Here is a 71,636-nt window from a genome sequence, read left to right as displayed (position 1 = left end):
GATGACTTTATTTCTGTAAATGAAACAACCAAAGCTGGTATTATATTAGCATATGTCATCTTTTCATCTCATAGACTTCTGTGGTTTACTTGGATTTTTTACTTGCATTGCATAATTTTAGTATAAAATAAGTGTTTAGAATATGTACATGGTTTCAATTATTATTCTTCCTATTTTAGATATGAAGGAACTATGTTGTCTGATGTGTTTAACTGATTATTCAAGTTATAATCATTTTCAAGCTCACAGTCAGTTATTATTGATCCATCATCCAGATCTGTAATTAGAAAGCCGCGCCAACCCCGCGAGTCTGTGTGGTCATGAACTGTGCTGTGGAAGCCCGAGGTGAGCCTGACTCAGTCCCTTCACTCACAGCCCACATCACAGGCCACTGTGCTCCTGGCCGGGCTTCTACTCCTTGTGCTCTGTGACCTCAGCAGGGCAGCTGCTGCGGCAGACGAGGGAGCAGCTTGGCCTGGGGACAGGTGCACTTGAGTCTGAATCTCATCTTCTGAGCCTGCCAATGACCTGGAGTAAGCGACCCCATAATCTGTGAACTTTTGGTGCTTGTCTGTAAAGGATAGATGGTTTAGATCCACATAGGAGTGAGATAATGCAGCATTTGTGTATTTTTGTCTGGCTTATTTTTCTGAGCACGATGTCCTCCGATTCCATCTACATTGTGTCAAATTGCAGGATTCCTGCTTTTCAGGGCATTAACTATGCACCCCAATAAAGCTAGGGGCAAAAGGTAAAGATAATCTGTGTTTCAAATTGTTATTGTGAGAATGAAATGAGATCATCTATGTATAATTTTAAAGCAGTCTGTGGCATAGAGTAAAGCGACAAGATGTTGATTTGATATCACTGTCTACCAGCCTTTTTCTAAATGTCCACAGAGGTTTCTTTCCTTTGCTTTTCTACCTGTCATAGGTTTGAATATTGTGCCTTTAGAGAACAGTGGGTTTTTTTCATAACTCTTTCTGTTTCAAATTCGATATGCATGTCTGTTTATCCCACCCCTTTCCTGGTTTTACAATCTCTGACTATCTCCCTCCCAATCCGTCAATCTTTAAGATGTGTGTTCCATCCTTTATAGTACAATCTGCTTGACAATAAACTGTAATTTACCATGTTGCGATGTAGTCACTGTGTGTGTGTGTGTGTGTGTGTGTGTGTGTGTGTTGGGAATTGACTCCAGGACTGTGTATATGCTGGACACACTCTTAGCCACCAAGTCATCCCCCAGGCCCACGTCCACTTTGACACTAGGAAATAATCTGGAAGTTAATATGAAAGAGTTTTTTGTACTATAAGAGGAATTAGTTCCCAGGAACCAATACGTTTGGAAGATTATCAAGTTCTTGCTTTATCCTTAGGCTTCTATATCCACTACAGACAACAGCAGCAGAGATTTGGGACAAAATAAATATGGGCATCTTTTACTTGGTCGTATTTTAATACCGGCTGGTTATAATTGAGACCTTGAACTGCATACCCGGTGGCATGAGAGGAATGTGTGGAGTCATTTGAGAGTTGTAAAATAAAACAGCTGCTGCTTTTTATTTTTTCTGTAATAGAGCGGATTGAACACAGGGTTTACATGCTGATCCCCAGCCCTGTCTCATTTTGTGTTTTTGAGGCAGGGTTTTGCTAAATAATTGAATTGCCCAGACTGGGCTCAAACTTATGATTCTGTGGCCTCAGTCTCCCAGCGCACTGGGATTACAGCCACAAGCTGCTATGCCTGGCTAGCTTTCTGCTTTATACAATTATGAAAATAAATTCCAGATGCAAGAAACCTTAAATTCACACACGCCTTATAAAAAAAAGAATCAGAAGACTCTACTTGATAAAACATTTATGATTCGGGCTACAGAAACTTTCTGAAATTAAGTCATTTAAATGAACCAACAAATGTGGCTATTTAATAAATAAGTTGCTTCTGAAGGCTAAGAAGACACTATAACCAAAGTCCAATCACCAGACCCTGTCTCGCAGAGAATATTTGCATCTCCCTTACAACCAAAAAGCAGAATGCAGAAAGCAGAGAGCACCTCTACAAATAACAAAAAGTTAACCAAGAGATGAAGAGGTAAATGTGTAAACAAGACATTTTACAAATTATAGGAACATTTAAAAACATATCCAACTTCAGGACTAACCAAGAAAATGCCAAATTATAGCTACAGTGCAATTCCATTTTTCTTTATTGGCTTGGCTAAGATTAAAACACTTGATGATATCAATGTTGCTAAAAAATAAGAAGCAGCAGGCTCTTTTGTCCACTGCTGATAACTTAGTCACCTCAGAAAGTTACTTGAGGGTGTTGATTAAAAATAAAAGCTCCTCCCAAATAAAAGCCCCAAACACTTGATGCATGTATAGACCTATACTCAGAGAAACTCTGAATGATGTGCACATTTACTACGTACTCAGAGTAGAATTTGTGTCATAAAACAAAACAATCAAAGAGAAACTTTTTCAATAAAATATGATATACAGTAGTTAAAAATAATTTACATTTTTATATATCAGTAAAGAGAACTCTGGAAAACTTAATGTTAAATGAAAAGGTAACGGGCCAGGGATTTAGCTCAGAAGTTTTGCCGCCTGCCTCACAACTGCAAGGCCCCCAGTTTGAACCCCAGTACCAAAAAAAAGAAAGAAGGTAAGTTGAAGAATGATGCATCTAGTGTCATGACATTAATGGAAAAAGAAATCACTAAACATCAATATAATTTTATCTCTAGGTGTGTATGCGTGAATGTGTATTTGTGGATGTGAAAGTTATTTTTCAGAAGATTGGAAGAATACTATCAAATTCAGAAGTGTAATTTTTTTGTATATCCTTTTGTGGTACATTTTAGGTGTACAATATGACATTCATCATTGGAAATTTGCACCTTTACATAGTCTCTCGGTTCTTATTTTTTCCCCCTTCTCCTGCCCTCCCTTCAACCCCTCCACCCCTCCCTATTTACAAAGACTTTGTTTCCTTTTCTCATTTTCTCATATTAATTCTATTCCCTTCTTTCCTTTCCCCTACCTCTCCCACTTCCTCTTCCCATTTGCCCCCTTTCTTCCTATTTCACATTATCTATTATACCTTTTAGTCCTTATTTACACTTTCAGTTTCTCACACCAGAGAAACTATTTGGTATTTACACATGTGTGTCCTATTTATTGCACTTAAGAGTATCACCTCAATGTGCATCCATTTAGCTATAAATGTCTCTAATTTCTCATTTTTGATGGCTGAATAGTACTCCATTTTATAAAAAAACCACATTTTGTTCATCCAGTCTCCAGTTGATGGGCATTTGGGCTGTTGCCGAGTTTTAGCTATTACAAACTGTGCTGCTATGGACATGGGTGCACATATATCACTGTGGTATGATTCTTTTAATTCTTTGAGGAAGATCCCCAGCAGTGGAATAGCGGAGTCAAATGGGACTTCCAGTCCTAGTTCTTTGAGGTATCTACATACTGATTTCCAAAAGGGTTGCACCAGTCGACACTCCCACCAGCAGTGGAGCAGGGTTCCTCTTTCCCCACAGCCCCACCAGCATTTGTTATTGGTTGATTTCTTGATAGCAGCCATTCTTTCTGGAGTGAGGTGGAATCTCTGCATTGTTTTCATTTGCATCTCTCGAATGACCAGTGATGTTGAACATTTTTTCATGTATTTATTTGCCATTTCTACTTCTTTGTCTGAGAAATGTCTGTTCATTTCTGATGCCCCTTTTTGGATTGGGTCTTTAAATTTGGGAGGTCTGATCTTTTTAAGTTCTTTATAGATTCAAGATAGTAGACCTTTGTCTGAGGGACCGCTGGTGAAATTTTTTTCCCACACTGTGGGTTGTCTCTTCACACTGCTGGTGGTTTCTCTTGCTGTGCAGAAGCTTTTTCATAAGAAGAGATCCCACTTGTTGATTGTTTGTGCTAGTTCACGGGCAATTGAGGTTTTGTTCATAAAGTCTTTTCCTACCCCAATGTCCTCGAGAGTTCTACCTAACCTCTCTTCCAGCCGGTTCAGCATTTCTATTTTAATATTTAGATCTTTAATGCATTTCAATTTTAGTTTAGTGCATGATGAGAGATATATGTCTAGTTTTAGTCTTTGGCAAGTTGAAACCGAGTTTTTCAAGCACTATTTATTAAAGAGGCTATCTTTCCTCCAGTGAGGGTGTTTGGCTCCTTTATCAAAGATGAGGTGACTGAGTGCATCTGGAGTTGTTTCTGCATCTTCTAATCTGTTCCACTGGTCCTCAGGTCTGTTTCTTTGCCAGTACCATGCTGTTTTTTTTTAATCACAGTAGCTTTGTAGTAGAGTTGCAGGTTGGTAATTGTGAAACCCCCAGCCATGTCTCTGTTACCTAGACTTGCTTTTGCTATTCCAGGTCTCTTCTTGTTCCAAATGAATTTTTGGATTGTTTTCTCAAGGTCCATGAAGTATGCTGCTGGGATTTCAATTGGGATTGCATTGAATCTATATAGCAATTTTGGAAGTATGGCCGTTTTCACCATATGGTTCTTCCTACCCAGAAGCAGGGGATGTCTGTTCATTTTCTGATATCTTCTTCAATCCGTTTTTTCAAATTGCTATAGTTTTCAGAGAAGAGGTCTTTGATTTCTTTTGTTGATTACTAGGTATGTCAGTTTTTTGGATGCTCTTGTGAAAGGAATTGTTTGCCCTAGTTCTCTCTCAGTGAGTCTGTTGTTTGTGTAGAGGAAAGCTATTGATTTTTGTGTGTTAACCTTGTATCCAGCTACTTTACTGAATTTGGTTATTAAGTCTAGAAGACTTTTGGTGGAGTTCTTGGGGCCTTTGATATAGAGTATCATGTCATCAGCAAATAATGACAATTTTTTTGTTTTTGTACCGGGGATCGAACTCAGGTCCTCATGCTTGCGCAGCAGGTGACGAAACCACTGAGCTAAATCCCTGGCCAAATAATAACAGTTTGACTGCTTCATTTCCTATCTTTATTCCTTTTATTTCTTCCTCTTGTCTAATTTCTGTGGCTAATGTTTCCAAAACTATATGGAACAGGAGTGGTGATAGTGGACATCCTTGTCTTGTTCCTGCTTTTAGTGTGAAGGATTTCAGTTTTTGAGCATTTAGCATGATATTGGCTGTTGGTTTTTCATAGATGGCTTTTATCAGATTGAGGTAGAGACTTTCTATTCCAATTTTTTGTAGATTTTTTATCATATATGCATGCTGGATTTTGTCAAATGCTTTTTCTGCATCTATTTAGATAATCATATGGTTTTTATCCTTGGCTCTAATGATATAGTGTATTACATTGATTGATTTGCACATGTTGAACCATCCCTGCATCCCTGGGATGAATCCTACTTGGTCAGGGTGTATGATATTCTTGATCTTCTGCATTCTAATTGCCATTATCTTAATAAGGATTTTTGCATCTATGTTTGTTAGTGAGATTGGCCTATAGTTGTCTTTTTCGGTTGGATCTTTCTCTGCTTTGGGGATCAATGTGATGGTTGCTTCCAGGAATGAATTTGGGAGTATTGCCTCCCTTTCAATTTTGTTGAAGAATTTAAACAGTAGTGGCAGTGGTTCCTCTCTAAATGTCTTATAGAATTCAGCAGTGAAGCCATCAGGACGTGGGCTTTTCTTGGTTGGTAAGTTTTTAATTATGTTTTTAATTTCATTGATTGATATTTGGTTGTTTAGAATTTTTAGGTCTTCTTCATCCAACATTGGTAATTCATATGAGTTTAGGTATCTATCTATTTCTTCTGTGTTTTCTATCTTATTGGGTATCAGTTCTGGAAGTAGGTATTGATGATTCTCTGGATTTCTGCTGGGTCTGTTGTAATGTCACCTTTTTCATTCCTAATTGCATGGATTTGGGCCTTTTCTTTCCTTTTTCTGATAAGGTTGGCTAAGGATTTGTCAACTTTTTTGATTCTTTCGCAGAACCAACTCTTGGCTTCATTGATTTTATGTATTGTTCTCTTAGTCTCCATTGCTTTGATTTCTGCCCTGATCTTTATAATTTCCTCCTTTCTATGAGCTTTGTGTTTGTCCTGCTCTTCTCTTTCTAGAAGCTTGAGGTTCAGAACCAGGTTGTTTAATTGGGCTCCTTCTGTTTTCCTAATGTGCGTATTCACTGCTATGAATTTCCCTCGTAAGACTGCTTTCATTGTGTCCCATAGATTCCGATATGTTGTATTGTCATTGTCATTTCATTGAAGGAACTGTCTGATTTCTTCTTTAATTTCCTCTGTGTCCCATTGGGTATTCAGAAGTGTGTTGTTCAATTTCCATGTGTTTATGAAGTTTTTGCGGTTTCTTTTGCTATGGATCTCCAATTTTATCACACTATGGTCTGATAATATACAGGGGATAACTTCAATTCCTTTGCACTTACCTAAATATGTTCTGTTAGCAAGTATGTGGTCTATTTTGGAGAATGAGCCATGTGCAGCTGAAAAGAATGTGTATTCTGATTTCATGGGGTGAAACAGTCTGTAAACATCTATTAAGTTCATTTGTTCAAGAGTTTGATTGAGTTCTAGTATTTCATTGCTTGTTTTTTGTCTGGTTGATCTATGTATTTGTGGCAATGGGGTATTGAGGCCCCCACTATTATTGTATTAATGCTTAGATGGTTTTTCATGTGCATTAGAATTTGTTTTATATAGTTGGGTGCACTAGTTTTGAGTGCATAGATATTCATGATTGTTATCCCTTCCTGTTGGATTGTGTCCTTTACAAGGATATAGTGCCCTTCTTTGTCTCTCTTAATCAGTGTGGGTTTGAAATCCACTTGTTCTTCAAAGAGCATAGCTACTCCTGCTTTTTTTTTGGGTTCCCATCGCATGGAGTATTGTTTTCCACCCTTTAACTTTCAGTCTATGAGTTTCATTTTGAATTAAGTGTGTTTCTTGTATGCAGCATATTGTTGGATCTTGCTTCTTGACCCATTCTGGCAGTCTATTTCTTTTGATTGGTGAGTTGAGACCATTAACATTGATGGTTATAACTGATACATATTGAGTTATCATTGTCATGAATTTTTTTGTTTGATCCTTCCCCTTTTGTTTTAATTTCTTGTTGTGCCTGGTGGATTCATTCTGCTGGAGTTCCTGGGGTTGTGATCCCCATTGTCTTTTTGTAGGATTTTGTCTAAAACTTTTTGGAGTTCTGGTTTGTTATTCATGAAGTTCCTCAGGTGCTCTTTGTCATGAAAGGATCTTATTTCAGCATCAATTTTGAAAGGTAGTTTGGCAGGATACATCAATCTGGGTTGGAGGTTGTTTTCCTTTAAGGCTTGAAATACGCCACTCCAAGCTCTTCTTGCCTTGGGGGTTTGTGTTGAGAAGTCTGCTGTGATTCTGATGGGCTTTCCTTTGTACGTGGTTTGTTTCTTTTCTCTAACTGCTTGTAGAATTTTGTTCTTCTGTTTAGTTTCTGGAATCTTAACAATTATTTTCCCATGTGTAGATTTTTTTGATCAAGGCTGGTTGGAGTCCTTTATGCCTTGCTCATCTGTATGTCAAGTTCTTTTCCCTTGCTTGGTAAGTTTTCTGCCATCACTTCTGTGAACAGTTTTTTTACATCATCTCCACTCTCTCCTATTTCTTCATTGACTCCAATTAGTCTTATGTTATTCTTTTTTGCATCATCTAGCAGTTGCTGGATTGATTTCTCCTGGTCTCTTCAAATTTTAAAGAAATTTTTCTTTTCCTGATCACTTTCTTTTCCATCTTGTTTCCCTTTGGAGTTGCTGTAGGTGATCTGGAAGTCTGGTTCTGAGGCTTGTTTACGTGTCTTTTTATTTCGATGGTGGGGAGTTGCTGCTTGCACCTGCATGGCTTACCTCCTCTGTGCTAGGATCTGTGGCATGCTTACCCAGAAGCCTCCTCTGGGGTGGGAGCTGTGGCACACTTACCCAGAAGGCTCCTGCATGCTGGGAGCCATGGCACGCCTACCTTGAAGCCTCCTCTGGGCTGGGAGCCATGGCATGCCCACCTGGAAGCCCATAGTATTGTACTTTTTTGGTCAAAGGTAATGAAGAGGAGAAGGATCTTTCACTTTCAATTTTTGTAATTTTTGGTACCGGGGATTGAACTCCGGACCTTGCTATTGCAAGGCAGGTGGCAGGACCACTGAGCTAAATCCCCGGCCCTCAATTTTTGTATCCTAATTTCAAAAGGACAGTGTATTCATACAGGACTATATAATTAAAATGGAAAATAAACATAAAAAAAGAAAACGTAAAAAGCATATATCACACTAAGAATAGTCTCTTCTTGGTATTAAGAAAATGTTTTTTTCTTTCTTTCAGAACAAGAGAGTTCTGATGGTGCTTTTCTCTTGGTCCTGTGAGCTCCCTGTGTCCCTTCAGACTCATGACAGCAGCGCTCACCATGGGTTCTTGTTCTCTGATCCCAGGCCGCTCTTTCCCTGGCTCCCTTACACCTCCCCCATCATCACCTCCCGCTTCTCTTTGCTCTTCAGGTTCTTTACTAGAACTTCACTTCCTTTATAACCTCTCCCAAGCCTCTGCTAGCCTAAAAGGCAGAAACTAAACTCTCAGGAGATATTATTTATTTGTTACCTGACTTTCTAAGCAGACAAACCTTTCTGATCCTCAGTCTCCTTGTCCAATGAGGAGTATTTTATTCCTTAGTGTATGCCCAGTAAAAGGAAAGTATATATGCAAAGAATAGTAGCTTACTAGTGACTGGAGCCTGATAAATGTTGATTCCCTTTCCTGCCAGGGAGAAAAGAAAAACAGAACCATAAAAACCAGAAATAATGTAAACTTCCAAAGTTTTGGTATTGTAGACAATATACTGGTGAAGTAAAAGGCAATATTCATATTTTGGCTGCTTAAAAGTAATTTTTCACCTCTCTTTCATGAAGAAGCTTTCAAAAAAATGGACATGAAAATGTACTGATACTTAGATCAAGTATATTTGATAATTTTTCTTCTGGATTGGTTTATCAGAGGAAAGGGCTGCTGTGTAAGCTGAGGCTGCTCCTTCACATCCACACTGGCACAGGCAGGGAAAGAAACACTGAATTTCAACACAATTTCCTGTTACGCAAGAATCTGAGTGCTCATGAGGTTATGAACTACGGATGAGTCAACCCGGTTCTCTTCAGACTCAGCATCTTTAGCCTCTCTCCTCTGTGGAAGGGATGCAACCTGCTGGTGTGCTAACAGAGCCAGTGGACTTCAAAAAGGGAATTCCTCAGAAAATCTGAGAAATTGAAGATACATGTAAGAAATTTGTTTTTCTATTATATTCAGAGGAAGAGCGCCATGGGGTTTGTTAAAACACAAAGGCTTTGAGTTAGACTAGTTGAGACTTGAATTCTGCATAGGCCAAATGTTAGTTAAATAAATTTTAAACTACTTTCAGCTAATTAGATTTTAAGTGTTTTAAGGGCAAAAGGATAACTGTGTGAAATAATGCATAAGTTTATTAGTTCAATTTAATCATTCCACTATGTATAAAACACCACATTGTACACAAAAATAGGTACACTTTTGTCAATTTAAATAAAACAAAGAATCAAAAAAATAAATTCAATGCCTCTAAAATGCAAATGAGCCCATCTGACGCTCTCCCAGCCGCGACCAGCCAGGTGAGACAAGCAGCTTGAAGCTCCGAGGCCATCCCAGGCCCCACCAACACTACCATGAGGTCCACTTAGCTGCACAGGCACCTCCAAGGCCCAGTCAGTCCCCCCCCCACACCTCTCACCTACTGGCTTTTCTGCTACCTGGTCCCACACTACAGAGGCACAGGGGATTATAAAGACCCTTGTCCTGAGCGCCACAAGATAGAGCAGAAGTTAGTAACAGAAAGAGGACTTCTCAGGGTCCTCCATGAAAACTGAAGCTCAGCGGAAAAGTAAAGAGAATCTCTACAATAAAGGCACATCAGACCGCTGTACTTGGTCTGCTGCTGGCTTGCTGAGACTCATTGACTCGTATATGCACAGGGATTCCTACATTGCCTACCATAACAGCAGTGACATACCCTGAAGGAGGCCCGTAGTTTTCATTTTTTGCTATTTGCAAAAAAGGAAAAAATTTTTTTCTCTTACTTTTAATTCTTAATTTTTACTTTTTTCTACTCTTCGAATTTTTACCTTTCTTTTTTTCTGTTATCTTTTCTTTTTCTCTCTCTCTCACTCATTCTCTTGCTGTCCCACATTGCTCCTCATCTCCCCATTTGTTCCTTTCTGCACTGAATTTGGATTTCTCCCTTGTTGTTCTTTTCTTCTCTTTTTCCTTCTCTTGATTATCATTAGGTATAAAGGAAAGTAAATTTGGTACCTAGCCTCCCTGTCGCTGTTAGGTGATTCTATTCACATCTTTGTTCTTTCATTCTGCCCTTTCCTCTTGCCTTTAACAACTTCTTAGAGTTTGTGTGATCTTTCTGTGTCTTCTGGCCTTACTGCTAGTCTTACCTGATCTTTCTACCTGTCTCTCCCTCCTTAACTCCTTTTAACTCCCCATCCTGAAGGGGAAAGATGCTATATTGAAGAGTTTATTCATTACAAACTTATGTTGGGTTGGTTCTCGGTTTTAATTTAACTCACATAGCTAAAAGTGATAGATTAATAACTACCACAAATTGTCATTTTCTAAGCTATACTTGATGTTATGGCATTGTTGACTATGTCATTTGGGCTAACATGTTGTGATTGATCTAATTAGTTTTCCTTCCTAGTGTAAGGAAAATAAAATAGCCTCAGAGTCATTAGGGTCTTAAAACCCAATCACAAGCTATATCTGGAAGACACCTCTGAAAAGCAATCATTCCACAAGGGTTTCAAACACAAGCAACAAAGATATCTACATTAAGCAATTTTGAAATATCAACCCAGGAATTAAACCAAGGACAGTACCAAAAACAAAAATGAGAAGACACTTAAGCAAGGCACAAATGCAGGCTTCCATGCCACAAAAAGGAAATTCTGGGGGAAATGAGGTGGAAAAGTCTGATAAGCAACCACTTGGACACCCTGAACTGATAGCACAGGAAGTAACAAAGAAGATGCATGAGGCTCTAGAAAAATTCAATACAGAAATAATCTCCCAGATAAATGCAGAGATGGTGGGTAGAGCGAAAGACATGATTAGAGGCTCTAGAGCAGAAACAGATAAGAAAATAGATGAGATCAGAAACATGCTGGAAGCCATGAATACCCAGCATAAGAAAGAAATGGAAATCATGATCGCCCAACATAAGAAAGAAATGGAATCCATGAAACAGATTCAAACAGATATTCAGGAGATTAAAAACTCTATTGAAAGCATGCAGAGCAGACTAAGAGAATCTGAAAACAGCATTTCAGATATAGAAGACAAGATTGTGATTAAGGACCATGAAAACAGAGATTTCTTAAAGATAGGTAAGGGACTATGAGAAATCCATCCAACAGCTGCTAGATGATGCAAAGAAGAATAACATAAGACTGATAGGAGTCCACAAAAAAACAGGAGAAAGTACAATTGACATAAAAAAATGTTCACAGAAGTAATAGTAGAAAACTTCCCAGACAGAGGTAGAGAATTGGGCATACAGATAAGTGAGGCATATAGAACTCTAACTAGCCATGATCAAAAAAAATCTACACCTAGACATATAATAGTCAAGATCCCAGAATCTCAACAGAAGAACAAAATTCTACAGGCAGAGAAAAGAAACAAATCACCTATAAAGAAAACCCATCAGAATCACGGCAGATTTCTCAACACAAACCCTCAAATCAAGGAGAGCCTGGAGTGAAGTATTTCAAGCCCTAAAAGAAAATAACTTCCAACCTAGACTGTTGTATCCAGCAAAATTATCTTTCAAAATTGATGGGGAAATTAGATACTTTCACGACAAAGAACACCTGAGAAATTTTGTGAACACCTAACTAGCACTCCAAACAATTTTAAACAATATCCTAGAAAAAGACAATGAAGATCACAACTCCATGAGCCCCAACAGAGGGAAGGCACCATATGATCCAACCCAAAAAGAGAACTACAGGCCAATCTCCCTAATGAACATAGATGCAAAAATCCTCAACAAGATACTGGCAAACAGAATACAGAGGGTCATCAAGAAGATCATACACCCTGACCAAGTCAGATTTATCCCAGGGATGCAAGGATGGTTCAACATTTGTAAATCAATAAATGTAATACACTATATTAACAGAGTCAAGGACAAAACCACATGATCATCTCAATGGATGCAGAAAAAGCATTTGACAAAATCCAGCACCCATCCATGATAAAAATGCTACAGAAAATTAGAATAGAAGGTCTTTATCTCAACCTGATTAAAGCTATCTATGAAAAAGCAACAGCCAACATCATACTAAATGGTCAAAAACTGAAAACTTTCACGCTGAAATCAGGAACAAGACAAGGATGCCCACTATCACCACTCCTGTTCAATATATTTCTGGAAACATTAGCCATAGCAATTAGAAAAGAGAAAGAAATAAAAGGAATAAAGATAGGAAAGGAAGAAGATAATCTGTCATTATTTGCTGATGATATGATACTTTACATAGAATATCCAAAGAACTGGGTCAAAAGTCTTCTAGACCTAATTGCCAGATTCAGTAGAGTAGCTGGATACAAGGTCAACACTTAAAAAACAATAGCCTTCTTATATGAAAATAGCAGACCCATTGAGAGAGAAATTCAGGAAATAATTCCTTTTACAATAGCATCTAAAAAATTGAAATATCTAGGAATCAACCTAACAAAGAAAGCAAAAGACCTCTACACTGAAATCCACAGCATTCTGAAGAAGGAGATCAAAGAGGATATAAGAAAATGGAAAGATATCCCTTGTTCCTGGGTAGGAAGAACCAAAATAGTGAAAAAGGCCATACTTCCAAAACTACTATGTAGATTTAATGCAATACCGATTGAAATTCCAACAATATACTTCACAGAACTAGAGAAAACAATCCAAAAATTTATTTGGAAGCAGAAGAAACCTAGAAAAGCAAAAGCAATTCTAGGCAACAGAGACATGGCTGGGGGTATCACAATCCCCAACTTGAAGCTATACTACAAAGCTACTGTGATGAAAACAGCATGGTACTGTCAAAGAAACAGACCCAAAGATCAGTGGAATAGATTAGAAGATGCAGAAACAACTCCAGACATACTCAGCCACCTCGTCTTTGACAAAGGAGCCAACCACTCTCATTGGAGGAAAGAGCCTATTTAATAAATGGTGTTGGAAAACCCCGATTTCAACCTGCCAGAGATTGAAACTGGACCTGTACCTATCACCACACACTAAACTAAGATCAAAGTGGTTTAAAGATCTAAATATCAAGACAGAAACACTAAACTTGCTGGAAGATAAGTTAGGTAGAACTGTTGAAGACACTGGCATAGGAAAAGACTTTATGAACAAATCTTCAGTAGCACGGGAGCTAGAACAAAGAATCAACAACTGGGATCTCATCATATTAAAAAGCTTCTGGACTGCAAGAGAAACTACCAACAGAGCTAAGAGACAACCTACAATGTGGGAAGAAATTTTTAGCAGCTGTACCTCAGACAAAGGTCTACTATCGAGAATATATAAAGAACTGAAAAAAATCAGACCCCCCAAATTCAAAGACTCAATTCAAAAATGGGCATCTGAAATGAATAGCCATTTCTCAGACAAGTCAAAACAGCAAATAAATATATGAAAAAAATGTTCAACATCACTAGTCATCCGAAAGATGCAGATGAAAACAACCCTGAGATTCCTCCTCACCTCATAAAGAATGGCTGCTATCAAGAAATCAACAAATCATAAATGCTGGCGTGGGTGCAGAGAGAAAGAAACCCTTCTCTATTGTTGGTGGGAATGTAGACTGGTGCAACCACTGTGGAAATCAGTATGGAGACACCTCAAAGAACTAAGACTACAGGTCCCATTTGACCCAGCTATTCCCCTACTGGGAATCTTCCCCAAAGAATTAAAAGAATCATACCACAGCGATATATGTGCACCTATGTTTATAGCGGCACAATTTGTAAGAGCTAAGGTTTGGAAATATCCCAAGTGTCCATCAACTGGAAACTGGATAAAGAACATGTGGTTTTTAAAAAATAAAATGGAGTACCACTCAGCCATAAAGAATGAGAATCTAGAGATATTTATAGCTAAATGGATGCATATTGAGGCCATACCCTTAAGTGAAATAAATAGGACACACATGTGCAAATACTGAATAGATTCTCTAGTGTGAGAAACTGAAAGTGTAAATAAGGATGAAAATGATTAAAATGAATAATTGAGAATTTGAAATAGGAAAAGGTCCAAGGGTTTGGGGGTGGCAGGAGGGGAAGGGGGAAGGGAAGAAGGGAAAGGAAAAATCATGAGAAAGAAAAAAAAATGGAATCAAAGTCTGTGTAAATAGGGAAGGGTGGTCGGGGTGAATGGCACATAGGTAATGGGAGAAAAAATAAGAACTGAGATACATCATGTTCAGGTACAAACACCCAATGATAAATGTAAACGTATTGTATACCTAAAATGTACCAATAAATAAATAAATAAATAAATAAAATGCAAATGAATGCTTAGGTCAGACTTTTTTCACAGAAAATGCTCAATAAACATTAGTAAGCTTCATCATAATCATCACCACCACCATTATCATAATCTTTTTATCATTATTATAATAAATATCATCATTAGCATTCACTCATTCAGTTTTGCTGTATTGAGACAGGCTGGCTTTGAACTCACTAGGTAGCCCATGCTGGCCTTGAAGTCCTAGTGATCCTCCTGTTTCAGCCTTCTGGGTGCTGGTGTTACAATTGTGGACCATCACACCTGGTTCATCATTCTTGTTTTTACATGATCTTATTTCTAATTCTGTTTTTCTTATGAAAAAACCCCTTAATCTTTGAGAGATGAATTTCACTTTTAAAAGTATACTCTTGGTTTCATATGATTTCTAAGACAGACATGTGCAGGGAATTACAGCACGGCATCTGTCCTTCCATTTTGGGCAGTGTATGTGAGACCCAGCCCTGTGTAAGGTCTGTGGACACAGCAAACGTCAGGAGCATGTGATACCGGAATCCCTGGGTGGGACATTTTTCTGAGCTCAACCACAGAGACCACAAGATCAGTACAGAGGGAGGGCTTTTGGTCCTGGTGGTGTCTTCTTTCTCCGGAGGACCCGAAGAGGAAAGCCTCCATTATTTTGTTAATGTTTTTATTTTTTTGCAATGCATAATAATTACATTCCGTGTATAATCTTGATCATGTTTGTCCCCTTTTCCCCTACTCTCCCCTCTCTTTCCCTTCTCCAGATCCTCTACTCTCTCTCTAAAACGTCTGCCTTCCTGCTTCCTACCATGAATCAGATACAGGTGTTTAGATATCACATGGTTTCTCTTAGATGAGAAGCCCAAAAGACATGAAGGAGATATACAGGATCCTCATTTGTGAGAGCATTGAGGTCAGTTCAGCTCAGGTGTCTCACAGTCTCTCCTATCTTCTCTGTGATCTGTAACTACAGAGATATTTATGGGATTTCAACCCTAGGATAGGGAGTCGTGAATGAGATCACCCTTAGTTTTCAGACAGGACACTGGCCACATGGGGACCCTGATAAGATGAGTTCCTTGATGTGACATTCCTACGCAGAAATGGATGCATTTATGACGTCGTTTGAAGCATAGAGAGGGTTGGTCAGAGCTCTTGTCCTCCTTGGTCATGACTACTGAAGGACACAAGTGATTTGCCATGATTCCTCTGATTGGAACTGTAGCCCTTGGCATCCCTCATGGCCTGGTGACATCTCTGACTCTTGTACAGCATTTGAGCAATTTTCATAATTTTTTTCAACTGACACCTGGTTTCAATTAAGATAATTTAATTCTCTGTGTTTAAGAAAGTATGTAATATTATTCCCCTTTCCTGATGAAGAATCAGTTCCACAGAGGTGAAGCAGCTGTTTTACATTTCTAATGGTAAATGATAATTAATGCTTGAAACAAGACTAGGAATGAGGGCTGTTTAGTCCAAAGCTTTTCCTCTCGGACTTCCAAGCACCTGGCTCTTTCTGAGTTCTTTATATTTCATTACACTCATGGTTTGGATTCTTTCTATACTCCAGATTTGTGAACCTTATCATCCAGTTCCATGATGCAACTTATGCTTACATGACTCAGAATTTTCTGTAACAATTGTTTGATATTCAGAGCCTTCATTTCCTTTGTCCATGTCTAAAATTGAACTGGTAGAATAGTGTACACTAGAAACTAGAAAGGATGGGAAGAGGGCGAATATGGGGCAGTTACAACAATGAGCATCAAAATACAGTTAGGAGGAATAAGTCCTATTGCCCTATGCCTTAGTTCACCACAATTTATTATATATTTTGTAGAAAACTAGAAAAGAGGAGTTTAAAGATTTCCAACACAAAGACATGACAAACATTTAGAGATGGAAGTGCTAATGACCCTGATTGGATCAATAGAATTATATACCTGTGCTGAATTCTCTACCACCTTGTACCCCACAATATACACTATTAATATATGTCAATTAAACAATTTAATACAGACAGGAAAATTGACTATCCCAATTTTAATCACTCATATTGAACAAATCTCTGTAAAACGCTGCTACATAGTGTCATCTAAATACACAAATCACAAGATTTATTTATCATCCCTTTTCATTATTTGACCCCAGAGCTTCTTCATAACTCTCTTTACTTCCTCATTTCTGAGGGTGTAGATTAAAGGGTTCAGCATGGGTGTTATTAGGGTGCAGAACACAGTCACAGCTTTGTCGGTGGGGAAGGAGGTCACGGGTCTTAGGTAGAGATATGAACAAGGCACAAAGAATAAGACGACAACTGTGATATGGGAGGCACAGGTGGACAGGGCTTTGTGGCGCCCAGCAGAGCTGTATGTCCTCAGGGAATGCAGGATGATGACATAGGAAGCAGCCAGCAGAGAAAAAGTGAGCAGACACAGTGAGCCACTGTTGGCAGCGATCAGGGGCCCCAGGGTGCGAGTGTCAGTGCAAGCCAGCTCCAGGAGTGGGACCAGGTCACACATGAAGTGGTCAATGATGTTGGGGCCACAGAACGGTAACTGGACCATAAACAGAACCTGTATCCCGCCGTGAATAAAGCCTAAGAGCACAGCGGCCCCCACCAGGAAGGCACACACGGATCGGCTCATGATGGTCACATAGTGCAAGGGCTTGCAGATGGCCACGTAGCGGTCGTAGGCCATGGCAATGAGCAAGATGATCTCAGCTGCAGCGAAAAAGTGTTCGGCAAAGAGCTGAGCCATGCAGCCCTTGAAGGAGATGGTGCTCTTCTCAGAGATCAAGTCAAAGATCATCTTGGGGGCTATGGAGGAAGAGTAGAAACCATCTATAATGGCCAAATAGGACAGGAAAAAGTACATGGGAGAAGCCAGAGCTGGGCTGACGAAGATGGTGACGGAGATGAGCGTGTTACCTGCCAGTGTGATCACGTAGGTCAGGCCGCACACACTGAATAAGAGCCTCTGCAGCTGTGGATTTTGGGTGAGGCCCAGGAGGATGAATTCTGTTACATTACTCATCCTTCCCATCAGTTAGTGTGGGCTGTGGACATGTGGTCTATCTGAAAGAAAATCATGGTAATTTGGGGCGATGATATGACAAATCCAATAGCAAAATACTTTATCAGCTCAGTAGTCCTGCTTTATGAAATTAAAGGGGTTATACATTTACTCACCTCTGTTCTTTCATAGACACATATAGGAGAACGTAATGAGGGTAGATTGACCCTAATTCATTTTAATGGAATAATGATAGTAACTTACAAGCACCACCAAATTAAGCAAGGTGTTCATAGGAATCAATGCTGATTTGTTGATGCCCAAATTTGGACCCTTGACTTATGAACTCAATTCATTTCCAGGGGCTGGTTGTAACACAAGTTAGTCCACGGAAGGCTCAGCCTCCTCTACACAGCCTTCAAAGTCTCTCTCCTATGTACAGGCAGATCTCAGTCCTTAGAGAGACACCGGCCCAGGATTTCTCAATGAACCCCACACAGGAAAGGGTGTTGTCATGATCCTTCCAGAACTCTTTAAGGGTTAAATCTGTATCTGAGGCCATCTGGAAGCACAGCAGCTGGCATTTGGGTCCTTACTCAAGACTTTGTTCGAAAGCTAAAACTAAAATTCTGGTTGTAACCCAAGTTGTTTGTATGTCAGGCTGTTTGTAACTCGAGGGTCCACCGTATTTTTAATTTTTACTTATCTATTGTCATGAGTATTTATGGGAATGCAAACACAATATTCTTTTACTAATGTCCTCTGTGTATGGCATAGCAAAGTTCCAACTCTTGCTACATGTAAAGCAGCCGTATTGTGTGACCTGACTCCTGTCATATGAATGCACACAGAGATGGGGACAGATCTGCACGTGGACATTTTTCTCTGTGACTGCTAAGGAACTAACTTTATTATAGATCAGAGCCCTAAATACTGTGCCTGGCAGGACAGGACCCTGTTTTCCACGCTCCTCACATCTTACATCTTCAGAAGTGGCTATGTAAATTGTACAGTGTTCCACTAACACTCATACCACTCTATAAATAAAGTCAGCTATGATAAAAAATTTCCTGTTTTGACATAAATTCAGTCAATTAATATTCCGAATTTGTAGTTTTCATTGCTAACAGGTGGAAATATTGAACATGTAAAATTGCAATTTCTGGAATGATCTAGGCATGGATTTTTCAACAATGAATATATGTTGGATTTTTTTCTTTCTCTTCCTCCCCTTTTCTTTTTCATACACAAATCCCTGTCAAAAACCATAACTATACAATTTAAAAAATTCCTGAATACCAAAATTAGCATCACGACTTCTCAGGTTTAATGGGAGTTAGGAAAGTTATCTTTGGTTTTCAGGAAAGCTGAATTTCTGAGTTATTTTCTTTTAATTTATGGCTTATGTAGATGGTGACTATATGATGAAGCATTACTAATGGATTTAATTCACAAATTCTTCCTTCAAAGTAGCAACATGAAAAATCATAAAAAAGGGAAAAATTCAAGCCAGTAGAAACAGAAGGGTCCAGATTCAGTGTATTTAGTGAGATCTGCCTATTAACTACAATGCCTTAAAAATGACTGCAGTCATTCTTAAGAGTATCTGGTTTGTCAAAATTCCAAATAAATGTTTTCTATTAATATTTTCATGTGCTTCTGTCCAAGTTCATTTTTATAGCAAAGCACTAAATTTCAGGTCAGTGCTGTAATACAAATACTACTTCATTACCAAGCAATTGGCTAAAGTTACTGTTCATAAAATTTGATGAAAAAAGGTTTAGTTTTCACTGACCTGGGTCTGGCTGGTGGTGGATTTCTCATTGTTTAGCTTGAATGTGGTCATCACTTTCTCCTCTTCTGGGCTCAGGTAGCACAGCTGAGAGTAGACCTTGTAAACTGAGAAGTGGACCACGGGAAAGATCTTTCTAGACATTTCTGCAGTTCAGCCATTTAGTTTATTTGCTTCTCATTGTAAGTCTTGGTTTACTCAGAATATGAGCTGTTTTAGTCAGGAAATTTTGAAACTTCAGGGAGCTATTTTCTAATCTCTTCGTTTCCTATGAAAGTATCTCCTTGAATGATATTCAATGCAAATAAAAACAATGGGAATAAAGCCAAATTATGACACATTAGGGTGTTCAACTCTAAAATATACAAATGCATAAAATCTGCTTTGTTGGATATTATTTTCTACAGCCAATTTTGCTTCCTATGAACTCATGAACAGTGTGGAGAGATTGAGAATTCTGTACACTCCTAACCCAGTTTCCTCCTTTTCAACTCTATTTCCCTGGAAGCCACTAAGCACAGCAGTGCTGTCTCCCACAGCTTGTTAGCCTGCAGCTCACAGATTCTTCTTCGCAAGGCTTTCTTCAGTGGCTCTGGAGACAGAGTTTACATAGACTTCCGCTGCTGCAGGGTTTGGCAATGCGCTGACCTCGCAGGCTCCCAGGGGATTAGTAACTGGCTCTGCTGAAATCTGTGCCAAGGCAACAGCCAAGGTCTCTCTTTAACTCTTGCTTGGTAGCCACAGGCGCCATCAGTGGTAGTGTGAGAAATGCCATCCAAGCGGAGTTGAAGATATTTCTAGACTGTAGTTTAGGATAAGACTTGAGAAATATAATTTGGAAAACTTTTTTATTTGGTTTCTTTGCTCATCATGACGTTGTTGAACCTGGCCTGGAATATGGGGTGGCTTTAGGCATAGATCAGCATTAGGAGAATAAACTTCTAGAAAACATGGCTGAAAAATGGTGTAGTTTCTCTGAGGAATGGATGTGGCAGCATTAAAGGTTATGTGCCTGATCACTGTGGGGCGTTGAGACATTTTTATTAGTAAGTGACTGAGGGGTTTAGAAGGCAGGATTCCCAGGTGCCAAAGACTGGAAATTTAGAAGTCCTAGAGATAATAAAGTTCTTTCCCGATGATTTCTTAGATGCCACATTCTTAAGGTTAATTCGTGGACATTCATCTTTTCTTCATACTCTGCCGAAACAATGCTGATACTTAGTGTGGGTCCCATGCTTTCCAACGGTAGCTACAGAAGAAATCACGGTCAAAGTTCACCGATAAAGATGACCACAGTGAAGAATGGAAGCACTCTGGAAAGGAGACCCATCTCCTACCTTCTTTCCTGGAGCTTCCAAGGAGAAGAAGACCTGGCTGCAACCTCAAAAGGAATCGGCCTCCATCATTATCAACCTTTACCTTGAACCAAATGGACACATTCCTGATCTCAAGAAAGAGGCAACACAAAGCATTCAGCTCTCTTTTCAACATTCGTAGTTTTTCACCAATCTCATGCATAAATCCTCTTATTATTTGGAAAATGTGGCATACATATGTATATCATACAATATTATTTTAACAATTTTAAGATCAGTGGCATTAAGTACATCCACATTTTAATGCAGTCACCTTTCCATCATCTACAGGCACTTTCCACGTTCCTAGATTGATATTCCCTACTCAGTAAAGAGTTACATGGCAGCTTATCTTTGTTTTTTCAGGCCCTGGCACCCACTAGACTACTTTCTATCTATATGAATTTGACTCTCCTGCTTCTTCCTAGGTGGCAAACTACAACGTGTGTTTCTTTGCCCATGTCATGTTTTTTTTGGTGGTGCTGAGAAATGAATCCCTTGGGCCTTGCACATGCCAACCTATCACTGAGGGTCCCCCAACCTCCTTGTGTCTGTCTTACTCCAGTTCGTGCAGTGAGTGTGTAACATTAGTGTTCTTTGTGGATAACCTCAGTGTACACAAGGTTCATTTGAGTTGGTCCATGTGTCAATGTTCAAGGTTTTTTTTTTTTTGGTACTGGGGATTGAACTCAGGACCTTGCACTTGCAAGGTAGGCACTGGAACCACTGAGCTAAAACCCTGGCCCTCAAGTTGTTTTTTTTTAAAATATTGAGTCAGTCCTAAAAACTCTCCTGTGAAAGAAAAGTCTAGAACAAAATGGCTTTGTAAGTCACCTCTACCAAATATTTAAAGAACTAATAACTCTCAAACTCTTCCAAAAATTCAAAGAGGAGACAATGGTTCAAACTCAGTTTATGGTTGTATCATTACTCTGATACCAAACACACTACAATAAATAAAAAGAAAATCATAGGCTGATATTCGTGATGATCAGAGATGCAAAAATCTTCTGCAAAGTAGTTGCAAGCCTGATCCAACATATGCAAATCAAAAGTATTGTATGTCACATTACCAGACTAGAGGACAAATCCACATGGGTCATCTCAATACATGCAGAAAAAACATTTGATGAAATTTAACAGATTCACAATAGCCAAGATATAGAGTCAATCAAAGTGTCCATCAACTGGGTGACTGGCCAAAGCACATGTTGGGGGCATGTACCTTGGAACACCATTCAGCTGTCTTAAGGACATGGAGTCATTTGCAACAGCATGGATGAATCTGAGGACTTTACTGGAGATGAAGTGAGCCAAAGGAAACCACACATGCATGCTCTCATTATGTGAAATCTAGAAAAGTTTACTGTCATGGCCTTAGAGAGTTGGATGGTGGCTACTAGAAGCTGGGTTAGTTGCAGGTAATATTGGGGGAAATGTTGGTTAAAGGGTACAAGATTATAAGATAAGCTCAACCCATTTATTGTGCAGCATGGTGACTAGAGTTGATGGCAATAGATTACTTTTTTGTACATGCTAATAGCATGGACGTTCAATGTTCTCACCACAAAAATAACTATGTGAGGCAGTGCACGTTCTATTTAGCTAAGTTGAATTATTCCACAAGTACATTCACTTCATAGTTCCGCGTCACACAGGTAGATATAGAAATATACAGTTTTATCTGTACACATAAAGAATAAATTTTCAAAGAATTTATGATTGCCTCTTATTTGAAGAGGATATATTCCAAGACTCCAAGGGATGTCTGAAATCATAGATAGAACCAAACCCCAAATTAAGCTCTTATCCTTCATTGTGGCCATGTCTTTTCTTGAGATACAACAGCCAAAGTTGTATAAACTTCTTTTTCCTTTTTCATAGTTTCATACTCTAATTATCTTTTAAGGCTGAATAATACTGAATTTTATGACTATACCACATTTTATTTGTCAATTTCCCTTGATTTTTTAATAGTAAGAATATATAACATGAGATCTACTCTTCTAACAAATTTGAGTGTGAGTACAGTACTATTAACTATAGACACAACATTGTACAGAAGATTTTTAGAATTTATTCATCCTCCACAACCAAAACTTTGTACCTGTTGAGCAGACCCTCTGAATATTGTCTCCCAAGTTCACTAAAGTAGTTATGTATGACAGAATTTCTTCCTTTTGTAAAACTGCACAGTATTCCATTGTGTGTGAGTGTGTGCGTGCATGTGTGTGTGTGTGTGTGTATATATATATATACACATATATATAGCACATTTTATATATCCATTTGTCTGTAAATGGACACTTATATTTCTCCAAGGGGTAAATCAAATGCAGTGAACACAGTGAGTGCAGATGCTTCCTAGATTTTTCTGACTTCCATGTTTTGGATACTCAGAAGTAGCATTGTGCACCCTAAGTTTGTCCTTAAGTGACCGAGGAACCTCTTTTCTGCTTTCCACAGTAGCGACCCCATTCCTGCCAACAGTGCCCACTGGGGGCCCCCTGGTGCTGGGCAGCTTGAGACGGATTCTCTGTGGGCTGAGCTTGTGTTGGGGCAAGCTCGTGCCTTCAGCTGGTGACACCGTGGGCCTGAGGACCTGGCCTACAGTGCGTCCTGGAGCCCTGGGCCATGGGTGCTGCCCAGTGCTGAGTCTCCCTGTGGTGGGTCTGGTGTTGTGGTCTGAGGCAAATGCCACTTTTCCTCACCCCAGGCAGAGGGTTCCCACTCCCTCTGTGCTTCCTGGAGTGGTGAGAGAGGGGTGAGGTGGGAACTGGAAACTCTGTTCTGTCCTCTTCATGTGTCCTCTTTCCATGACATGCCCCAGTGCTATAAGCTCACACCTGGCTTCTCCAGCTCGTGTAAAGCTGTTCTTGCTCATGCACAGTTGTTCAAATTGATGCTGACGAGGGGGCACAAGCCCTCGAGAGCCCTGTTCTTCCATTGTGCTGTTGTCTGCTTAGGGTCTGGCTATAGTTTTTGATGAAGAAGCCGATGTTTGAGAGAATACTTTTGTTTTGGTTCCTGTTTTCATGAGAAGTAGGAAACATAATCTTCTTATGAGATTAAAACAAAATCAGTGGGATAGAGGTAACAGGGAACTGGGGGAAAATTGGAATGTATGCTTAGGAGTTTATGTGTCTTACACAGTGAGAGAATTTTCCAGTAAGATTTGAAAACCTAGTTCAACTTGTAGTTCAAACTTTTGTTGGCACCGACTAGTTTAACATTTTATAATTTTCTTCAGTATTACCTTACACTTTTAGGTAAAGTGAGAAAGAAAATGATGTATAAATTTATACATTTAAAATTTCACGTGTGTCTTGGGCTAAGTCCTAGTAGGAAAAGGCTTTATTTGGATTTGATTTTGTAAATATTACTATTTACTCATTCTGTGATACTTGAGAATCAAGATAATTACAAAAGTTGCATTATCCTGTTCTTTTCTTAATCCTGGTAAGTCTTTAAAAAGATGAAGTTTAGAAAGATGCTACTGTAGTGAGAATGTGCTATGTCTTTCTGTGGTAAGGAATCCTGAAGTCCTACGGTTTAACACATCATTTTATTTCCTGTTCAGCCAGTAGAGGTTGAGTCCTCGTCCTCCGGGGCACTGTCCCCCATGTGCTGATTCTATAATCCAGGCTGCCGACTCTGTATGGCCCTTCCTTTCCAATGTGTTTTCCACCCTTGCTGCAGCAGTGAAAAGAAAGCTGGGGAATAGCATGCTGGGCCTAAAGGGTCCTCTCTGAATGGGACATGTGTCAATTCTGCAGATGTGGTCCCATCTCTAAGAAGTGGGCTGGAAAATACAGCGGTAGCCCCACATAGATATTTAGTGATCAGCAAATGTATTGGCCACAATTGAGAAAAACTGCTCTTCCAATCGGAATGTTTATGAGTCTGCCAAATAGTAATCTGTATGCAAAATATATTTAACATAAGATGAGGTATGGCTAAGGAGTCATGTGGGTTATTTCAGTGTCTAGGAAGGTAGATTTAAATCGCTAAAATTTGCAGGACTTCTTACCTAGCCCTGATTTAAATCCGTTTTTTCTCTTTTTCTAAATCTGGGTACTTTCTCTTAAAATTGTACTATGTCTACATCCCAAATGAATTTCCATCTCATTGTTCTGCAATTTACTCCTCGAATTTGAATGTGAACAATTTCTGTCTCTATTACTTGGATGTCATGAAGTCTCTTGTGTGTCAGCTACCTTTGCTCTCATCAACTAAGACACAGATGTGTCCAATAAGAGCTGTTTTGGAGGTGAAATGTTGTATGGGGAGCTTTTGACAAAAAAGTTCCTCACCAGATATCTTCCACCTCAGCAATAATGCCCAAGATTGGTCGTATTTTATACCTTCCCTTAGCTTTAGGCAGAGAAAATTTAGAATGAGCAAAATTGGAAGATAAATAGTGTTAATGGAGTTATACATCATTAATTTTGCTGTCAGTCCTTGCTTAGTGACACATATTCCTCAAAACACACTTGTTTTTGGTTGTTCTCTCTCCTTCACTGTAATAAGTCCAATTTGATTTCATTAGTTGAGATTAAAACTGCAATTTTCAGCCAAGTCTTTAGCCATTAATTCTCTCTGTTTAAATAGTGCGATTGCTATAAGTTATGAAATTTATATCTGGAGTTTTGTAGAAAATTATTCTATTGAATACAGAAACATGAATTTTCTACATATGATGACATTTCTACATTGACTAGCAATGTCCTTTGGGTCAATAATTTTGTGTAAATGACAAGAATATTAAAGTCAGAAGAAGCTTTAGTTATCACTTAGTCAAATATTCATCTCTTATGAAAAAAGAATCATTAAAGAAATTTTGGAAAAGAAAGGCAAAAATATACTTAAACTAAAGTATGCTGACTTCAAGGCCATTTTCCTTTCTACTCGTTACATTATTGTTAAAGTGTGGATAGAGTTGTTTTCATGTTCTCTGTTCATATGAATTTCTACCTAAGATTAGACTTTGGCTCCAGAGTTTCTTCATGGCATTTTTCACCTCTTTGTTTCTGAGGGTGTAGATTAAAGGGTTCAACATGGGGGTTACCACAGTATAGAACACAGCCACTGCTTTATCCATTGGGAAGGTGATCATGGGCCGAAAGTACACAAATGTACAGGGTACAAAGAATAGGACGACTACCATGATGTGGGAGGTGCAGGTGGAGAGTGCCTTCCACTGTTCCTCAGTACTTCCAGTCTTCAGGGAGCAGAGGATGAGGACATAGGAGGTGACCAGAACAGCAAAAATGAGCACACACATCAGCCCACTGTTGGCAGCAACAAAGAGTCCAAAGATGTGGGTGTCAGCACAGGAGAGTTTTAGGAGAGGGAAGAGGTCACAGATGAAATGGTCAATGACATTTGGGCCACAGAATGGCACCCAGAGCATGAAAAGCATTTGGATGAGAGCATGAAGCAATCCCCCGGCCCAGGCTGTGGACACCAGGAGGCCACACACTTGCCTGTTCATAGTGGTGGTGTAGTGCAGTGGCCTGCAGATGGCCACGTAGCGGTCGTAGGCCATCACCGTGAGTAGGATAATCTCCACGCCCCCGAAGAAATGTTCTGCAAAGAGCTGAGTCATGCACCCGCTGAAGGAGATGGTTTTCTTTTCAGCCAGTAAGTCAAATATCATTTTGGGGGCCATGGTAGAAGAGCAGCAGCCATCAATGAAAGACAGGAAGGACAGAAAGAAGTACATGGGGGAGCCCAGGGCCGGGCTGCTGGTGATGGTCACAACAATGAGTATGTTGCCTGCCAAGGTGATGGAGTAGATGATCACAAAGATGACAGACAAGAGTTTCTGCACCCCTGGGTTCTGTGTGAGGCCGAGCAGGATGAATTCTGTCACATTGTGCACTTGCTCCATGACTCTGAATGGCACATGGATAAACGATTTATCTGTGAACAACGAAGGTATTAAAATTGTGGCAGATGAGTTTTGAACAAACAGAAGTTCTACCAGGATTTTCTACAACACTGGTGAAATTCCAAGGAGAAAGCTTGACTTAAAAGTTGGGCCCCATTACTAGGCCTATTTCTCTCTCACTCACACACCCTCATCCCAAGCATGGGTTTATGACACGGACTTGCCAGAGACCTCTCCTGCAATGGTATGTGGATAGACATCTCCCGGTAATTGCCAGTGTCTATTTTCCTATAGAGAAATTAGGAATTAACAGAAGAAGGCATGAATCCAAGGTGGTGTATACACTGTCTGTCTCCTTCAGTCACTAGTGCTGAGGAGGCTACAGGGCAGAGTTTATTTTGCTCGTTATTTTGATCTTGTTTCAAGGTGAATGAAAAGCATCTACTGAGGTCAATTTTCAGTTGAGGGTGATGTAATCACATTCCAGCAGGAAGTCAACTCAATGTTTGAGGCTGCAGGAAGATATACCCTGATAGTTAAAATCGTGATCTCATGCTAACCCTAAGTGCATAAGATTACACTCAGATGTCTGTGAGCGAAGCATGTCCTGCAGAGGATCACACAGGCCGTGTGATGCCAGGCGACACCCTAAATTTACTAGAAACCATTTAATTCACTATTTGGACAACTTCTGCCATGTTTAGGTTTCAGGAGCAATTTGCAAATCAAAACCTACTTTAAAAAAGATGATGACTACTTCCTCCTATTTGTGACAGAACAATATTTTTTAAGGTGAAGAAATAAAACCACTATGATTTATTGAATGGAGTGTGTTCTTTAGAGGCATATGCACTATTTTTGCAATTGCTTTTTACTGCTTTTTAGCCACATGATGTTCATACTGGTCTTGGTCTTACTGCTTCTAAATGTTTTTCCAAATAAAATAGAGGATTCATATAACAATAAAATACATACAACAATAGCAGAAGTGAGAAATATCTTATTACATGTATCAAAGTTGGAATCCTAAAGCCAAAACATGTTTTCTCCTATACTCCAAATTCTGGTGAAGGAATACAAATATCATTATTCTCATTCTTGAAATATTTCATTGTTTTCATTGTTTTAATATTAAGAGAGAGAAGAAATGGAATAATACTTAACTGAAGAAGTGAAAAACTAATTATATTCAGAAAAAAGTTGAATATAAAAATAGATGCATTAGGCAATAGATTAGACTTGAAAAATTCAAAAGATTCTTGACATTTAAAAATATAAATAAAATTGATAAATATAAATAAAAAGATATTTTTCAAGGATATTTAAAAGAATAATATATGTATTTCATAAAATATTTTCAAGAATGAGGTAAGCATTTTTCAAAGCTATCTTTTGATTACCTAAGACAAAAGAAAAAATAGTATATATTAAAGACTTCAAATAAAGTATGGATCTTTTCAAAAATTGAAAAAAAAAGTGTCTGATTTTGGGGTAGGGATGGACATTTTATGTGAAAACATAGTGATGTAAGAAACAGGCAACGCACTGGGGATTTAGCTCAGTGGTTGTGCTGCCTGCCTGGCAAGTTCGAGAGAGTTCGATCCCCGGTACCAAAAAAAAAAAGAAGAAACAAGACAGAAATAATATTTGGCACTGCATAAAAATCTGGGATAATCTCAAAAACGTTTACAACAGCTACAAGTATTATAGTTTGGAACAAATTTAAATGTTGATTTACACACTATTATACAAATAAGACAAATTAGTGAAAATAATTCTCACAAATGACATTGTACACCTAAAAATCCTCTATTTCATCAATCATGAAATAAATACAAACTGAAACCAGTGAAGTACTTTTAACTCACCATTTTACAAAGATCTATGACAACTTTGCAATCCAGTGCCAGTGAGTGTATGTCAGCATGAAGTATTCTGAAGTCTGACCTTATATACCAAGGTTTTCTAACTGGCCGTGTCCCCTGGTCCACTATTGCTTATTCTTAGAAATCGGTTCTACTTAAAAATAGGCATATTATTGAGATGGGTTATATTTCAGCATAAATATCTGTGATAGGAAGTAATAAGAACAATTCAAATATCTTTTTAATAAAAAACTGTTAAGTGAATTACACAGTTGTGCACCGTCAGGTAGAGATCAATGTTATTTGCAAGAAAAACTAATGAGATGAAAAGATTCTTTCAATATAATATGAGTGGAAAATATGAAAAATAGAAAATACAATTGTAAACTATCCAAAATGCTTTCTATCCATGGGAAGTATCTAAGAATAGAACATGAAAGACCATCAAGCTCATATTGTTATTGAGTCTGGATCCACAAAATCCTGAGACTGAGTATTCTGATCATTATTCATAAAAATCTGTGATGGTAGGAACACACTATAAATCTAACACACCTGTAAACCAAAGATCCTCACATGGTCTTAAGAAATGAAGCAGGAAGGAAGACAAAGAAGTGCGGCTAGTAGAGGGGTGGACATGATCGAGTTTGTTATGGGTTGTAGGAATATGCTCAAATGAAACCCATTTCCTCCATAGTTAATATGCGCTAGGTTGTACCCACCTGTCCGAATGTGTTTGGGAGCAACAGGACCATTTCATAGCCAATCACTGTACACAGCCCACACGGAGCTAGTGTTCCCTGACCATCACTAGCTGCTGCTTTTCATGGGCATCCAGTTATAGCTTAAGCCTAATATTTCTTTGCCCCATTCAGCAATTTGAAAATGATTGTGAACAGAGATTATTCAAACAAAGCTGAGTTTCTGAGCTGGGATTACTTTGCACTCTAGCTCACACAATTCTATAAGTGTGTGGGACAAGTATCCCAGCTCAGAAAATGAGTTTTCAAAAGACAACCTCAAAACATTAGGTTTCAAAACAAATCTGTGGAGAAAAACAAAATACACTAACAATTGGAGGACATCTCTTCCCAGTGCCTATGCTGATGGTCAGAAATCCCGAGTCTGTCCTTATAAACATATACAGGTGTGCTTTCAGGCAAATATTTAGTGGATGTTATGGAAAGGCAGAGTAGAGGTGCTCTGAATTCTCGGTTCCCCGGGGATTACAATGAGCAGCCCTTGCCAAGATGGAAACCAAATGAATTTTTCCTGTTTTCTCCCTTGGGATCATGATACCAGCTGCATGCTGAAGTCCCCCATTCTTCCTGGCCAATCTATCCATTATTGACACCTGCTATTCTTCCTCTCTGGCCCCGAAGCTCAATGCTGACTCCTTGTATGAGGGCACAGCCATCTCCTACGAGGGCTGCATGGCTCAGCTCTTTGGAGCCCACTTGCTGGGAGGTGTTGAGATCATTCTGCTCACGGCGATGGCCTATGACCGCTACGTGACTATCTGCAGGCCCCTGCACTACACGACCATCATGACCAGGACCCTCTGTGCCATGCTGGTGGCACTGGCTTGGCTGGGGGGCTTCTTGCATTCATTGGTTCAGCTCCTCCTGGCCCTTTGCTTGTCCTTCTGTGGGCCCAATGTGATCAACCACTTTGTCTGTGACTTGTACCCTCTGCTGGAGCTGGCCTGCACTGACACCCACGTCACGGGCCTGCTGGTGGTGGCCAACAGCGATGTGATCTGCCTGTTGAACTTCCAGCTGCTGGCTGCCTCCTATGTTGTCATCCTGTGCTCCTTGAGGTCCTGCAGTGCAGAGGGGAGACGCAAAGCCCTCTCCACCTGCGGGGCCCACTTCACAGTGGTGGCCTTGTTCTTTGTGCTCTGTATATTTATTTACATGCGTCCATCATCTTCTTTATCCATAGACGAGAACAGGGCAGTATTTCATGGCATTCTGACACCTATGGTAAACCCACTCATTTATACCCTGAGAAATGAAGAGGTGAAAAATGCCATGAGAAAGTTCTCCACATGATAAGAAAGTGCAGGTGGACAATGAGTGCCAAAGCAGGGAAAAAAGGAATTTTATTTTGGTAAGGGCAGTAACCAAAGCCTTTTGTGGTACTACGAGATAGGCATCATGTTATTTACCTTTTTATGTGCATCAACTTTAATGGTTTACTTAGACTTTTCAGTTGATTTGCATAATTTTTGTATAAAATAAGGATTTGTGATATGCCTATATCTCCTGAAATTTTATTTCCTATTTTAGATAAACGGAGACTATGTTGTCTGATGTGGTTAATTGATTAATCAAGTTATAATCATTTTCAAGCTCACAGTCAATTATTATTGATTCATCATCCAGATCTGTAATTAGCAAGCCCTGCTGACACCACTAGTCTGAGTGGTCATTACCGAGCCTAACTCAGTCCCTTCACTCACAGCCCACATCACAGGCCACTGTGCTCCTGGCCGGGCTTCTACTCCTCATGCTCTGTGACCTCAGCAGGGCAGCTGCTGCAGCAGGCGAGGGAGCAGCTTGGCCTGGGGACAGGTGCACTTGAGTCTGGATCTCGTCTCCTGAGTCTGCCAGTGACCTGGAGTAAGCGACCCCACACTCTGTGAACTTTTGGTGCTTGTCTGTAAAGGATAGATGGCTTAGATTCACATAAGAGTGAGATAACTCAGCATTTGTGTTTATGTGTCTGGCTTATTTTTCTGAGCACAATGTCCTCCGATTCCATCTATGTTGTGTCAAATGGCAGGATTCCTGCTTTTTTAAAGTACTAACCATGCACCCCAATAAAGCTAGGGGCAAAAGGTAAAGCTAATCTGTGCTTCAAGTTGTTCCTGAGAATGAAATGAGATGATCTCTATAAAGTTTTTAATGCAATTTCTGGCAATAGTAAATATGGTAGGGTTACTATTTCCAGAAATTACTATTGCCAAACTCTAATGTATGTGTACTTGTAACTATATACAATGATATAAAACTATATACAATGATATTCACCATAGAATATTTTTTAATAAAACAAAAACAACCAAAGAGAGGAATGCTTCAATAAAATATGACATAATATTAGATCTGTACAGTAGTTAAAAATTAATTAGATCTCTATATACCAACAGAGAGTAGTCCAAAAAAAATTAATGTTGCAAGAAAAGCCAAATTGAAGAATGATATATCTAGTATGATGACATTAATAGAAAAATCACTAAACACCAATATTATCTCTAGGTGTGTATGTGTGTGTGTTTGCATATGTGAAGGTTATTTTTCAAAAGAGATTGGAAGAATACTATCAAATTCATAATAGTTTTTTTGGTCAAGAGAAATAGGAGAGCAGAGGAGCCTTATTGGCATCGCTTGTGCCCTGGTGACATCCCTGGTGTGTGTACAGTGTTAGAACACTGTTCACAACTCTTTCACTGACCCCCGGTGTCAGTTTAAATAATTCAACCCTATTTTAGGAAGTACATAATGTGGCCTTTTATGATGAGGAATCAGGGAGAGAAGTGAAGCAACTGGTTTACATTTATAATGGTAGGAGTGCTGGAAATTAGATGGGAAGGGGGACTCTAACTTCTGCTTCCATTGTGTGCAGTTTCCTGTCATCGCTATTTTACTGTCAGAGCCCTCTATTCCTTTCTTCATGTCTCAAATGTAGCTTTAATGTTTGGATAGTTTCACTCTTCAGTCCATAGGGCACAGTGATTGTATTTCTTTTGCTCCAGCCCAATTCTTCTCCCAATTCCTTTTGTAAATAATTGTACAGCAGAAGGAGTGGTACAGATACCATTATAAGAGAGTTTGCAAAAGGGCTCTTTTTGTGTGATTGTGAGCAAAAATTTTCTGTTGCTATAGCAGGTAAATATTTGCAAACTTGTCAAACTAGGAAGATAAGAAAAGATATTTTGGAGAACATACTTCTTGAAGATTTTTCCTACTGTTTGACATTTCCTTCATATACAGTTGTCTTTCCTCTTTTGAAAAACAGCTTCATTCTGGATGCAGTGGTGAGCATGAAAGGTGTCAAGAATTTGCTGTTGACCTCTTTCATACCCACAAATAGGGCAGTAATGTAACTGCAGTAGGCTCTTGGTACTCTTGACCTTATGGGGCCTTTTCTCACAATAATAATAATAATAATAATAATAATAATAATAATAATAATGTTGTATGAGTATGCTGGTATAAAGATGGATATAATATAAGTTGGATTTCGATTACCTTTATATTTTTTCTTATTTTAAAGAAATTAAGCATTACAGGGGCACCTAAACATGATGAGATCTTGGCACTATTTTTCCTGTGTCTCAATGTCAGCCCAGGCCCCTGTACATGCTCCTGATGAAAACAGAAGCCCTCATCAGGAGACTACTGCATAAAGAAAATGTGGTGCATCTACACAACGGAATATCACTCAGCTATAAAAGGAGCAAAATACTGTCATTTGTGACAACATGAATGGGGTTAATGAACATCAGATAAGGAAAATAAGCCAGGCTCTGAAACACAAATTCTGCATTTTCTTACCCACAGTGGACATCCGAAAATTTGATCTCATAGAAGCTGGGAGAAGACTAGTGGTCACCAGAGGCTAGGAGGATTATGGAGGAGTGGGAATAAGGGGAGGTCAGATAATAGGCAGGAAAGAAGAGGAAAAGTTTTAGTGTTCAATAGTACAGTAGGGTGGCTCTTGTTCACAAGAATATATTATATATTTTATAAAGAAATAGGAGGGAGGAGTATAAGATTCTCACCACAAAGACATGGTAAGCACTGCCCGATTTGATCAGTTTACATTATATACATGTGCAGAATATCACCCTGTACCCCACAATATATACTATTAGTATATGTCAAAGAATTTCATGGAGAAAGAAATACTGACTTTCAGCTTAGTTAAGAAAGAGAATCAATCTGTATAAATTGTCACTAGATAACTCTAGTCTAAATGCACAAATAACAAGATTTATTTTTCTTCCCTTTTCATTATTTGACCCCAGAGCTTCTTCATAACTCTCTTTACTTCCTCATTTCTGGGGGTGTAGATTAAAGGGTTCAGCATGGGTATTATTAGGGTGCAGAACACAGTCACAGCTTTGTCGGTGGGGAAGGAGGTCACGGGTCTTAGGTAGAGATATGAACAAGGTACAAAGAATAAGACGACAACTGTGTTATGGGAGGCACAGGTGGACAGGGCTTTGTGGCGCCCAGCAGAGCTGTATGTCCTCAGGGAATGCAGGATGATGACATAGGAAGAAGCCAGCAGAGACAAAGTGAGCAGACACAGTGAGCCACTGTTGGCAGCGATCAGGGGCCCCAGGGTGCGAGTGTCAGTGCAAGCCAGCTCCAGGAGTGGGACCAGGTCACACATGAAGTGGTCAATGATGTTGGGGCCACAGAACGGTAACTGGACCATAAACAGAACCTGTATCCCACTGTGAACAAAGCCTAAGAGCACAGCGGCCCCCACCAGGAAGGCACACACGGGTCGGCTCATGATGGTCACATAGCTCAGGGCCTTGCAGATGGCCATGAAGCTCAACTACATTCTTCTTTCCTTTAGCTCCTGAGTTGAAGAACTGGCTGTAACCTCACAAGGAATCACCTTTCATAGTTATCAACCTTTACTTTGAACCAAACAGATATACTCCTGATTTCAGGGTCAAAGAGGCAAAGCAAAGCTTTCAGTTCTATTCTCAATACTCATCAGTTTTTCACCAACCTCTCTCACAGTCTGTTCTTTGAAAAAATTATGGTTTTGTATATACCATATAAATGCTATTTGAATACTGAATTACTCTTTGCCTATATAAATTTGACTACTCTAGCTACCTCCTAGGTGGGATAATACAAATTTTTCTTCTTTTCTTGTAATTTAATTCTTTTTTGAGATTGAGTCAGTAGTTAAATTCTCCTCTGAAAGCAATGCCTGGAACAAGATGGTTTCATAGCTCAATCATCACAGACACTTACCAAATAAGAAAGAGTCTCAAACTCTTACAAAAAATGTAAAGTGATTATTTATGAGTCCAGTATTATACCCAAACTGGACAAGAACACTAGAATAAAAAAAGAAGAGAAAATTTTAGGACAATATTCCTGATGATCAGAGATACAAAAATCTTCTTCAGACTACTGACAAACCCAACCCAACAGAATTGTCATTCCTCTGTAAATTGTTAACCTCAGGCATTTGTTCATGAAGATGGAAAGTAAACCACTGCAGCTTTCATGATACAGAGTTGAAAATAAGTAGGTGGGCACAATTCACTTCACAGTGGGTGATGATTAAAGGCTCACTGTGAAAACATGGGGATCCACTTTCACCAGAGAAGAGAAGATGGACTTCTGATTTTCAAGTTCTGTCTAAAAAGTCCAAGTGGCTAATTTGGAGAAAAGAAGTGATATAGTACATATTGATGATTCAATCTGTAGGTATTTGGCATAGGAATTTATAAGTCAGGTCATTTTTCAATAACCTGAGAGAAATACAAACAATGTGCCATATGGGCATAGACTGTTGAATAAGGGAGCTTCTTTGTGGCACAAATTGATTTGCTGTGTCAATACTCTGCCTGCTATGATGGGAAGCAGATGGCTGATGCCTGCTAGTTCACATAACCGGAAAGCAGAATGTAACTAATGAGATCTTCATACCAATGCAAATCTCTTCTCAACACAGTTGACCTCAACCCTAACAACAGGCATGCATGCATGTTTCACACTCATGTGCACACACACATGCATACACATATACAAATACAAACATGAGATAACAAGGCAATAAAATGCCTCCCAAAACTCCCAAATCTCCCAAAGCAGTTTCAAGGGGTATCAAGAAAGAGAGAATCAAACACCAACAGCTGAACTGTACAAAATGTTCAAAGAGGAAGCAAGGAAACTTGGCTAGCTCAAAGATGTTATAACCACATAGATAATAGAATCAGTAAATTAATTGATCAAGAAGTTTAAAAAAATCAAGTAAAAAATTAGTAAAGCTAGCCGCAACAATTCAACACATAAACGAAAAATGTATTAAAGAATAAATGAAGCCAATGGTGCCTGAAATCTGATGGAATGGATACATGAGCAGGATGAATAGTTAATCAAAAGGGAAACAAAAGGAATCAAAAAAGAAAAACAATGCAATGACAGGGATAAGTCAAAAGCTTTCAATAATAACTGTCAATGTAAACGACCTCAACTCCCCACTCAAAAGATACAGATTAGCAGACTGGATAGAAAAAAAAATCTCAATAGTATGGTGCCAATAAGAGGCACTTCTAATCCAAAAAGAAATTCATAGACTAAAAGAAAATCAGTTAATGCAATACACATAGAATAAAGGGCACAGTGCTCAGTAACAATAGCTGCTATTATTATTATTTCCTGGTTCACCATCCATTGCCTAGCCATACATGTAAATATAGCAGCTATTCCAACTTTTATGGCCTGTGGTTTAGACAACATCGTGTCTTATGGCCTTCAGAGTTATTGCCAAAATGTGTGTTTGGGAGATGTCAGAACATATTTGGTTATTCACGTCATCACTGTCCTGATGATATTTATATAGAAAGAGATTTTGAAATCTACTTCTTAGGTGAGGCTTCTTCCATTGACTATATGGTTGAATTTCTAAAATTAAGGCACGAAAATCAACAGAGTTTAGGTTAATACCCTAGGAAACCTGATATAAGACTTTTAGTCTTTATTTATTTTCCAGCTTTAGATATTACTCTGTGGAAAGTATGTCAGGCTCCAAGGTTCATTCCTGTGGACAGGATGTGTCCCAGTAGGTTTAGGGTGCAATTGAGAGATTGACTCAGTACCTCAACCTCCCACATGACCTCAGGCAGTGAGGAAATTTCCTCAGGGATACAAGAGCTGAGTGAAACCCTAAATTGTTGTCCCACAGCATTTAGAGTCCTTCATGTTCCAGCTCGGCATACTCAAGGGCTTAGGAGAGCAGGGCTTCATCCCACAATATTCCAGACCAGAAATGTTGGCTCTTCATAGATGAAAGCATAGGGAAAAGATTTCATCAAGCGAAGATGCATTGCTTTTAGATAAATACTCCTAAAAATGTTTTCTAAAGTAATATCTTAAAAAAACCAAATAATGCCTGGGAGAGCACAGTCTTAGATAGAAGATATGTCCTTTACTAAAGTTCTCAGTGCCTTCTCCACCTTCCATGATTCCCAGATAAGCTGTTTTCTTATTTTCAGGGCAGATAAGGAGGGGTACTTAGTGATATAAATATTTGTGTCTCTTATTTTGTAGCTGTAGATTTAGGTGCAGGAGACCAGGAGTTTCTTTTTAGTGTCGAAGGACTTTGAGATTAAAATCTAACATAGTGCTTTCTTTTTCTTTTTCCTTTTTCTGAAATGAATTCCTTCAAATATGCTTGCTAAATTTATTTGAAGAAAATAGTGCCATCTTGACACTCTGCTTTGTACACTGTGGTCTGGTTGATGGGAATTTGAGAAATCCCCATTACCATGCTGCTCAAGTAGCTACATAGATAATTGCTTTATATTTTGGCTCAGAATGGACCCTGTCTTCAACTAGAGGCACCCACAGTAAGTTATCTAGATATTCTGATTTATAAATCCAGTTTCACTTTCATGTTTCTCCAAAATGTGTGTAATTAAGATCGTTGGAGCATTAATTTATAATATTTAATGAATGATCACATTCAGAAATTTTTGGATATCTTTCAGAAATATTTGTTGTTCTGAAGTATCAATATGAATATATTTACAGTTTCACAGGAAAAGGTTTACAGTTTATGAAATTCTGAGTTACTTTCTAGGCTTTTCAGCTTGGAGAGAGCTTGATACCTAGACAGGTTGCTGAGAGTTTCCTCCACAGCAGGACATAGGATGCGGTGGCTTGGGTGGCCTGAGATTGGTTTATGTAGAGTCTCTCACGTCCTCGAAAGAAGCCTCTGATTTTGATAATTTCCAGGGATAAAAGAGATGGAAAATCTCACCTTGTACTGTTGGGAGGAAATAGGAGATGAAGCTGAGATTTAAAAAAGAGAATTGACAGAGAGTTGAGATGAGGTATATGAACTTCACTGCCATCAAAACAGGAAAGCTCAATGGGCTGGGGAGGTAGCTCAGTGAGTGAGAGACAGAGAGAGAGAGAGAGAACATTTGAATTCTGTTTTACAAAGGAATCTTTCAGCTGTAAAACTGAGACCCAAAAGGTCTAAAATATAAGATCTGCAAGGAAAGAGTGCACCCCATGCAGTGTTTGGGAGACTTACTAAAGGACAGGCTAAGCATCACAGTTTATTTTGCATTTATCAAACTTTCTCAGAAATTGTTCTTACCAAGCATGGGTTTGTTTCTGCTGCAGTGAATTTGGTCCCAGGGATGACTCAATTACTTCATCTCTCCATTCAGACTCATCCCTCTTTTTTCAAAAACAGATATAGCTAAATATGAATTGAAAGTTAATTCTGTCTTCTTGGGGTTATTTTTCTTTGCATATACTAATTTTAAGGCTTCCCAAGGAAGGCAAAGATGGTGGTGGAAAAGAAACCATATTCTTAAAAAAACCCATGGTATTTTTAGTAATTCCTAGACCTGGGTTATCTTGTTCTGTGCCACTAATCAATTAGGTGTAGTGCCCTAGAATTTCTTTGTCTGGTCCTCAGTTTCTTCATCTTTAAGGCATGTATAAATTAATAGGATGGAAGGAAGCTGAGGATTTTGATCCACAATTCTAGAGCAACATCTGATGAAAGTTTACATTAGCACCAGGCTCAACTTTTCATAGCTTGTCAAGAAGTCTGCCATGGAGCTCCTGGGGTCGCAGGTGGTGGCTTTAGTCCACTTGTCCAAATCCTGGCACAGCTGATCCTCGGAACCAAACTGGACCTACACTGGGGAGGCTCCGAGTCTGTGCTGAGGAGGTAGAGACAGAGCCTGGGTTGGAAAATAAGCTCCTCCTTATGTCTTGGAGCAAGTCTTTACCTCTGAGTTACAGCTTACTTCTGTTTAAAGTACAAATAAAAGTGTTCCAACCACTAGTATTTTTATGAGGATTGGGTGAAATGTACATATAATCCAGTTAGGATAATAATAAGTATATGCCATCTACTCAATGAAGATTATTATATATAAAATATGTGGTAACTTATTATATATAAATATAGGGTAGAAAAGTGAGTCTCTGCTTATTACTGGAGTGAGGAAAAGCAGTGTTACCCTGAAAGTTTTACTAAAAATATTTGAGTGTGGGGAATTTTTACAAGAAAGCTTTCTGTCTGGGAAGAAGTTGTTTAGATTCTTGCCTGTCAGTGTTAGGGTTCTTAAATGAAAGACCAGCATTTTCCTTCTTTCCTGCCAAAATATGAGTATTATGGATGTGAGCTCTAATGGCTCCATCCTTGAACTTAAGACTAGAACACAAGGTGAAACGGATTTTGTGCTTTCCTCTGCCAGCTAACAACAACTTCATCAAATTTAGCACGAGACTGAGTTCTTTGTATTTCTGTGTATGTGCAGTGTATGCAAAAATGCAGGAAGGGAAAAATGATAGACGATCTGTTCTTTAAATACATTCAGGTAACTTCACGGTTTGTAAGAAACACAACTAACAGGTGCAATAAGACGAGTGAGCCAAGTTTGGGGTTTTCTGTTGCTTCTGATCATAAACTCTAACCATTGAGACAACCTTCAGGAAGTTACAGAAACATAGCAGTCCATTGTTGGTTCTCCCAAGAGCTATCTCCCCTAGAGATGGATCGGCAATTAGAAGAGTGCTCAATTTTATCCTCAGGAGTTCTTGTCCCTGGAAGAATTCTCTAGTACACTGGGCTACTGGAAAGGGAGGCCATGACTCTGGGCTGGGAGCTCTGAGATCAGCTACTCAACGAAGCACTTGTGGAATCATCTGGAATCGGTTTAGTTTCCATGTCCCTCATTACGTGTCATGACTACATGTAGCAGAGACAATTCATGTTTCTTTTCATGATATTTATCTTTTGAGAACAAATAACAATGTATAAAAGGCATATGAGGTCCAAGAAAATGTGAGAATTAACATTGGTAAAGTTTACTTTTAATAGTATTTTGATGTTCAATTGAATGATACATGTATTCAAGTTAATAAAAGTAGACTTTGTATTAAATGGATTCTGGCTGAGTATTCAGATTTGACTAAATGACTATCGACATACCTCATTTTCTTTGTTTTTTTTGAGTCAGCGACTCACTCTGCAGTTCAGGCTGGCCTTCAACTCACTTTGTAGTTCAGGCTGGCCTTGAACTCTCAGTGATCCTCCTGCCTCAGCCTCCTGCATGCTGGGATTATAGGCGTGCACCACCATGCCTGGCTTTGACATACCTTATTGACTAATGAAATTGTTTTCCAGTACCAGGGATCAAACTCAGGACCTTGTGCTTGCTAGGTGGGCTTTGTGCCACTGAGCTGCATCCCCAGCCCTGACTAATGTATTTAAAACCAGAGAGCCTCTGTCTGTAGCTGGTAGACTAATGGCGACATGTAGGACGGTCTACGGCAGTCATGGCAATGTCATCCCTGTCTTCGTCTTCACTGAAGGTCTAGTGCCTGTTCAGAATCTAATCCTATGTTCAACTGGTAAACTGCTCCCAGGAGTATTCTGAGCACATTACAGCACTACTTTAATTATATTCACCTACTCTGTGAATTGGGTGCCCAGTGATACGTAATGTAAAATTTCTCTGTTTATTTCTCTTACTTAATTAAAAAAGTCATGGTTTCAGTTTTAGGGCTCCAAAAAACCCCATGGCAATTTTATGTTTTTTCTGATCATAAAATTTGAAAGGTAAACTAGAGAAATTAGGAAAATACTAACAACACAAAAGGAAATATCACCCTTTCTATCATTTCCTGAAATAATTGCTCTAAATATATTAATTTACCAGTATTAATTAATTTGTGATAAACTTCTATACAAATGCTTTTAATGGCTATCCGGTACTGGTGTATTTTCACTTTCTTTTCTTTATTTATTTTGTGTGGCATGGGGGATTGAACTCAGGACCTCGTGCTTGTGAGATAGGTGTGGTGCTACTGAGTGAAATCCCTGGCCCCTTTTGCATTTTATGTTTGATTGATATGTAATAGTTGCATGTATTAATGGGTTACAGTGTTTTAATTCAACACGTGCACACAGTAGGCTCTGACTCATTCAAAGTAGTGGCGTTTTCTTCTGCTTTTCCCTCCTTTATGTTTGGAGCCTTTACACTTGTCTAGATGTTCCTAAAATAGATAACAGCTGACTGTGAAGAACAGTCACTCCCTGGGTTTTGGAACATCAGAATGCTTTGCTATTCTGGTACCAAATGTTTTGGTAATATTTTGGCAACTCTTCTCTGACCTCCCTTTATCTGTCATCTGGCTCATCCCTGCTTCTTGCAATCAGTATTCTACACTTTCAGATCGATGTTCTTAAACTTCCACGTTTGAGAGAGAAAGAACATGTGGTATTTGTTGCCTTTCTCTGGCTTATTTCACTCAACACAATGTCTTCTACTTCTATCTGCTCGGTGAGGATGTGAAGCAAAGGGAAATATTGTACATGTGTTTTAGTGTAGGTGGAAAAAAATCTATGGAAAACTACAAAGATTATGATTTTGAATTTGATTATGAAAATATACATATAAAACCTATAATCTTCAAAGATTAATTCTCTAGTAATTATCAGTAAGTTTTTGCATCTATGGCTAATTATAAAGAGGTTATACAGATGATTCCATGGTTTTAGTTCACATTATTTCACAAATGTACACACACAACACACACACATACACTTTAAGGCTTGTTAGTCTCCAAAAGTATTACTTCTAACAACTATTCTATCATACTGATGTTACAATGGAATTTTGCATTTAGTGCTTTGACCCTAGGAAGCGAAATCCATTTCTTTTAGATGTCCTAGGTCTTATGAGAATATTTTTGAAATCAGGAAAATAAAAAAATAAGATAGTCAACTAATAGAAGTTTTGAGGATTCTATTTGTGAAGAGTTTCAGGAAGAGGGGCTGGGGATTGATCTCAGTGGTTCTGCAGCCTGCCTCGCAAGTGCAAGGTCATGAGTTCGATTCCCGGTACCCAAAAAAAAGAGTTTTGTGAGGACGAAGAGTAACCCATGAAGTGGTAGAGTAATGAAAAGGCAGAGTTTTGGATTATTTGATTTTCCATGGTTCTTCTTTACCTTCCTTTTTGCTCCAGGGTAAATATTTGTCTCTGCAGTTCTTATCACCCACACTGTCACATGGAGAATAAAAGGAACGTGACCGAATTCATTTTAATTGGCCTTACACAGAGCCCCCAAGTACAGAAGGTGGTGTTTGTGGTCTTCTTGGTGCTGTACACCGTGACACTCTCTGGCAACCTGCTCATCATGGTCACCATCGTCAGCAGCCAGGCTCTGAGCTCCCCCATGTATTTCTTCCTCAGCCACCTCTCCTTGATAGACACAATTTATTCTTCCTCTTCAGTGCCCAAGCTGATTGTGGACTCCCTGCATGAGAAGAAAGCCATTTCCTTTAATGGCTGCATGGCCCAGGTCTATGCAGAACACATTTTTGGTGCTACCGAGATCATCCTGCTGACGGTGATGGCCTATGACCGCTACGTGGCCATCTGCAGGCCTCTGCACTACACGACCATCATGAGCCACAAGCTCTGTGTGCTCCTCGTGGGAGTGGCCTGGGCTGGAGGCTTTGTCCATGCAACCATTCAGATCCTCTTCACAGCCTGGCTGCCCTTCTGTGGCCCCAATGTCATTGACCATTTCATGTGCGACTTGTACCCTCTGTTGAAACTCGTCTGCATGGACACCCACACCCTCGGTCTCTTTGTTGCTGCCAACAGTGGCTTCATTTGCCTGTTGAACTTCCTCCTCTTGATGGCATCCTATGTGATCATCTTGCGCTCTCTGAGGAACTATAGCTTGGAGGGTAGGCACAAAGCCCTCTCCACCTGCTTGTCTCACATTACAGTTGTTATTATATCCCTTGTGCCCTGCATATTTGTGTATCTGCGCCCAGTGAGCACTTTGGCAATTGATAAAGCTGTTGCTGTCTTCTATACTATGGTAGCCCCTATGTTAAACCCTTTAATCTATACTCTCAGAAATGCAGAGGTAAAAAATGCAATAAGGATGCTCTGGAGCTGAGAAGTGACTTCACATAATAGATGCCGAGGATCTCTGAACATTTCCTAGAGATGAGATAAACGAAATCTAGTCCAACTTTCTTGAGCTACAGACAAAGGTATCAATTGGAGTGCAGAGTTAGGCAGTACTTTCTGATAGCTAATTAAGCAGTGGACTGGAAACAAATACTAATAAAAAAGAGAAATAATACTATCTCCTATCTTATACTCTTATCATCACAACTTACTGCCTCTTAATCAGTAAATATTAATGAAGTAAGTGAAAATTTAAAACATATCCAGAAGGGAAAAATTATGAATCTAGAATATTGTATTGATACCATAACAATCTTATGTTGTAATATTGAGATGCTTTTACTACTGATGTTTGAAAATAGCATGCTAATGATTTTCTTTTACTTTGGACTGTGGCTTCCACATAAATTCTTTCTTGAGTATTTATTATTCACCAAGCATTGGGTGAGCAGTAAGAAGGGTAGTGTTTATCTAGTGTCTACATGACTGGCCTTGTACCAATCAGAAGCCAACCAGGATCACACACCTTTCCTGATTTGAACAGGGAATGTTTGCACATGGTTAATTTTATCAGATGATTAATGATAATGATGTAAAGAATGCCCTAGGATTGAAAGGTGTACATCCAAGTAAGGTATGCAATTTGGGGCCTGGTTCCTCCCCCACGTGGGGATTCTAATATTTTGGAAAGTTGTAGTTGTTGTCTGTTGCATGGTAAAGTTCATTTTGTTTTAGTTACCAGTAGCTGGACAGAAGCTGGCACACAAGAAACCTGTCTGGTACTGGCAAACTGGGAAGCACAGCTTGGGGTGACACTGGGATGGTGGGGTTGCCCTGGTGAACAAGGGACTGTGGCTTTCGTTGGCAAACAGGCTGGGGTCCAGCTGGATCAAGACAGAAAACAGCACACGACAATGCATATTGGCAGAGTTGGGCAACTGAGAGATGGGGCACCGGTGAGATTCACTGAATCAGTCTCCAGAGATGTCCCCGAAATTTAGGGAGAAACTGTCCTTGAAGGTGTTAGGGGAGCTCAAAGGAAATGGGCACCATTGGATATCTTGTCACGTCCCTCCATACACACACATGACTGATGCACACATTTTATCTTTGATTTTTACAACACATTTTCCAGGATAATCAAGCTCATAGCATTATTCTGTCCCATCTGATGTTTGTAGTAGAACGGATAACTTGAGACATTACTCCTTATCCTACATTCTATTATATGTTTTTAAGTACAAGATGTAGCTGTTGATAGTTCTTAGTTTCAGGCTTATTTTTTATATTGTATAGCCAAAATGAAAAAAATAGCCTGGGTTTGGAAAGATTTTGTATAACATAATTTGCAGTAATTTCATTGCTAGCTATATGCTGGTATCTTCATCCTTTCACTCAAGATACATAGACAGAAGATGAACAATTACTTGGAAGCAGTTTTGTTCAACAGATTTAAATATTATTATTATTATATAAAGATTCCACTGAATTTCAGGTTCATTAATTGTAGCACTCTTCCAAGTGTGAAGGACCTAGTCTCCGATCCTTTTTAAAATAGGTTGCTCAGTCTGTAGGAGTTGGCTTTGGAAACAGACTGAAAAGCTGAGGTGAAATATGAAAGAGATGGCATCAGGGTCCAAAGTTGAATGGAACTTCCATCTTGCAGAAAGGTAAGATCACACATGAAGTCAACAGTACAGATAACCTAACACCAAGATACAGGAGAAATGTCAGTGCGATGGATATAAAATGGAGCCTGGAGAAGTTGCTGCATACAACCTAGAGTGTCAACAATGCATTCAACAGCCATGAGGAAATTAATACAGATGCCTGGACAGTGTGTACCAAAAGAAAGCAATGAAGCTGGGGATGTCTGTTACATTTCATTCAATGAACATGTCCAGATGGTCACAGATAAACAACCTTCATCAAAGATAATCTTCATGCATACTGCACTTCTTAGTTTATGTTCACTTACCTTGTTTCCCCATGTAATATTTTACATGACAAATTTGAATCTCATGAAAAAACATAAAGAGCTGTCATTTTACTAGGGAAATCCCACTGTCTCCTCCCCATTTTGATCCTCTGGTTCCCAGATCATGATACTTCCAGCTCTGGCTCCTTTCAGCAAGTTTCTTTACTTTCTTTAGTGGTCGTCATTGCCATGAGCTGTCATAGATAGGCAAAATTATGCTCAACTTTTCATGATGAGTTTGGATTTCTAAAGATATTTGTCACAATGATTCATATATTTCAAATAAAAATAAGTGCATATATAATGATTGCATCATACAAGTTGTGTTTCAGTGTTTTCTACCTTTATTGAGAGGTTGACAGAATTGTATAAAGTGTACTACTTGATATTTTCACAGATGCATACATTGTGAAATGTTTACCACAGTCAAGTTAGTATCTATCACTTTATATAGTTATCATTTTTTCCTTAAGACTTAAAATCAATCATCTTAGGACATTTGGAATTGGACTATATTATTAACTGAAGTCACCATATTGTACATTAAATTCCCTAGAATGTATTTTTCTTGTCTAAGCATTACTTTAGACTTTTTGGCTAACATCTCTCAAAGCCTGCAGGTTGCCATTCTGGTCCTATGTGTTTGACTTTTTAGCTTCCCCCCCAAAAATAAAATCATGTAGCATTTGCCTTACAGTACTTGACTTATTTCACTTAGTGGAATGTACTCTAGGTTCACTTATATTGCTGCAAATGCCAAGATTTCTTTTATTTACAAATGCTGGATAGTATTCCTGTTTTCTTTTTGGTTCTGGGGATTGAATTCGGGACCTTGTGCTTGTGAGGCAGGCGGCAGCATCACTGAGCTAAATCCCCGGCTGTATTCCTGTTTTGTATGTGTGTGTCTGTGTTTTAGCTATTACAAATTGTGCTGCTATGAACATGGGTACACATATATCACTATAGTATGATTCTTTTAATTCTTTGGGGGAAGATACCCAGCAGAGGAATAGCTAGGTCAAATGGAACTTCCAGTCCTAATTCTTTGAGGTATCTCCATACTGATTTCCACAGTGCCTGCACCAGTCTACACTCCCACCAGCAGTGGAGCAGGGATCCTCTTTCCCACAGCTGCACCAGCATTGTTATTGGTTGATTTCATGATAGCAGGCATTCATTTTGGAGTGAGGCGGAATCTCAGTGTTGTTTTCATTTGCATCTCTCAAATGACCAGTGATGTTGAACATTTGTTCATGTATTTATTTGCTATTTCTACTTCTTTGTCTGAGAAATGTCTGTTCATTTCAGATGACTATTTTTGGACTGGGTCTTTAAATTTGGGAGGTCTGATTTTTTTAAATTCTTTTTTTTCTTTTATTGGTACATTTTAGGTATACAATACATTTGCATTTATTGGTGGGTCCTTGTACCTGTACGTGATGTATATTAGTTCTTATTTTTTCCCCATTACCTGTGCACCCTTCACCCCTTCCACCCGTCCCTATTTACATAGATTTCATTTCCATTTTTTTTCTTTTCCCATAATTTTTCCTTTACCTTCTTCCCTTTCCCCTTCCCCTCCCAGTACCCCTACCCCTTTGGACCATTTCCTCTTTCAAATTAGGATTTATTCATTTTATTCCTTATTTATACTTTCAGTTTCTCACACTAGGGAAACTATTTGGTATTTACACATGTGTGTCCTATTTATTTCACTTAAGAGAATGGCCTCAATATGCATCCATTTAGCTATAAATGTCTCTAGTTTCTCATTCTTTATGGCTGAGTAGTACTCCATTTTATAAAAAAACTCACATCTTCCTTTTCCAGTTTCCAGTTGATGGGTACTTGGGCTGTTTCCAAGTTTTAACTATTACAAACTGTGCTGCTATAAACATGGGTGCACATATACCACTGTGGTATGATTTTTAAAAATTCTATTGTGAAGATACCCCGCAGGGGAATAGCCGGGTCAAATGGGACCTCTAGCACTACTTCTTTGAGTCATCTCCATACTGATTTCCACAGTGGTTGCACCAATCTACATTCCCACCAACAATGGAGAAGGGTTCCTTTCTCCCCACACCCCTGCCAGCATTTGTTATTGGATGATTTCTTGATAGCAGCCATTCTTTCTAGGGTGAGGTGGAATCTCAGGGTTGTTTTCATCTGCATCTCTTGAATGACCAGTGATGTTGAACATTTTTTTGTTTATTTATTTTCTGCTTTTACTTTGTCTGAGAAATGTCTGTTCATTTCAGATGCCCATTTGTGAATTGGGTCTTTGAATTTGGGGGGTCTGATTTTTTTCAGTTCTTTATATATTCTAGCTAGAAGCCCTTTGTCTGAGGTACAGCTGCTAAAATTTTTTTCCCACATTGTAGGTTGTCTCTTAGCTCTGTTGGTGGTTTCTCTTGCAATGCAGAAGCTGTTTAATAAGATGAGATCCCAGTTGTTGATTCTTTGTGCTAGTTCCTGTGCTACTGAGGTTTTTTTCATAAAGTCTTTTCCTATGCCAATGTCTTCAAGAGTTCTATCTAACTTATCTTCCAGCAAGTTTAGTGTTTCTGTTTTAATATTTAGATCTTTAATCCACTTCAATCTTAGTTTAGTGCATGGTGATAGGTATGAGTCTAGCTTTAATCTTTGGCAGGTTGAAATCCAGTTTTTCCAACACCATTTATTAATGAGGCTATCTTTCCTCCGGTGAGGGTCGTTGGCTCCTTTGTTAAAGATGAGGTGGCCGAGTATGTCTGGAGTTGTTTCTGCATTTTCTAACCTATTCCACTGATCCTCATGTCTGTTTCTTTGCCAGTACCATGCTGTTTTTATCACAGTAGTTTTGTAGTATAGTTTCAAGTTGGGGATTGGGCTACCCTCTGCCATGTCTCTGTTGCCTACAATTGCTTTTGCTATTCTAGGCCTCTTCTGGTTCCAAATGAATTTTTGGATTGTTTTCTGAAGGTCCATGAAGTCTGCTGCTGGGATTTCCATTGGGATTCCATTGAATCTATGTAATAGTTTTGGAAGTATAGCCATTTTCACTATATTGGTTCTTCCTACTCAGGAGCAAGGGATGCCTTTCCATTTTCTTATATCCTCCTCGATCTCCTTTTCCAGAGTGCTGTAGTTTTCAGTGTAGAGGTATTTTGCTTCCTTTGTTAGATTGAATTCTAGGTATTTCATTTTTTTGGATGCTATTGTAAAAGGAATTGTTTCCCTAATTTCTCTCTCAATGAGTCTGCTATTTGTGTACAAGAAGGTTATTGTTTTTTGAGTGTTGCCCTTATATCCAGCTACTCTACTCAATATGTCAATTAGGTCTAGAAGAGTTTTTACCAATTTTTGGGGGTCTTCTATGCAAAGTATCATATCATCAGCATACAATAACAGTTTAACTTCTTCCTTTCCTATCTTTATTACTTTTATTTCTTTCTCTTTTCTAATTGCTGTGGCTAATGTTTCCAGAACAAAATTGAAGAAGAGTGGTGATAGTGGGCATCCTTGTCTTGTTCCTGATTTTAGCATGAAAGTTTTCAGGTTTTTTTTTTTGGTACTGGGGATCGAACTCGGGACCTTGTGCTTGTGAGACAGGTGCTGGAACCACTGAGCTAATTCCCTGGCCCAGTTTTCAGTTTTTGACCATTTAGTATGATTTTGGCTGTTGGTTCTTCATAAATAGCTTTAATCAGGCTGAAATAAAGACCTTCTATTCCAATTTTCTGTAGCATTTTTATCATGAGTGGGTGTTGGATTTTGTCAAATACCTTTTCTGCATCTATTGAGATGATCATGTGGTTTTTGTTCTTGACTCTGTTAATATAGTATATTACATTTATTGATTTACAAATGTTGAACCATCCTTGCATCCCTGGGATAAATCCAACTTGGTCAAGGTGTATGGTCTTCTTGATGACACTCTATTCTGTTTGCCAGGATCTTGTTGAGGATTTTTGGATCTATGTTCATTAGGGAGATTGGCCTGTAGTTCTGTTTTTGGGTTAGGTCTTTCCTTGGTTTTGGAATCAAAGTAACACTTGCTTCCAGGAATGAATTCGGAAGCCTTGCTTCCCTTTCAATTTCCTTGATGAGTTTAAAGAGGAATGGTGATAGTTCTTCTTTAAGTGTCTTGTAAAATTCAGCAGTGAAGCCATCAGGATCTGGGATTTTCTTTGTTGGTAAATTTTTTATTAAGTTTTCAATATCACTGATTGCAATTGGGGTGTTTGGAATTTCTATATCTTCTTCATATAACTTTGGTAATTTGTATGTATCTAAGAATCTGTCCATTTCTTCTGTGTTTTCCATTTTATTAGAGTACAGTTTCTCAAAGTAGGTATTGATGATCCTCTGGATTTCTGCTGGTTCTGTTGTGACTTCACCTTTTTCATTCTTAATTGCATGGATTTGAGGCTCAGCAGTTTTAAGCAGGATATTGAAGGTAAGAGAACATAGTCATGGCATAGCCTAGATTAGAAGTAAATCTGTGTTTATCCAGTTTATATGTATTAGCTACTAAACTATCTTTGTTCCTATGTAGGTCAGTCATGTACAGGTGGGGTGGGGGTTTTTACTTGTTCAATAAATTTAGTAATTTCCAGCTAATTGATAGCCACAAGAGCCTTTAGAAGAGGATAATTAGTTCATAAAAGAATAGAACTACAAACACACTTGTGGGATCATACATATTTCTTGTTCACTGGTCACAAATAACAGTCTATCTCAACCCCTAAATCTTACAATCTTCTCATTCTTTATTTAATCCAGGGGTTTGATTGTATATTTTGGTTTCAGTTTAAACCTCACTTTCTGAAGACTTTCCCCATGCGCTGAAATCCTACCCCAGCTTAAACTGTGTCTTCACCACACACACATATGACATGGTATCCATTTTTATAGTAACTGCCAGTCTGTTTTTTAAAAATAATAGTTAATTTCTTTGCAGTTTGAAGTCAGAGAAGCCTGCTGGGCAGTGGAGGAAGATTTGTTGGGTTTAATGTTCTTTCAGCCACCGTTGGTTCTTGAGTAAATTACTTAAATTAATAGAGCTTCAATTTCATCTATAAAACAGGACTATCAATAATACCTATCACAAAGCTACCTCAGGTAACAAAATTAATACAGGACCAAGTGTACAATAGTTATTGTCATTGTTATTTATTTAACAATGGGGTATTTCAGATGTTCAATAAATACTTGTTTTAAAAAATCCAGGTTCTAACAGCAGCCTCATGGTTGTCTGTACTGGTGAGTTCTAACCCTTCTTAAAGAATTGGTCATTGGTCAAAGGGGCAGTAGGGGAAGGTGTATGTATTTGGTTGGTATTCTGACAAAGGTTCCTGAAATTAATTACTCTTCCCTGGAGGAAAGGGTGGACACATGATTTACCCACTCGACTAAGACTCCTGGTTTTTAGCAAAATAATCAAAGGAGTTGAAAGGAGAGACTGTGAGGGTTTGGGGTAGAACTAATCACAAAAGCAATTATTCTTCCTGGCACACCCAGAGCCTAGACACAAGATTCTAAATGATGAGAGAAGGAAGGCTCAGTTCCTCAAGGAGATACTCTGATACTCTACCTTTACTCTCTCATCCATCTATCAGTTCCACTTCTCTAGAGAACCCTAAAGAACACAGAGCCAAGAACAAGTAAAATACATGCATTTATTATAAGGAACCCCAGGGAAGTATTCACAATAAGGGTTTGTTTGTTTGTTCATTTATTTATTTATTTAAGAAAATGGTTGCTGTGGTTGTGGAGGCTGGCAGGTTCCAGTATCTAAGTTTGGCTGTAGATCTGGAAGAGCCAGTAGTTTAGTTCCAGTCTGAGACTAAGGATTGAAGTAAGAAGAGCAAAAAGCAGAGTTCCAGTGCAAGTGCTGGCAGGGAGAGCTGATGTTACAGTTCACCTTCAAAGCAGGAAAAATAAGAGCAGAAACAAATCTAAATCTAAATCTAGATCTAAGAAAAAAAGAAAGAACTTTCAGTATGTCGCCCTGTTCACAGTTCATAGTTAACCTGACTATGAGAAACTTCGTGACTTTGCCTTTCCAACTTGTCTTGCTGTTTAATTTTATGAGCACTAAACCCATCAAAGTGCCTGCCAGAGGGCAACTAAATAAATAATTGTTGAATGCATCTATGCATTAATAATCACAGCCACACTGAATTGATTAGATTTCCTACATACTGTTTTCACCTCCTGGATTTTGTTTTGTACATTCTTCTAGGAATATGCTAACCTCAACCTCATGCCTAGGCACTCTGTTGCCTCTTTTTTATCTTCTTGGTCCCATTCATGTATTTTTTTTCCATTTAGGAATCCTTGTCTGACTCTTCAGCATATTTTGTGTTCTTTATCATGCTTTCACAGCATCATGTGCTTCCACCATCTCATCATTGTGTTACTGTCTTATCATTTCCTGTCCTCTTCTGGGACTGTCTTACTGGATCATAAGCTCTGTGAAGGCTGGCACTGGGTTTCTCTTCATTCACCACTGAAGCTCTAGCAGGTATCAGTGTACCTGGGTCATTTTTTGGGTTCCAAAATATTTGTTGATTAATGAATGACAGGCTGAAGAATCGAATAGAACGTTGTCTTAGTTACTTTTTTTGTTGGTTAGACAAAATACCTGACACCCAAAGTTAAGAGGAAAGATGTATTTGGCTCACAGTTTATAGAGGTTTCAGTTCATAGTTGGCTGGCTCCATGGCACGGTGGCATGGCAGAGGAGAAACAGTTCATGGTGGGAAGAAGGCAGCAAACAGTGAAGTAGCAGAGCAGCAAGCAATGACAGCAGCCCTCAGTCCCTTACATTCTATCCAGGCTACAGGCCCTTAGGGCTAGTAGTACTCACACCCAGGGTGGCCCTTCTAACCATGTACACCCAGAACTATGCAAAACCAATTGGTGGACTAATTTAGTAATCACACACCCTTGATCCCAGCATCGCACCCTCAATCCCAGCATCACACACTCAAGATCCAGCCACCTCTGAAAAACCCCACCTATGAATGCTTTAGGACTTGGAGAAACATCTAGACATAAACCATAACAAACATATTTATTCTGAAATTGCTTTGTGTGTGTATATATATATATATATATATATATATATATATATATATATACACATTATATATAATGTATAAAATAAAATATATTGTATATATGTATACGTTATATACAATATATTTTATTTTTATTCAGTAAAGTAATCTTAGTATTTATTGAGAACAGTATGACACTTCAGTACATGTATACAATGTGTGATGATAAAACCAGGGTGATTGACTTATCTATCAACCTCAGGAATACATCATTTCTTGGTGTCACAACATTTAAAATCCTCTGTACTACTTATTTTGAAATATTTAATTAATTGTTGAGAATGGTAGTTATCTCCACTATGCTGTAGAATGTTAAAAATTGAAATTATTCCTCCAATCCAACTTTATCCTTGTACCACTAACTATCCTTTGTCCATCCCCTACTCCCCCAAACTCTTCTCAGGTAGAATTGTATTTTTTAAAAAGAGATTCTAATAGCAAAATCTTACCTAAAAGGAATTAACAGAGAAACACCGCATAACTAAGTCCTATTCATAAGGAAATGAAATCTTGCTCAGAGTAGAGGGAATAGCAAGGTAAAATCTTTGCTTCTATGCAAAGATTCAAATACTTTGACACGCCTCAGTTTGAGCAGGAGTAAAAACAAATGCGTGGTTTCTCTAAAAGGTCAAGCTAGAATTCTCATCAGAGTCTGAATCAGGTGAGAATAGGAAGAAAAATCCTTCCTACTTTACTATATTTGACCCTATGTTTTATTGAATTTATTCGCCATCTATTTATGAGATATTCATCATGTACCAGGCATTGTTCTACCTTGTAGAAATTGTTGTTATCTAGCAGGCAAATGCCTCATGGAATATGATTGTATGTTTAATAAGTGAAAATTCCTTTATGACATTGAGGTGTCCTTTGATTTAGGTCATCCCTCTTTGTGATGGATGAGCAGCATTCAATGGGTGACATAAATAATACCAAATGGAATAAAAGGAAATTTGGAATCATGGTGTCATCTTTATTTCCTACCCATTGGCATGTAAATAGCCTATTGCTTTTATTGCCCTAATGTAGTTAAATACAATAATGTTTCAGGCAACAGAGGACCATCAATTTTTGCATGTAAAAATAAAGAGTTATTAATGAAAAATAGTCAGGTTTTTGTTACCTAAGGAACTAATATATGTAATGAACCAGCACAGTCCATTTGCTCGATAAATGCCATTTATTATGATTGTCTGACTTTTCCATGATCATGGCATGGCAGGGTAGATAGGAAATGAATTATTTGGGGAGTTAGTCATGTTCTGGCTAAGGCTTATCAATGTCAACTATCAAGGATTTTGGTACCTTTCCCTTTCTGTCAGTTTCCTTGTCTATAAAATGGAGTAAGAGCAGAACCCACTTCTTTGGGTTGTCATATAGAGATCAGCACTTAGTGTTAGTACACATTGCTATTTCTTTACTTTTCATTAGTTGGTAAGCCTACGAATTCCTATTTCAGGATGAAGCAAATGAAACTAGATCTCAATTTTATAAATTTCATTTTATTCCAGAGATTAAATTCTTTTTAATTTTTAATTTTTATTAGTACATGTCTGCAGTACATAATGATTACATTCATCATGGGGAGTTGGTACATGTACATAACATATCTGAATTCTTTTTGTATCCTCTTCTACTCTCTTATGTTTCCCTTCTGTTGATCTATTAGTTTCCTTCCAGTTTGCAAAATATCTATAATAAGAAACAGAGAGACAGATCTTGGGGTTTCCTAAATCTGAAAAGAATGGCTATGGGTTAGACTTAACTTTTTCATTCCTCCCCACGACATAGGCTCTATAAATCAACTGCATAATTGATTTTTTAATCTAGTAAGTATGTTTCACTGAAATTACATAAAATGTCCTTTTGCTTTTTTACTCACTTGAATTAGTATTGGGCTCCAGGTACATTTACTCGTTACTTGAAAGAACTTTCCTGCTACAAAATTTCCTGATAGCATTTTTCACCTGAGCATTTCTTAAGGTATAGATTAAGGGATTTAACATGGGAGTTATCATGGTGTAGAATACAGCAACTGCCTTATCAATGGGTAAAGTAGCTGCTGGCCTCATGTACACAAATATGCAGGGCACAAAGTATAGGACAACCACTGTGATGTGAGAGGCACAGGTGGAGAGAGCTTTGCTCCTTCCCTCCAAGCTATGGGTTTTTAGGGAGCACAGAATGACCACATAAGAGACCAACAGCAGGAGGAAGTTCAACAGGCAGATGAAGCCACTGTTGGCAGCAACGAATAGTCCCAGCGTGTGGGTATCTGTGCAGGCCAGGTTGAGCAAGGGGTTCAGATCACACATGAAGTGATCTATGACATTAGAGCCACAGAAGGGCAGTGGCAAGATGAAGAAGATCTGTACGGTTGCATGTAGAAGGCCTCCCACCCATGACACTCCCATTAGCAGGCTGCACACTCTCCGGTTCATGATGGTTGTGTAGTGCAAGGGCTTGCAGATGGCCACATAGCGGTCATAGGCCATCACCGTCAGCAGGATGACCTCAGCACCTCCAAAGAAGTGTTCTCCAAAGATCTGAGTCATGCATCCATTGAACAGGATGGTCTTCTTTTCGTGGAGTGAATCTATAATCAGTTTAGGGGTACTAACAGAGGAGTAGCAGGCATCAATGAAGGAGAGATAGGCCAAGAAGAAGTACATGGGGGACTCTGACAATGGGCTGGTGGTGATGGTGACCATAATGAGCACATTTCCTACCATGGAGATGGTGTAGATGATCAAAAAGACAGCAAACACGATTTTCTGCATCTTTGGGTTCTCTGTGAGCCCCAGTAGAACAAACTCTGTCACATTGTTCCCATTCTCCATTTATTTCATCCAATGACTAATTAAATTACCTGAAAAAAAGGAAGGAACCATGAATGGATTTAGTAAATTTCTCCATTCAAGTAAGTAATGATTGTCTGTATTACCTCAGGCTATGAATTTTTCCTTTTTCTCCTTGAGATAGGGTATTGCTACATAGTTCAGGCTGGTCTTGAACTCATATGCAGCCCAGGCTGGCCTTAACTGGTGTTGAAACTCCTGCTTCAGCTTCCCACATGCTGGGATTACAGGAGTGCATCACAAGCTGTGAATGCTTACAAAGCCTTTCTTTGAGATGGAAAGATTTTGGATTTCTGAAGATTGCCCAAAGTGCCTTGCAGGTGAAGGTTCTATTAAGAGAGTACAGATGAGGAACTTTTGTAAACACACAGAGCAGGGGATGTGTGTGTGCACTTAATGATCTTTGATGATTGAAAGTACTAGATTGTGCACTAGTAGCATCTCAGCCTGCAAAGGAAGGATGATGGTGAATGTGGAGGTCATGAATGCAAAATGTTTTCTCTGTCTCTTTAAAAATGGAGCACCTTGATAGGTAACAGATAATATGAACAGAGAGAGAATTTGAAGGAGCAAAAATCTTGGCTATTACACTAGCAAAAGTGCTCGTGTGCCTAAGGGAGGAGGTTTGAGGTGCAGTTAGTGAGCAGAAGACAGAAACACCTGTTAGACTATTTGGAGGAGTCAACATCAGTAAAAGGGAATAATTGATGGGTATATGCAGGATATAAGGGCACTGAAGCAGGATTTATAATGCTTATTGTCAAATCTAATGACAAGAGCTAATAATATATACTTTTATATTATTGAGTGCTACATGCATTGTATTGTGCCCAGCTGTCTTCATGCAAGAACTTTTCAACACTTACAATAATCTATGTGACTGGTATTGTTTAACCTATTTTGCAAATGAGGCAAAACCTCAGTGATTCAATATTACTAGACATAACAACCATGGTGATGCTGTGTAACACTACTGAACACTTACTATGTTTTCTCAAAGACATTTCTTGATTTCCTTCTCACTACATAAGGAGATGATTACTACTATGATTTTTACATTGATTTCACACATTAGAAAATAGAAGCTCAGAAGTTAACAATGTCGTACAATTCAAGCAGGTAATAAAGAGCAGAGGCAAGATTAGATCTCTTTTCTTATCTTTCTAAACCTCAAATTCTTAATCCATTCCCCATATTGTTATAATACAAAAGATTGAACTAGTAATTTTCGTTTAATATGATCACTATGATTATAATTATTTTAGTATTACTTCAGAAGCAAATTTGTGTGGAACGTTTTCATTAGTGTGCACACATACACACATAGTGCCATCTTTGAACATCCAAATTTTAAGAAATATGTGGTTTTCCATTCAGTGAAGAATCTTTTATCTTGGTTCCTCTCACAGCCTCATTTATTCCTTTTCTAATATTCAAAACTCAGGCTCCCAGACTCTTCTAAAATGTTTGAAAAGACTTTGCTGTAGTTATAAATGGTTTTAGGACCTCAAAACTAGATTGGAATCCTTGCTTTTCTACTTGAAATTTCTTTTATCTTGTTTACATTTCTTGGCAAGCTACATTTTTTTCCCTCATCTACAATGTGCAAGCAATAATATGCATTTTACAAATTGTTACAGAAATTAAGAGAAGAAATATATGAAAACATTCACTACAGGGGTGTAGACACATATAGGACTTTCATTTATTTTATGAGCCTAAAAGATATACCTAAGACACAGAGAGAACCAATAGTACAGCGATAATAGAGAAAACTGTAGTCATCCAATATAATCAGAACGACTCATCATCAATATCACTCTCCAAAAAGCCAAAGAGAGTCCTGTTATCCACAGTAGCTGATCCCAAGGAAGTTTCTCCATGTTTGTACTTGGACCAAAACGACTGATGATTTATGCCATTCAGTATTCCTATTTAAGTCTTTTGTGTATGTGAAATGTATTTCAGTTTGTTTTGAAGATTTATCATGATTATTAAGGAGGCATCTCACAGCCAGTGCACAGTACCTAATTTCAGGGAGCTGGGTCCTACAAGTTGCTTAATTCTATGAGCCTCAAAAGTTTAAATTTCCAAATCATGTGAGTAATATTTACCAATTATATTTCATAGAAACAGGATGAGGAATAAAAGTTTCCATTATTATATTTGAAAAGTGTTGAAAAATAATTATTAGTATATAAGGAAAGTAAGACTCTTTTGAAAACATTAGTACTATTGGAAAACTTGCCTTAGTTGTCTGTAACGATTTTAATGATGTTTTGAAGTCTTCACATATAATCTCATCTCACACTGCCCTCCTCTTGGATTAAGTAATCTTAAATAAGACAGATAAATTGCATTTAGGAAGACATCATTTAGATAATTTGATATCAAATAAACAGTAGTTAAGGAGTGTAAACCTAAATCTTCTTTTCTATCTCAAGTTCTCAAAACAGTTTCATAGAAAAGCTGAGATTTGAAGTTTTAATATTCTTACTTGAAATATTGCAGAAAAATGATGTTCTGTGCAAAGTTCTGGTTCCTGCAGGGGAAAAGGAAGAAAGTGTAGATGGAATAAATTTAGATGAATTACTGTACTCATGATGAATCTTGGTCTGGAGATAGTAACCGCAAAAGTTATTTGCCTTGTAGTGCACAGATATTTAAAGAGGTTTCTACCAAGTTTCAAGGACGTTGTCTTACAGCTGCTGATATCTCTCCCAGGAATTAATCTTTTTTTTTTTTTGTAGAAAAGCTTTATCTTAGAAGCAGATATTCTGGAGAGACACATTTGGGAAAATATTTTTTGAATGGGGAATTGTATTCCCAACCCTTTGAGCATAAGCACATGAGTTCGCTTTTTCCCTGTGACCTTGAGATGTTAGGAAACTGAATGCCATGTAAATACTAAGGGGGCATAAGTCCAACATGGAAGCCTCTGTTCCAATTCCTCCATTAACCCATGCCACCGAAGGAGTTTCTGTTTTCTCATCAATATTAAAGCTTTTCAGGAATCCCCCTACTAATTGAAATCTAGTGCAGTTAGATCATAAAATTAATGGCATCTGTTGTAAAGGACTTGACTCCAAAATCACTGTTTTTCACCACCATCCTTGCTTTATTGAGATATATTTGACAAATAAAATTTGTGTATTTTTAAGATATACTATTCAATGTTTGACATGTATATACAGTGTAAAATCATCATCACAAGCAAGTTCACTAGCATGTCTATCACCTTACATAGTTCACCTCCTTATATTTTGGTAGTGAGAAACTTAGATCTATCTTCCCACATTTCTTCCCCCAAAGTTAAAGATACAGTCTTACAGTGATACATGCACTCCCATGTTTATAGCAGCACAATTATAACAGCTACATTTGAGAGGTAGCTTATATATATATCAATAGATAAAGAGTGGTATATATACACAACGCAGAAGTATTCAGCCAGCAATAACAAGGAATGAATTCGAGTGATAAGTAGGAAAGCCTGAACTTTCCAAGGCCCGGACAGCTATCTCACCTAGGGCTTGGATAATAACTTTTGGCTTCAACTTCAACATCACTTTCTCAAGAAAAGCTTCCTGTACACTTCTTTCCACCCTGATTGTGCAAACATACAGCACAGTGTCTTTTTAAAAATAGAGCTCACCACTGTCTTTTTGTTTTTAATAGTTGAATTTTTGTATCATGAGGGCATAGACTCTGTGCTTTGGTGGCAGGGTAATTTTTTTTCTTAAATTCTTTTATTGGTACATTTTAGGTATACAATACGTTTACATTTATCATTGGGTGCTTGTACCTGTACCTGATGTATCTTGGTTCTTATTTTTTCCCCATTACCTGTGCACCCTTCACCCCTCCACCCTTCCCTATTTACATAGACTTCATTTCCATTTGTTTTTCTTTTCTCATAATTTTTCTTTTCCATTCTTTCCTTTCCCCATCTTCTCCCAGCACCCCTACCCCTTTGCTGGAAACTGGATAAAGAAGATGTGGTTTTTCTATAAAACGGAGTACTACTCAACCATAAAGAATGAGGAACTAGAGACATTTATAGCTAAATGGATGCACATTGAGGCCATACTCTTAAGCCAAATAAATAGGACACATGTGCAAAACGGAATAGTTTCTCTAGTGTGAGAAACTGAAAGTGCAAATAAGGATTGAAAGGATTAATAACTAATAATTGATACTTTGAAATAGGAAAAGGCAGGCTAATTAAAAAAATTTAAATATTTGTTCTTCCCCCTGCTGATTTTTGATATTGGCAAATTAATTAAACTTACGGTGTCTCAGTCTGTGAAATGGGATGAATAGTTACTATCACCAAGGACACTGCATGTAATGTGTTTAATATGGAACTTGGCATAGAGTATTGTACAGTTGCTGTCATTGTTATTATTGAACAACTCAACACCCACTGCGTTTTAGATGATTAAAGAAACTTCGTTATAAAAAGAGATAAATCATTCAGTTTCTGACTGTAGCCTAATAATTACTTTAGTCTTGTGGTTGAGTTCTCTTACTTATTTTTAGGTTCTTTATTTTCTGAAACTTTTATCTGTACATGTTTGTAGCACATCACTCCCTTTCCTCGCGTGGAGCCGGCACTCGTACATAACACGTTTCAGTTCCTTTCTCATCCACTTCCGCTCCCCTTCTCCCCCTCCCTCCACCTCGTGGAAAAGATCTACCTCCCTACTTCTGATTATGTCTTTATTCTCCTATTTATTTGTATCTTGGGTTTCTCATACAAAGAACTAACTCTCATAGAGAAGGTTACTCATCAGCAGAGACACAGTAGGAGGATGAGATAAGTCTTTGACGTTTTGGCAAAGGTTACTGAAACTGACTGCTCTCTCTGTGAGTAAATAGTGCAGAGGGAAGTCGCACATTTGCATAAACCTTGGGTATTTATTTGTGAGCACTGAGGGAACTGAGAAGGTGAGGCTGGAAGGGTTTCTGGGCAGAGCTGATCTCAAAGGCAGTGCCTCTTCCAGACGTGCTCTGGAGCTGGACCCTGGCGTCTCCGGAAGTTTTGGGAGAAAGAAGCCTGAGTTCCAAGGAAGAAAACATGTGGCTGCACCATGGGCATCAATGGGAGAAGAAAACTGAAAAATAAAACCCAACGAAGCAACCAACTAAACAAAAAACAAGCCCTGGAAGAATTGGTTTCAGAAAATTTCTCACCCAGGGAACCTTTTATGAACTGCTGATATTTGGTAGCCAGATTTGCTGTACAGATGGCTGCTTTGTTCTAGGCCTTCTATTGGCCCAATTCCTATGTTAAAGTTATGAAAACTGAGTCCCATGGAAGGGAAATGGGCTGTTGCTGCTGAAGTCACCCCACTTTCTTTGAAATCCAAATTCTCTTTAAACATAAAGTTAATGCATGCACTCCTGGGGGAGTTTATTATCAGAATGCGTGCAGGACAGAGTGAGGCTTCCTGAACATGTCGGGCCAGGTGAGCATGGGCGAGTAACAGAAGCACAGTTTTCTTCCTTTTCTGTTATTTACTTCAGGGTTTTGTTTTCTGGAAAACATTGATCTTTCTCCCCTCCCTCCCTCCCTCCCTCTCTTCCTTTCTTCCTTTCTTTCTTCCTTTTCTTTCTCCATCCTCTCCTCTCCTCTCCTCTCCCTCCCCTCTCCCTCTTTTTTTTTTTTTTACAGTGAACTGAGATGACCATTACACTGGTTGCACATGCTTTGTGCTACAGCGAATTCTGGCAGAGTCTATTTTAAGTATTGTTGAGTCTCCTAGGCACCAGGTGATGTGATAACTCTCAGTATTGAGTTGTACAAAATCGAACACTTGCTCTTTACTAGTTTTCATGAAAAGCAATCTGTGACCTTCATTTGCCAATATTTTTCTCTCATGTTCATACTAACGACTACAGCCAGCGAGTTTGATAAAAACTTTGCAACAATGCAAAAGGTTATAGCATTTTCTTAAAAGACTTCCTCACATTACACTAAGCCTGTCTTTCCCCCTTTTAAAAATTTATTTTCTTTGTTTCACTGCTTCCCTCTCCATGCCCTCTTCTGCTCTAGCTCCCACCCTCCTTTCTCTCCACTCCATCTTGCTGTTTTCTGGCCTCTTCCTCTCTCTCCATGGCCCCTTCTCCCACTTTCTTTAAATGTTGCTTTGTTTAAATGTTGTTCTAATGTTTCCCAGAGAGACAGACTCCACTAAGAGTTATTTGAATAGTGAAATGGGTTTAAGAGTCATGTTTGGAAGGAGTATCGTTTTCTTGTGTTGACATATAGCTTCAGCAAATGAATTAATAAAATAAAATGACAAAACTCCCATAAAACAAGAAAGCAAAATAAACAATAAATTGTTGTATTAAGAATGCATTTTCCTTCTTCCCCTCTTTCCTTTTCTTCTCTCTCTCTTTCTCCCTTTTAATCACATGATATCTATTTTGACATTTGTTCTTATCTCTCGTTTTCCTTATTTGATAGCTTAAGTGTCCATAGTTTTTGCCCTTTAGAGGTATTTAGAGAACACTGTTAAAATTTTCTTTAGTGACACTTTCATGAGGAGAGGCAAATTGTGTAACAATTGCAGAAAGCTGAAAATGACTTTTATCTTCACAACAGTTCCATAGGTATATTTCACTATATATAAACAAAGCACAGAGACATGGAATGACTTCATGAAATGAATTCATTCAAATTAGAAGAACAATTTGGATTTTTTCTTTGGTGAGTATGTCCATCCACTCTCAAGTAAACTACATGCATCTTTGTGTGTGTGTTGTGTGTATGCTGTGTATTTGGCCAGGTCATGGATTGGCTCATGAACCTTGGCAACAGTATTTTGCTTTTCTGATTTAAGCAATTACACATTTTCTTTTTCTTTTTGCTTCAGAAAATTGAAAACAAACCTGGAAGTTCTAAAGAACAAAATAAATACTCTTCAATTGTCATGTATAGAATATAAAACATAAAAGTTAAGCCAGGAGTCATGGTGTGCACCTGCAATCCCAGCACTTGGAAGGCTGAGGCAGAAGGATCACGAGGTTGAGGTCAGCCTGGGCTACCTCGTGAGCTGGAGGCCAGCCTGAAATACATAGTGAGACCTTGCCTCAAAAAAAGGAAAACATTAACGTGATCTTCTGCTTGTCTTCTTATTAACCTAGCAAAACACTAAAGCATCCAAAGGTACATTTATTCACCAAGTGAAAATCTTGTGGAGAATGGATATGCCTCTTTTTTTCCGATGATCATCTGTCCATAAACTAAACTGACAGAGAGAATGAATAATGTGACTGAGTTCATCCTTCTGGGTTTAACCCAAAATGTGGAGCTTCAGAAAACTTCCTTTGGCATGTTTTTCATTGTTTACCTGGTCACCTTGGTGGGTAACATGCTCATCGTGGTTACCATCAGCACCAGCAGGGCCCTAGGGTCCCCCATGTACCTCTTCCTGTCTTATTTATCCCTCATAGATGTTTGCTGCTCTTCATCCATGACTCCCAAGATGCTGGCTGACACCCTGTCTCTGAGAAAAACCATCTCTTTTAGTGGATGCATGACTCAGGTCTTTTCTGAGCATCTTTTTGGTGCTGCTGAAATTATCCTTCTCACAGTGATGGCCTATGACCGCTATGTGGCCATTTGTAGACCCCTGCATTACATGGTCATCATGAACCCACAAGTGTGCAGGCTCCTCGTGGGAGTTGCCTGGGCTGGAGGCTTTGTCCATGCAACCGTTCAGATCCTCTTCATAGCCTGACTGCCCTTCTGTGGCCCCAATGTCATTGACCATTTCATGTGCGACTTGTACCCTCTGTTGAAACTCGTCTGCAGGGACACCCACACCCTTGGTCTCTTTGTCACTGCCAACAGTGGCTTCATCTGCCTGTTGAACTTCCTCCTCTTGATGGTGTTCTACGTGATCATCCTGTGCACTCTGCAGTCTCACAGCTTGGAGAGACAGCAGAAAGCCCTCTCCACATGTGTCTCTCACATCACTGTGGTCATCTTATTCTTCGTACCCTGCATATTTGTTTATTTGTGCCCAGTGGCCACTTTCCCCACGGATAAAGCAGTGGCTGTGTTTTATACCATGATAATGCCTATGTTAAACCCTTTAATCTACACTCTCAGAAACGCTTAGGTGAAAAATGCTATGAAGAAACTCTGGGTCCAAATTTGACTTTGATGGAGAAACAATCACAAAAAAATTACTGTCCTTTGAATATTGCAGAGAAAAGCATATGATACCTAAGATTCCAGGCCAAGTAAAATGTACACATTAAAGTATGTTGTTGGCAGTAGACAGAGCCTTTAAGGAAAGGCTTCAGCACTAAATTCTTTGCCATTATAAAAAAATCCCATTCAGATCTATGCATTGATCTTATGGTGATCAAATTTTGGTGTATTGCCAGGATCAGTGTACGTTCTTCAGACTTAGCTCTAGAAACTTAATGCATCAGGACTGTTGTTTTCTAGGCATATCTGCATTTTAAATAAATTATCCAGATGCTTCTTAGTAAATGATCTATGCTTACATTTGGTTCAATAGTGTTACATATTATGCTTGTGTCCTCAGTCTATTAATGAATCACCCTACTGTACATTTCCTGGGACGATTTTTCACAGCAGAAAATATGAGAATTATGATTGTTGCATTTTTCATAAATCATGCAATGTACATACACTATATTTGCAATTACTCAAAAACATTCCAAGAAAACAGAAATGCACCTAATTTCTCTGTTCCTTCTGTGATGAGTAATGCTCCAAGCCAACGAGTGCTATAGGAAAGTTGGGTTTGGAGTGACTTTCAATTTGCTTGGTCATTTCTGTCCTGTCCTTTCTTGATTTTCTGATCTTCTTTGGCCTTATGCCTCCATCTCTGAGGCTGATATATTTATGGGTGTGATTTTCTCTTGACAAACCTGCTTAAGACTCTAAGAGTAACTTTACTATGAATCTAGGTCAATGCAGCAGGCAACTAGGATATGAACAGACATAAAATAAAGTTAGTTCAGAGGAGGTGGCACAGGGATATGCTCAAACTCTGGGTTCAGATTTCCTCTGTTTTTGGTGACTTGGCAAAGTTTTTAATCTCTTTCTTCCATGACCTTTTTTGTCTGTAATAATAGGAGTCATAGTATGTCTCTCATAAAGTTTTGGGCCATTTAAATGAGTTAAATGGTTATTAAAAGCATCAGGCACATAAATATTATAAAAGAGTTTTAAAGACCAAAACATCCATTGGTGCTACCCCAACTTTTGCCCTGTATTTCTTCTAGAACTAACAGGATCTTCATTATTTCTGTATGAAGACCACATGAACTTTTCCCTGGTCCCTGTGCCATTAGGGGTAATATACATCACTTTGTATGGTCAATCCTGTGTCATACAACTCTTTCATTGAAGTTTAGCAAAGGACCTTATCGACTTTTAGAGTGTTTATTTGGGCCCTGGGAATCCCATTAGAGTTTTGGAAGATGTGGAAAGATTCAGGAAATGAGGTCAATAGAGCTAGTGTTCAGTTGTATCTCTCCAGTTTACATAACATTGTACGCATTTCACAATATCTCAGAATCTGAGTTCCTATGTACAATGAAAATGTAGTATACATTTCATAAGGCTATTTAATCTAGGTGGATAAGACATTGTGTGCAAAATATACAGGATTACGCTTGTCACTGAGTGGATGCATAATAAACTTCACAGTCTTTACAACCTATCTCTCTTCTTCACCAGTGTCTCATTTCTGTTTGACTCTTTAAAAGAAACACAATTTACTTTTACATTATTTACCATTCAACTTCATGTAGATATTATCTTAGGAGGGCATGAAGAGTTTTCTGAATTCTGAGAGTAAATCCTCCCACATTAATGCAGTATGGATAAGATTAACTCTGAACAATTAACCATAAAATCTGAGCATCTCCCAGATGAAAATCAGGTTAAGCAAGGCCTCAAAATATAATGGAGGTCAAATGTTTGAGACTCCACATATGAGTGAGATCATGGGATAGTTCTCATTCTGTTCCAGGCTTGTTTCAGTAAACACACTGATTTTCAAATCCATTCATGTTGTTGAAAGCAACAGGATTTCATTCTTCTTTATGCCGGAGTAGTACTCCATTGTGTGTATATACAACGTTTTCTTTATCCATTCATCCATCGATAGACACCAAGGCTTGTTCCATATCTTAGCTTTTGTGAGTTTTGTGACAATAAGCATTAGTATGTGGGTCTCTTTAATTCCTTTGTGTATGTGACTGTTAATCCTGTTATGCCAACTTCTTTGCATTAAGAAATGCCTAGCAGAGTAGTAGAGCTTGCTCTTTAGTGTGTTTGGGTGAGTCCTGGATGTGTGGCCTCTGGTACTCTATGCTGTACCTTGTCTGCTCCTCTCCCTACATGCTTCCTGGCCTCCATGAATTAAGCAGCTTGGCTCCACCAAACCCTTCTGCATGTTGTTCCTGTCTTGGAATCATGAACAAGAATCCTTCCAAAACATAAGCTAAATTAGTTGAACAGAAAATTTTCAATAATTTATTTTTAATTTTTTTAATTTTCAAGAATTTAAAATGACCAATGAGTATATGAAATAAATATGGTCAACCTCTTTATTCATTAGGGAAATGAAAATCAAAACACATCTGAGTTTCCATCTTCCTGCAGTCAGAATGGCTATCATCAGGAATACTAAAAACAATGCTCGTGAGGATGCAGAAAAACAGAAACTTCTACGCTGTTGGTGGGAATGCAAATTAGTACAGCTACTATGGAAATCAGTAGGGAGATTCCTCAGAAAATGAGAAAGAGAACCACCATATGACTCTGAACAATTTTCTTGGTAGCATTTGCACTGTCTATTTATCTGGATTCCATTTTTGTCTCTTTCTCCCAACCAGGGTTCAAATTCTGTCAACGTGGAGGCATTGGGTAATTTTTCATGACTGCTTTTGCAGACTCTGGAATAGACTTGGCACAGAGTGAATGCTGAATAAATAGTTACTGAATAAATTCCCTCCCTTCCCACTCTAAACCCTAAGTGCATGTTTAAGAGGGGCCCTTGCTCACTGGAATGTTTCTGAAATGGATGAGTCTGCATTCTCAGTGACACATTGAAATGGAAACCTTTGGCTCAGTTTAGTAGAACAGCCAGTGTCCTTAGCTGATGGCACCAAATTGCCTGTAACTTGAAGGGGTTTAGTAGGTGCAGTTATGTAGCCTAAGGAAACCGCAGCAGAGTTAAATCACAGAACTTCTGGGAGTAACTTGCAGAAGCACATGTGTCACACAGCGATGCCAGAGGAGGTGCAGCCGGGTTCCTGCTTCTCTGACCTCAGAGACACTCGGACTCAGAGGACACAGGCAGAATCCAACCTCAGACAGCCATTCTTCCCTCACCGCCTTGCACGGATGTTCCTGGTTGGCAGAATGCAATCCCAGGAGTGCACCCAAGTGGCTTTTGTGTCAGTGAGTGGACCCATAGGTTGGAAATGAATGGTTCAAGGTGCAAACTGGAGAGGTCTTGGGTGGCCACACACTCCTGGTTGTGACTGCAGCTGGAGATGACGTCTCAAAATAGATTTTATTTATCCCATCAAGAATTATTTCTACATAAATGTTGGATGCCACGTTTCTGATCAACACATAGGAAATTAAAGCAAATACAAAGGACCACTAGAAAGCTGGACAGTAGGAAAAATATTGCTGCCACAGACAGTTATTCAAATATTTATTTAAGTTTCATGAAGTACTTGCGGTCCTATTAATTGTGGTGAGTTCTGAAGTAGAAACACAAATGATTAGAAGTTATCTTGCTTTTTGGGACCAACATAGCATAGCATATAATTTGATAATAACTCTTAAGTAGCTATTCTAACTTAAGATGTTTATTAGTAGGAGATTTCTTAAATTAAAAAAAATTTCTTTTATTTGTTGACTTTTAAATAGAATTTCTGTCTTTATTTTATAAAATTCAGGTAAAAACATGATGCTTCAATATACACAGAAGTGATTGCTACAGATAAGCCATTTAACACATCCACTACACAGTGGTCTTTTTCTTGGCTTTTGTGAGAAGGCTGAAAATCTACCTTCTTAGACAATTTCCAGTATCTCACACAGTATTTATGACTATAGCCTTTATGCTGCACTTTAGATCCCTCTATATATTTTCATGTACAATGGCAAATTTGTACCCTTCTACCTATCTCTCTCCAGTTTCCCCATCTTCTCCCCCCCCGCCTCTGCTAATCACTGTTATGTTCTGTTTCTCTGTGCTTTTTTGTTTGACTCTACACATGAGAGTGATGCCATATTTTTTCTTTTGGCCACTGGGTTGCTTAATTCAAGATAATGACCTTGAATTCAGATTTCCCCACATGATTGAAAATGGCAAGTAAGACTATATTCTGATTTTTTGTTTTCTTACCCAGAGCATCTCCAGATAATAGTGTGGAATTTGAAACAAAATGCATGCTTGTATTATCACCTTTCTGCCAATGGTACGAAGTACCTGACAGCCACAACTTAAGGGAGGAGAGATTTAGTTTGGCTCCCAGTTTCAATCCATGGTTGTCTGGCTTCAAGGCAGGAACATCATGGCAGAAGGGAGTGGCAGAGGAAAGCTGCTCAACTCACAGCATCTGGAGGCAGAGGGCAGAAGAGCTTGAGAGACAGAAGCCAGCGACAGATAGAGTACAAGGTGATGTCCCCTTGACCAACCCAGACACACCAGAAAGTGTGCTTTTCTAATCTCCTAGGTGACTCTCAAGGCAACCAGGTTGAAAATGAAGATTAACCACAATGCTGTTGAATTAAAAAATGAACAAATAGATAAATAACTGCACACTACAACCAAATAAATCTTTTAATTATATATTGAACCCCACACTAACATGCAGAAAAACTCGATTATTAGATAACAGGAAAAATAAGTTTTTTTCTGGAAAAATGGGGAAAGAAGTGATAAATTCATCTGTACTGGACCCAAATAATCGAGTGATTTTATTTTTGACTGCCAAATGTCTCATAATATTTCTGCAACAGAGTTTTCCCTCGTTGCATTTTTCCTGACCCTCGTTGTTTGATTGATCTAACTGGTATCATTACATGTTGATGTTCTTTTGAAATCTGTGGAAAACCTCAGTGAATTTAATTAAGCAGGAATCAGTCTTGGGCATGTTCCAGTTGTAGGTTGCCATGATTAATGTCATCACCGTGTATAAATTCTTCAGTGATGTTTGTTTCTATAAATTAGAAGATGATGTCTTCTTAGTAGCTAATATTTTAGAAGATGTTTATGAGGCTGGAAGAATAATCTAAAAAAGGCACAAGAATGCCTTCTCCAAATCTCAAGGACAACTATTCAGGTATGTCAAAATAAAGAAGACAGGCAAAAAATCTGTATGCTATCTATTCTTTATTGAAGCTATTAGAAAGAATTTAGAAACCTTTCCTTGTTAAAAGGCTAGTTGTCAATCCTTATTATGTAGAAATATAATTTGTTTTCATTGTTGTTGAGTTATCCTAATCTGGAAATTTTATTTTTTCTGTTTGCACCATGGAATTCCTTTGAAATCAATGTACAGTCAAAGTAATTATTTTCTGTAATATTTAGAAGACTGGAGAAAATGAACAGACATCACTGGATGACTTCAAGTATACCCTCAAGGAGTGACATGGCCTTTTTCCTTCTGTGTGTATATGAGATGGGAGAGGGATTCCCAGCTATGAGTGAGGTAATAAAAACGCCTTCTTTCAAAATTGTAAACAGGCTTTCATGCTTGGCAGAAGATACTGGGTTTTGTTTTGTGTGAATTTTTCATTACATAGGACATTGTATCAATACAGTTTATAAGAATTAAAATATTGAGCAGATTGGTAGGAAGAAAGTTGCTGGTCAGGTTGCACATGATCTCTTTCATGAATCTGTTTTCTAAAATTTAAACATGACCTCTGCAGGCATGTTATGCTCTCAAGAGTTATGTCTCCATCTGGAAAAGGAGAAGGCTCTGGTCTAAAGGTAATTCCTCAGTCAGCCCTGAGACTTCTGTTCTCTGATGCATGACCCCTGGTGCAGACCCTGAGCTGGAGTGAGTTATAATCACTTGGTTCAATAATTAAATAAATGAGTGAACACACAATGCCTCTTTGTGTAGTGTGTGGCATTATTTTAGAGGTTGGGATATCTGGTCACGGTCTCTGTAATAAGCATCTGTAAAAGAAAAATGGAACTAAGGAGATGGAAATGCATGTTGGATATTTGAGGGGTCACAAAAAGGTTTCAGTATTCAAAGATGCAGCATTGCAAGAGATGAATTTGGGCAGACCTGCTTGCATTCTGGCTATATATGGTCTTCTATGCCAATCAGAAAGAATGAATGTTACTGAGCATGGGGTAAGAATCTCCTGTAAGGAGCAAGGGACAGTGGCACTGCCTGCCTTGCAAGCATAAGGTCCTGAGTTCGATCCCAGGTACCAGAAAATAAAAACGGCAAGGGACTGGAATGATCAAATAAGATTCAAAAGGGTCATTTTTGCTGCTTCAGGAAAATAGTTTGTTGGAAGCCAAAATGTATATAGATTCCGCAGGAACAACTGCGGTGGACCGGGGATGTAGCAATATAGTGAGAATGATCAGAGTTGCAGTATGATTCACAGCGAGGGAGCAGGACTGAAGAAATGTATGAATAAGTGGCAGAAGGGGAATAAAGGAGTGAGGGGCACAGTAAGAACCCGGCCTGAAAAATAACAGGGAAGGAGGGATAATTTTATTAAACAGAGAAAACCTAGGAAGGAATAGATTTACTGTGAAAAACTAGTTTACATTTGTGAATACCAAATTAATCTCTAATTAAGTGGAGAATCAGGGGGTAAATAGCGGTGAACACACAAAATTCAGACTGCTTGGAGCATTTGAGACTGTGATAATATGTGACATACATCATGTCACGTGTCACTATGGTTTTACTGTGTTCCTCTTCTCCTGTTCAAAGTTATATGTTGAGGTCCTCACTTCCAGTACTTCAGAAGGTGACCTTACTTGAAGTTTGGGTTCTTGCAGAGGTAATCAAGTTAAAAGGCTGTGAAGGTGGTCCCAGTCTGATGACTGCTATGATGGACGTCCTTTTTAGAAGGGGACATTCGGACCAGGGCCCTTCTTCTAAGTTGTTCTTCCCCAAATCAAGTAGAGAGGCCAGGAACAACTCTGTCCCTTGTAGTCTTCTGGAGGAAGCTGCACTGTTGGTGCCTTGATTTTGAATTTCTGAGACATTAAATTCCTGTTGTTTAAAACACCCTGTTTGTGCTATTTGTTACAGCAAAAGAATACAGCTTTTGTTACTGGGAAGCAGGGTGTTGCTAAGTTTAGTATCTAGAAATGTGGACGTAGTTCTGGGACTGAGTAATGTGTAAATTCAGGAAGGGTTGGGGGATGCCTGGTAAAAAGAGCTTAAATTGCCTTGAGGAAAGAGGCCTTTGATAGAAATAATGGCTGTTCAAAGGTAATTCAGCTTAGGGCTTGTAAAGAAAGATGAAAGGTGTAGAAAAGGCAACTACTGCCTTAGAGACTACTTATCATGAATAGAATGTGGCTAAAAAATGAATGTTAACATTCTTGTGGCTGTGGTTTCAAATGGAAATGAGAAACATGTTACTGGAAAATGGAAGAAAGACAATCATTGTTTAGAGAAGAAGCATTAGCAATTAATATAATGGGTTTTGGTCTATACATATGGTCTTACATTCATAATATATTCTAGCACTAATGAATATATATAAATTGCTTTATGCATGTCTTCAGTGTTATTCCTTTGTGACTTTATATGTGGTGCATTTTGCATGGAATTCCCTTCTATTCTCTGTTGTTCTCTTATTTCTCCTTTAAACTCTTTTAAAGCATCCCTTCCTCTGAGAAGCCTTCCTGGACTGCAGTGGATTTAGAATTCTGGAACTTTGAATTTATAGCAAACATATATATATATATATGTTAAAAAATTAAATTTGTCGGCCCTGCTGAGGTCCTGAGTCATGCAGAAGACACCAAATCACCCAGCTGCAGACAGGCAGGTCTGCCCACACCCTGCCAAGGTCCCCAGTCTCAAGGAACACACTCTGAATCGGCCTGCTGCAGACAGGCAGGTCTGTGCACACCCTACCGAGGTCCTGAGTCATGCGGAAGACACCGGATCACCCGACTGCAGACAGGCAGCCACCTGATTCCACATTACCAAGGTGCAGAGGACACCAGACCACCAGACCAAGGTACTGAGTCCCACTGTTCCCGGGATTCTGAGCCATCGTCCCACTGCTCCTGGCCCAGAGGAAGGGGCTTCCGGGCCACCATCCCTCCCGCTGCTCCCAGCCCACAGGAAAGGGCTTTTGGGTCACCATCCCTACCGCTGCTCCTGGCCCCTGTCCCACCTCACCCAGCTCAGAGGAGGTAATCCGTGCAGGCGCTAACAGCCCCCTGCCCCAGTTGAAATGAGAAAACACATAAATAAGTCTCAAAACCAGACTTCCAGATCACCTACAGCAACCCCAAAGGGAAATGAGATGGAACCCTCTGATACTCAACCACCTGGACCCACTGAACTGGTAACAAAAGGGGATCTGGAAAAAAAGAAATCAGAAATAATTTCTGAGATAACAGGAGAAATTGTGCCCCTAGTGCAAGACATGATTAATAAATCTAGAGAGGAGCTGAGGAACATGATGGAATCCCAACATAAGAAACAAATGGAATCCATAAAACAGATGCAAATAGATTTCCAGGACATGAAAAACTCCATTGAAAGTCTACACAGCAGAATGAGCCAGTGTGAGGACAGAATTTCAGATATAAAAGAAAAGATTGCAATTAGTGACCAAGAAAAGAAAAATTACTTCAAAATTATAAGGGAACATGAGAAATCAATCTAGCAGCTGCTAGATGATGCAAAAAAGAATAACATAAGACTGATTGGGCTCAA

General features: G+C 38.7%; 6 protein-coding genes and 1 pseudogene across 8 annotated transcripts; 3 read left to right on the top strand and 4 right to left on the bottom strand.

The window, feature by feature from the left end:
* Nucleotides 1–14,972: 14,972 nt before the first annotated feature.
* LOC101715840 (olfactory receptor 4C45) lies at nucleotides 14,973–19,961 on the bottom strand. 3 transcript variants are annotated; one of them, XM_087204848.1, is made up of 3 exons: nucleotides 19,393–19,961; nucleotides 17,513–17,659; nucleotides 14,973–17,401 (listed from the first exon to the last, which is right to left on the bottom strand). In XM_087204848.1, the coding sequence occupies exons 2-3, from the start codon at nucleotides 17,625–17,627 to the stop codon at nucleotides 16,698–16,700; spliced, it is 819 nt and encodes a 272-aa protein (XP_087060974.1). In that variant the 5' UTR covers nucleotides 17,628–17,659; nucleotides 19,393–19,961; the 3' UTR covers nucleotides 14,973–16,697. The 3 variants fall into 3 exon arrangements, with proteins under 3 accessions (XP_087060974.1, XP_087060972.1, XP_087060973.1); XM_087204846.1 differs by having other exon boundaries at nucleotides 14,973–17,659; XM_087204847.1 differs by having other exon boundaries at nucleotides 14,973–17,655.
* Nucleotides 19,962–25,689: 5,728 nt separating this feature from the next.
* On the bottom strand, nucleotides 25,690–26,637 carry LOC147829583 (olfactory receptor 4C5-like). The gene has a single exon (XM_087204852.1). It carries the CDS (start codon nucleotides 26,635–26,637, stop codon nucleotides 25,690–25,692), a length of 948 nt encoding a protein of 315 aa, XP_087060978.1.
* Nucleotides 26,638–26,652: 15 nt separating this feature from the next.
* LOC147829582 (olfactory receptor 4C3-like) lies at nucleotides 26,653–30,556 on the top strand. Its single transcript, XM_087204851.1, has 2 exons — nucleotides 26,653–26,684; nucleotides 29,818–30,556. Exons 1-2 carry the CDS (start codon nucleotides 26,653–26,655, stop codon nucleotides 30,554–30,556), a joined length of 771 nt encoding a protein of 256 aa, XP_087060977.1.
* Nucleotides 30,557–33,503: 2,947 nt separating this feature from the next.
* On the bottom strand, nucleotides 33,504–34,070 carry LOC101724330 (olfactory receptor 4C45-like). Its single transcript, XM_004852600.2, has one exon. The coding sequence runs from the start codon at nucleotides 34,068–34,070 to the stop codon at nucleotides 33,504–33,506; it is 567 nt and encodes a 188-aa protein (XP_004852657.2).
* Nucleotides 34,071–41,809: 7,739 nt separating this feature from the next.
* Nucleotides 41,810–42,715, top strand: LOC101711346 (olfactory receptor 4C12). The gene has a single exon (XM_087204842.1). The coding sequence runs from the start codon at nucleotides 41,810–41,812 to the stop codon at nucleotides 42,713–42,715; it is 906 nt and encodes a 301-aa protein (XP_087060968.1).
* An 11,011-nt stretch (nucleotides 42,716–53,726) lies between these two features.
* LOC101715490 (olfactory receptor 4C46-like) lies at nucleotides 53,727–54,665 on the bottom strand. The gene has a single exon (XM_004875486.2). The coding sequence runs from the start codon at nucleotides 54,654–54,656 to the stop codon at nucleotides 53,727–53,729; it is 930 nt and encodes a 309-aa protein (XP_004875543.2). The 5' UTR covers nucleotides 54,657–54,665.
* A 7,277-nt stretch (nucleotides 54,666–61,942) lies between these two features.
* On the top strand, nucleotides 61,943–69,320 carry LOC101724906 (olfactory receptor 4C12-like; annotated as a pseudogene).
* Nucleotides 69,321–71,636: the final 2,316 nt, after the last annotated feature.

This window comes from Heterocephalus glaber, unplaced genomic scaffold (genome assembly GCF_053883595.1).
Source record: "Heterocephalus glaber isolate CG9 unplaced genomic scaffold, H.glaber_assembly_v1.0 deba00000592, whole genome shotgun sequence".
Lineage (NCBI taxonomy): Eukaryota > Metazoa > Chordata > Mammalia > Rodentia > Bathyergidae > Heterocephalus > Heterocephalus glaber.
Note: the sequence above shows the minus strand (reverse complement) of the source record. Positions and strands in the feature narration are given on the sequence as shown.

Excerpts from the sequence above, each read along its gene's own strand:
- LOC147829583 (XM_087204852.1), bottom strand. The coding sequence starts at position 26,637 with ATGGAGCAAGTGCACAATGTGACAGAATTCATCCTGCTCGGCCTCACA.
- LOC101711346 (XM_087204842.1), top strand. The coding sequence starts at position 41,810 with ATGGAGAATAAAAGGAACGTGACCGAATTCATTTTAATTGGCCTTACA.
- LOC101724330 (XM_004852600.2), bottom strand. The coding sequence starts at position 34,070 with ATGGCCATCTGCAAGGCCCTGAGCTATGTGACCATCATGAGCCGACCC.
- LOC147829582 (XM_087204851.1), top strand. The coding sequence starts at position 26,653 with ATGGATAAACGATTTATCTGTGAACAACGAAG. Across the intron at positions 26,685-29,817 it reads TTTATCTGTGAACAACGAAG|TCCCCCATTCTTCCTGGCCA; the intron begins GTATTAAAATTG and ends TGCATGCTGAAG.
- LOC101715840 (XM_087204846.1), bottom strand. The coding sequence starts at position 17,627 with ATGGGAAGGATGAGTAATGTAACAGAATTCATCCTCCTGGGCCTCACC.
- LOC101715490 (XM_004875486.2), bottom strand. The coding sequence starts at position 54,656 with ATGGAGAATGGGAACAATGTGACAGAGTTTGTTCTACTGGGGCTCACA.